The sequence below is a fragment of the Coregonus lavaretus genome, assembly GCF_964263955.1.
Source record: "Coregonus lavaretus genome assembly, contig: HAP1_SCAFFOLD_421, whole genome shotgun sequence".
Taxonomy (NCBI): domain Eukaryota; kingdom Metazoa; phylum Chordata; class Actinopteri; order Salmoniformes; family Salmonidae; genus Coregonus; species Coregonus lavaretus.
In genome coordinates, this window is record NW_028158552.1 from 93,720 (window position 1) to 161,189 (window position 67,470).

Sequence of the window (67,470 nt, forward strand, 5' to 3'; positions counted from 1 at the left end):
ACCCTAAGGTCTAAGACTGGCACACTTCAAGTTCAGGTAAACACATTTCCTTTTTATTTTCAAATAATAGGTTAAGAATTGAATGGGCTTAGTTTCTGTAGTCTTTTTTTTTTTTTTTAGATGTTGAAATCAAACGCAATTTGTTTTTCATATCACCTTATCCATTGGCCCTAGTTCATAAAAACTAGGCTTTAACGATGTAATAAATTATAGCCCTAGATTACTTAATTTGTGCACTTCCATGAACAATTACAGCCTATAACGGTTTGTTAAAAAGTTAAGTTGATTTTCATTTTAGTAGCCTATTCAAGCAGACCTGTAGGCTATGAACAATAAACTGATTGTGGGGTTTTTTGGATTGATTCGGTGTCATGATCCAAGTCGGGAAGACAACATAGATAAAAAAAATTGCCTTTAAGTGAACATACAAGCTTAGAAAATAGGGAAAGACATTCCATATGACAAATGGAACATGTTAAATAAAAATCAGCCTATAGAAAACGTTGTTTAACACACACACACACACACACCTGTCAGTTCACAACGATTAAATATATTTAGATAATTTGAAGAGTTTATTTCCAAAACCCTATATCCACCAATTTTTCACATACATTCTGTTTGTTTGTTAGTTTTTTTCCATCTGAAATGATCGTTTATGGGTACCTTCATGTACGTTCATGTGTGTGTAAAATATGACTGTTCTAAGATGTTTTATTAATAGAGTTTAGATGTGTATGAAAATGTTTTTTTTTTGTGTGTGTGTGTGTGTGTGTGTGCAAATTGCTTTATATCCATTGTTAAGCTGAATGGAATGTTCATATCCCCTGAGTCAATGCATGTTAGAATCACCTTTGGCAGCGATTACAGCTGTGAGTCTTTCTAGGTAAGTCTCAGATTTTTTATTAATATAGTTTAGATGTGTATGAAAATGACTGTGATATGTGGTTGTCTCACCTAGCTATCTTAAGATTAGCTCAGCTGGTAGAGCACGGCGCTTGTAACGCCAAGGTAGTGGGTTCGATCCCCGGGACCACCCATACACAAAAATGTATGCACGCATGACTGTAAGTCGCTTTGGATAAAAGCGTCTGCTAAATGGCATATTATTATTATGAATGCACTAACTGTAAGTCGCTCTGGATAAGAGCATCTGCTAAATGACTAAAGTTTAAATGTTTTACATACAGATCTCATATTATTGTATTGAATTTCATTAAATTGTATATTTATATCACAAATGTATCATTTGTACAGTTACATTTCACTGTGTAAAACCTAGCAGTACTACTTATTTCTCTGAGAGTGAGACGGATATATAGCATTTAGCAAAAAAACGTGATTATTTGTCTCTCTGAAATGAAACCATCAAGCGATAGATATTAAACAAATACAAGTCTATCATTAACGAACCAACCCCATGTCATGATTAGATAGTGAAAAAACACACCAATCTCTTTCAGAATTTCTTTCAACAATAAAAAGCTAATTTACCAATATTTCTGAAAATGGATATACAGTGTCTTCAGAAAGTATTCATACCCATTCACTTATTCCACATTTTGTCAAGTTACACACAATACCCCATAATGACAAAGTGAAAACATGTTTTTAGACATTTTTGCAAATTTATTGAAAAATGAAATACAGAAATATATAATTTACATAACTATTCACACCCCTGAGTCAATACATGTTAGAATCACCTTTGGCAGCGATTACAGCTGTGAGTCTTTCTGGGTAACTCTCTTAAGAGCATTGCACACCTGAATTTTACAATATTTGCACATTCTTCTTTTTTAAATTTTTTCAAGCTCTGTCAAATTGGTTGTTGATCATTGCTAGACAGCCATTTCCAAGTCTTGCCATAGATTTTCAAGCCGATTTATGTCAAAACTGTAACTAGGCCACTCAGGAACATTCAACGTCGTCTTGGTAAGCAACTCCAGTGTATATTTAGCCTTGTTGTTTTAGGCTGTTGTCCTGCTGAAAGGTGAATTTGTCTCCCGGTGTCTGTTGGAAAGCAGACTGAACCAGGTTTTCCTCTTGGATTTTGACTGTGCTTCGCTCTATTCCATTTATTTTTATGCAAAAAAAACTCCCTGGTCTTTGCCGATGACAAGCATACCTATAACATGATGCAGCCACCACCATGATTGTCCCGTGTAGCTCAGTTGGTAGAGCATGTATGCACTAACTGTAAGTCGCTCTGGAAAAGAGCGTCTGCTAAAAATGACTAAAATGTAAAAAAATATGTATTGTGTAACCAGTGCTAGTAGCGTTTCAATCGGTGATGTCACTCGCTCTGAGACCTTGAAGCAGTTGTTTCCCTTTGCTCTGCAAGGACCGCCGCTTTTGTGGAGCGACGGGTAACGGTGCTTCGAGGGTGACTGTTGTCGATGTGTGCAGAGGGTCCCTGGTTCAAGCCCAGGTTGGGGCGAGGAGAGGGACGGAAGCAACACTATTACACTTGAAAATAGAAAGAGTGTTACTCAGTGATGTGTTGGATTTGCCCCAAACCTAACGCTTTTGTATTCAGGACATTTCTTGCCGTTTTACTTTCGTGCCTTATTGCAAACATAATGAATGTTTTGTACAGGCTTCCTTCTTTTCACTGTCATTTTAGTTAGTGTTGTGGAGTATCTACAATGCTGTTGATCCATCCTCAGTTTTCTCTTATCACAGCCATTCAACTCTGTAACTGTTTTAAAGTCACCGTTGGCCTCATGGTGAAATCCCTGAGCGGTTTCCTTCCTCTCCGGCAGCTGAGTTAGGAAGGACGCCTGTATCTTTATAGTGACTGTGTGTACCCATCTACCAATAGGTGCCCTTCTTTGCGAGGCATTGAAAAATCTCCCTGGTCTTAGTGGTTGAATGTGTTTGAAATTCACAGCTCGACTGAGGGACCTTACAGATAATTGTATGTGTGGGGTACAGAGATGAGGTAGTCATTTAAAAAATCATGTTAAACACTACTATTGCACACAGAGTGAGTCCTTGCAACTTATTATGTGATTTGTTAAGTACATTTTTACTCCTGAACTTATTTAGGTTTACCATCACAAAGGGGTTGAATACTTATTGACGCAAGACAATTTCAACTTTTCATTTTTATTAAATGTTTTAAAATGTCTAAAAACATAATTCCACTTTGACATTATGGGGTATTGTGTGTAGGCCAGTAAATGCAGGCAGGCTGTAACACAACAAAGTGTGGGAAAATTAAAGGGGTGTGAATACTTTCTGAAGGCACTGTACATATTTTGTACAATGGACTGTGTTTTAAAGACTCATGCACAGATACAGGAAAACTAATAAATTGTAATATTTATTCAAAATTACAAGTGTTGATATCTCCACGTGTTTCTGGTTTTTGAGGCTTGGGCATCTAGTGAATGCAGATCATCTGTCTAATCCCCTGCCAGGAGAGAGAAAGGTATAAATAATATTACAATGCTGTATTCATTTAATTGAATATATATTCCAGTTTGATATGCATTTATATCATTATATTGGAAAAATGATCATTTATCACATACCAGTATTTGTTTTGTATCCAATGCATTTAGTTTACATTAGGATTAAGTAGCCTAGGTGGCAGGGAGATGAAAATGACTAAACTTTAACAATATGCAAAGGTGTGATATTTGTATTAATTATTCAGTGCAAGCCAACTCATTAGAAGAAGGAAAAACAGCAGCTCTAACGCAATATTAGCTTCACTGTGAAACACCACTATTCTGGCCATTAATTGTTCTTAAACAGTCAGTAAAATAGCTCTCTCAAAAAATCTTAGCCTGTATGATATGTATCATGCATGCAAGCTTACCTGTCATGTCCACAACGGTGGAGCAGCAGACCAGCAATACGTGAGAGGAGGACCCTATACCGTAGGATCATTATTCTGGTTGGTGTCAACTTCATTCGTTAACAGGTACTAAGGAGATCGACTATGTTATTTGTTTACTTGTTACTCGTGTCAGATATTTTCCTTTTGGGATAGTTGTTCACTGAATTGCTGCCACTAGTTGCTGACGATAAGAGTTGTGAGGAGGAGCAGCTCCGTGGACGGGATCCTTGGGACGTCCCTATCCTGAACCCTACCAGTTGTATTTTTTTTTTATGTTTTAGTTGTACTAATAAAGTCCGATTTAATCAACATATACGATAGTCAGTAAAAAAAAAAAAAAGTTAAAGGTACAGGATTGGACATATCTGGCTCTGTTGACAAACTCATGATATATTCCATCGAGCCAAGCGGGGGAGGCTGCCCGTTGTCCCAGTTTCAAGACTAGTCCGAAACATCCAGCTAACCCATATCATTCACCACCGTTGTCTTACGAACCAGTCATGGCTATTAAACAAAACAATAAATCATTTCAAAGTTTATTTCGAGCAAATTTCTCAGTTACACGATTGTATAACTATCAAAATGAGTTTTGAAGTTGAGGATGCAGTATTTATGAAGTTTGACAAAGAGGATGAAAAACTAGCATAGTTCAGCTAGCCAGCTAGTTTAGGCTAATTCAGGACAGATTGTCGTTTTTATGCCCTGATATGAGAAACTGGTGGCGAACAGTTTGATTAAACAATTCAGAGACTGAAACGAATACATCAGATGACAAATATTTAAGGAGAGTGAATCCATACAATCCGGAAATCAGCTGTAACTGTCAATAGTAAAACAAAACTTAAAATGTAAATATATTTCTGTTGTATTTTTGACTTTGTTTTGTTTACCCCATATGTAACTCTGTGTTGTTGTTTTAATCGCACTGCTTTGCTTTATCTTGGCCAGGTCGCAGTTGTAAATGAGAACTTGTTCTCAACTGGCTTACCTGGTTAAATAAAGGTTAAATAAAATAAATGATGTTTGAGTGAACCTGAATCCAGAAAATGAATGGTGAAGTCGTTTCCGGACACGGTAGACTCCTCCTCCTCCTCACCACCACTAAGGGGCTAATTGGTGGAATGTGTTGTCACGTGATGCAGCCTTCGAATCCCGTCCCCAAAAGGCAGTAACCTACTGGAAAAGTGCTTCCTACTGAGGTAGGTAGGTCCCTTTTGGATTGGTTAAATAATAACAGTATGCTACACCGACGTTTATTTCTATTCATACAAAGTGTCAAAAAAAGATTGTCCAGCACTGGGCGTGAACTCATGATGCTCACAGTTGAAGTGTTCTGCTCAGACCACTTACCTTACGGAAGTTCACAATGCTCGTTCACAATGCTCTAGCAAGTCATGAAAATACTTGACGGTATGAGGTCGGGTTTGGTTTGCAGAGCCTTCTCCAAATCATAACCTCCTAGGTATGGTACTGCATTGTATAGCCTACAAAACACCGCTTCTAGCTGCCCCCTGGGCGGCAGTTATACATTTAAAATATTTATTTAAATCCTCCTGCTGCAGGATTATTTTCTTCCTGCGACGAAATGGGTCAGATTAGGATCCGACATCTGTAGTGCACTACCTTTGACCAGAGCCCTATCTGACCAGAGTAGTGCAGTACAGAGAGAATAAGGGGTCAAATGTGCTGAGGGGAACTAAACACACAGAAACAGCTGTTTGGGTTTTTATATAAAAAAATGTCATCATTATTTAACAAAGATTATTAAAAATGAAACGATGAACAGTCATTAGTATGTTTCTTATTTTTTCTAAGAGTTTAAAGAAAACAATATATAACTTAGACTACATGCAATATAACAATGATGTAGTTGAGTAAAACAACTGGTACAAAAATCCCTTTCATGATCCCATTTCTACAGAGAGTGACTTGTGTATCCTGATTTGATGGTGTGTGTTCTGATGAAGACCAATCATCAACAGTGGGTGGAGGGTTGAAGACCAATCATCAACAGAGGGTGGAGGGTTGAAGACCAATCATCAACAGTGGGGGGAGGGTTTGTGTTATTTGATACACATAACCTGACACTTTACATCCATACTGGTAGGTAACCAGACAGGTAGGTAACCAGACAGGTAGGTAACCAGACAGGTAGGTAACCAGACAGGTAGGTAACCTAGGTAACCAGACTGGTAGGTAACTAGACAGGTAGGTAACCTAGGTAACCAGACAGGTAGGTAACCAGACAGGTAGGTAACCAGACAGGTAGGTAACCAGACAGGTAGGTAACCAGACAGGTAGGTAACCAGACAGGTAGGTAACTAGACAGGTAGGTAACCAGACAGGTAGGTAACCAGACAGGTAGGTAACCAGACTGGTAGGTAACCAGACTGGTAGGTAACCTAGGTAACCAGACTGGTAGGTAACCTAGGTAACCAGACTGGTAGGTAACCTAGGTAACCAGACAGGTAGGTAACCAGACAGGTAGGTAACCAGACAGGTAGGTAACCAGACAGGTAGGTAACCAGACAGGTAGGTAACCAGACTGGTAGGTAACCAGACTGGTAGGTAACCAGACTGGTAGGTAACCAGACTGGTAGGTAACCAGACTGGTAGGTAACCAGACTGGTAGGTAACCAGACAGGTAGGTAACCAGACACAGGAAAACCAGTTATTGCTGTACACCTACAACCAAACATATCACATCGACAAACTGAAATGAGTAAAATAAAATAACTTAGAAAACAAAATGTAGAAAGACCGTTTTAACTGGATTTTTGTTTTGTTTTGAAAACCACAAAATACCTGACATGGAGGAGCCGTAAGACTGATTATACTTGTCATGATTGAGTGACATTGAACCTAGACACTTTTACATACACTGAGTATACAAAACATTAAGAACACCTGCTCTTTACATGACATTAACTGACCAGGTGAAAGCTATGATCCCTTATTGATGTCACTTGTTAAAACCACTTCAATCAGTGTAGATGAAGGGGGGGAGACAGGTTAAAGAAGGATTTTTAAGCTTTGAGACAATTGAGACATGGATTGTGTATGTGTGCCATTCAGAGGGTGAATGGGCAAGACAAAATATTTAAGTGCCTTTGAACGGGGTATGGTAGTAGGTGCCAGGCGCACCGGTTTGTCAAGAACTGCCTTATTGCTTAAGGCTCTGGTTACAAGTAGTGCACTATAAAAGGCAATATTTGGGATGTATCCATGCAGTCATATCCTCACAAAGAGCTGCAAGACTGTATTGAGCTGCTAGCCAGTCACTGAACAGTAAAAGTGACATGTGACCAGGAACTGACTATTGCTGAATGGCTATTGGCTACTGCATTGCTCTACCAGAAGAGATAGTCTAATATATAGTACCAGTCAAAGGGGTTGGACACACCTACTCATTCCAGGGTTTTTCTTTATTTTTACTGTTTTCTACATTGTAGAATAATAGTGAAGACATCAAAACTGTGAAATAAATCATGTTAAACTAATAAAAGCGTTAAACAAATCAAAATATATTTTATATTTGAGATGCTTCATAGTAGCCACCGTTTGCCTTGATGACAGCTTTGCACACTCTTGGCATTCTCTCAACCAGCTTCATGAGGTAGTCACCTGGAATGCATTTCAATTAACAGGTGTGCCTTCTTAAAATGTTAATTTGTGGAATTTCTTTCCTTACTGCGTTTGAGCCAATCTGTTGTGTTGTGACAAGGTAGTGGGGGTATACAGAAGATAGCCCTATTTGGTAAAAGACCAAGTCCATATTATGGCAAGAACAGCTCAAATAAGCAAAGAGAAACAACAGTCCATCATTACACACCTCCAGGCTGTTTAACACTTTTCTGGTTACTACATGATTCCATGTGTTATTTCATAGTTTTGATGTCTTCACTATCATTCTACAATGTAGAAAATAGTAAAAATAAAGAAAAACCCTTGAATGAGTAGGTGTGTCCAAACTTTTCACTGGTACTGCAGTTTGCTATCAGACAAAGAATCCCCTTGGTTGAAATGAGCAGCATGCACTCACACACGTGACAGAGTCACATATATTTAAAAGAGAAAATGATAAAAAGTATATATATATATTAAAACATTTTTTTCGAATTAAGGCCAAATATATGCAATATGTTTACATAATATATAGCATATAATGTGTACATTACACAGAAAATATTTGTAAATAAATGTATTGTTCCAGAACATTATGCTATATCGAGTTATTATACACTATTTATATTTACATACATAAACTAAACACAATACAGATTGAATATGCATATGACAGAACTTAAACCGCAGTTATAAAACATATTTCCTAACATTCCCTAATGCTTTATCCATATACTGTATCTTACAGGGCTGTAATGATAAGTGACTTTACTAAATTCTACTCGACCACCTATAGGTATATTGCTTTTCTATGAAAATAAATGACAGAGTAAAGTATGCACAGAAGTCAGAAATGACAGAGTAAAGTATGCACAGACGTCAGAAATGACAGTGTAAAGTATGCACAGAAGTCAGAAATGACAGAGTAAAGTATGCACAGAAGTCAGAAATGACAGAGTAAAGTATGCACAGACGTCAGAAATGACAGAGTAAAGTATGCACAGAAGTCAGAAATGACAGAGTAAAGTATGCACAGAAGTCAGAAATGACAGAGTAAAGTATGCACAGACGTCAGAAATGACAGAGTAAAGTATGCACAGAAGTCAGAAATGACAGAGTAAAGTATGCACAGAAGTCAGAAATGACAGTGTAAAGTATGCACAGACGTCAGAAATGACAGTGTAAAGTATGCACAGAAGTCAGAAATGACAGAGTAAAGTATGCACAGAAGTCGAAAGTTAGAACCAAAACAGAAGAGTACAAACAGTCAATAGCCTTCTAGAGTAAATGAGTTTGACACAGTAACCATTTGGCTGCATGTGGTTGTTAAATCTGTCTTTCTGTGCAAGGACAGAAAGAAAGACAGTCACTACTGTTTCCAACATGAATGTCTCATGTGCATAGTTGGAATACATGAAAGAGAATGAGTGTACTGAAATCAGAAAGGAATAGATCAATTAAAATCCCGGTAGGTACAGCTACAAGTAAAAATATATTACAGGTGAATTAAAAGTGTTATCTTGGTCAAATAAAAACAAAAATGATTCATCATGATATGTAGTAGTCGGCGTGGTCATCCAGCCAGTGGGCATATATATATATAAAACATCAGCCTGGACTCCAGACCGAACCCATGGTGAAACCATAGAGTTAGATAGATGACTCATCTTTGTGTCTGTGTTATTAAGGGTTATATCTAGCTAGAGTCCTCTATCTCTATGGGTGAAACGCAGCATATGAGGTTGGACATAGGCTAAACAAACATCACCAATGTGAAGGAAGTATCTGTCATGGTATGAATCAATGTAAAAGACTCAAAAACAGAAACTTAAGAATGGGAAGCATAGAAATAGCTCACATAGAACAGATATACCACTTCTTAAGAGTATGACAGATCTATAACTCAGATTTCTATGTGAATTTGGTCGGGTCACCCAAAAAGTTACATATTGCAGCTTTAATACATTCATTAAAAAAAACTATCTCATCACGTTCTGAGTTTTTCTTTAAATTGCTGAATTCCTGAACTAATTTGACCCAGGCAGGAACACAGAGAGGCTGGAACACAGAGAGGCAGGAATACAGAGAGGCAGGAACACAGAGAGGCAGGAATACAGAGAGGCAGGAACACAGAGAGGCTGGAACACAGAGAGGCAGGAACACAGAGAGGCAGGAACACAGAGAGGCAGGAATACAGAGAGGCAGGAATACAGAGAGGCAGGAACACAGAGAGGCAGGAATACAGAGAGGCTGGAACACAGAGAGGCAGGAACACAGAGAGGCTGGAACACAGAGAGGCTGGAACACAGAGAGGCAGGAATACAGAGAGGCAGGAATACAGAGAGGCTGGAACACAGAGAGGCAGGGAACACAGAGAGGCTGGAACACAGAGAGGCAGGAACACAGAGAGGCTGGAATACAGAGAGGCAGGAGCACAGAGAGGCTGGAACACAGAGAGGCTGGAACACAGAGAGGCTGGAATACAGAGAGGCTGGAACACAGAGATAAAACCTTGTAGATCAAGTTGAGAGCTACTCTTACCGGTCTTGCTATTGAGGACTACAGAACAACGTGCCTACAAACACAGCATTGTAACTGTTCCGTCTCCTGTACAGCTGGCTGCTCAGCCTAGTTTTCCTGAGTGACTCTTGACACACTTTAATAGCATACCAACACACAACGATCATCTAGATTATACAACATGTTTACCAATAAAAGGTGCTGCACTTTAATCGTCATAAATGGCACCCTACGTGAGAATGCTGTTCATTGACTACAGCTCAGCGTTCAACACCATTGTCCCCTCCAAGCTCGTCACCAAGCTTAGGACTCTGGGTCTGAACACCTCCCTCTGCAACTGGATCCTGGGCTTCCTGACGGGACGACCCTGAGGGTCGGCAACATCACCTCCGCCACGCTGACCCTCAACACGGGGGCCCCTCAGGGGTGTGTGCTCAGTCCCCTCCTGTACTCCCTGTTCACCCACGACGACATGGCCATGCACGACTCCCAACACCCATCATCAAGTTTGCTGACGACACGACGGTGGTAGGCCTGATCACCGGTCGACGATGACTCAGCCTATAGGGAGGAGGTCAGTGACCTGGCGGTGTGGTGCCGGAGCAACAACCTCTCCCTCAACGATGAGTCAGCCTACAGGGAGGAGGTCAGTGACCTGGCGGTGTGGTGCCGGAGCAACAACCTCTCCCTCAACGTCAGCAAGACCAAGGAGCTGATGGTGGACTATCAGGAAACGGGGGGGGCAAGCACCCCCCCCATCCACATCGACCGGGCAGCAGTGGGGTAGGTAGACAGCTTCAAGTTCCTCTGTGTCTAAATCACTAAAGACTTAAAATGGTTGAAAAAGTTTGCCATGGGGCCCTCAAATCCTCAAACAGTTCTACAGCTGTACGATTGAGAGCATATTGACTGGCTGCATCACCGCCTGGTATGGCAATAGCACCGCCCTCGATCGCATGGCGCTACAGAGGGTGGTGCGGACAGCCCAGTCCATCACTGGTGCCATCCAGGACCTCTATACCAGGCGGTGTGAAGAGAAGGCCCGGGAAATTGTCAAAGACACCAACCACCCAAGCCATAGTCTATTTCCTCTGCTGTCGCACAGTAAGAGGTACCGGTGCATCACGTCTGACACCAACAGGCTCCTGAACGGCTTCTATCCACAAGCAATACGACTGATGAATAGCTGACAAAATGGCTACAGACTGAGTTTACCTTGTATCTTTATTTACCTTTTATTTCAGTATTTGCACTGTCTCTATGCACACTCACAGGGCCCTACACACTCACACACACTGTCACTCCAACACTCACTCACTCCATCATCTGCTCACTCACACATAACATGCACATATACTTAAACTGACTCTATACACACGCACTCACACACACATACAAGCTGCTGTTACTCTGTTTATCTCATATCCTGTTGCCTAGTCACCTTACCCCTATACATATCTACCTCCATCACTCCAGTATCCCTGTCCCCTTACCCCTATACATATCTACCTCCATCACTCCAGTATCCCTGTCCCCTTACCCCATACATATCTACCTCCATCACTCCAGTATCCCTGTCCCCTTACCCCTATACATATCTACCTCCATCACTCCAGTATCCCTGTCCCCTTACCCCTATACATATCTACCTCCATCACTCCAGTATCCCTGTCCCCTTACCCCATACATATCTACCTCCATCACTCCAGTATCCCTGTCCCCTTACCCCTATACATATCTACCTCCATCACTCCAGTATCCCTGTCCCCTTACCCCTATACATATCTACCTCCATCACTCCAGTATCCCTGTCCCCTTACCCCTATACATATCTACCTCCATCACTCCAGTATCCCTGTCCCCTTAGCCCTATACATATCTACCTCCATCACTCCAGTATCCCTGTCCCCTTACCCCTATACATATCTACCTCCATCACTCCAGTATCCCTGTCCCCTTACCCCTATACATATCTACCTCCATCACTCCAGTATCCCTGTCCCCTTACCCCTATACATATCTACCTCCATCACTCCAGTATCCCTGTCCCCTTACCCCTAGACATATCTACCTCCATCACTCCAGTATCCCTGTCCCCTTACCCCATACATATCTACCTCCGTCACTCCAGTATCCCTGTCCCCTTACCCCATACATATCTACCTCCATCACTCCAGTATCCCTGTCCCCTTACCCCATACATATCTACCTCCATCACTCCAGTATCCCTGTCCCCTTACCCCTATACATATCTACCTCCATCACTCCAGTATCCCTGTCACCTTACCCCTATACATATCTACCTCCATCACTCCAGTATCCCTGTCCCCTTACCCCTATACATATCTACCTCCATCACTCCAGTATCCCTGTCCCCTTACCCCTATACATATCTACCTCCATCACTCCAGTATCCCTGTCCCCTGACCCCTATACATATCTACCTCCATCACTCCAGTATCCCTGTCCCCTTACCCCTATACATATCTACCTCCATCACTCCAGTATCCCTGTCCCCTTAGCCCTATACATATCTACCTCCATCACTCCAGTATCCCTGTCCCCTTACCCCTATACATATCTACCTCCATCACTCCAGTATCCCTGTCCCCTTAGCCCTATACATATCTACCTCCATCACTCCAGTATCCCTGTCCCCTTACCCCTATACATATCTACCTCCATCACTCCAGTATCCCTGTCCCCTTAGCCCTATACATATCTACCTCCATCACTCCAGTATCCCTGTCCCCTTACCCCTATACATATCTACCTCCATCACTCCAGTATCCCTGTCCCCTTACCCCTATACATATCTACCTCCATCACTCCAGTATCCCTGTCCCCTTACCCCTATACATATCTACCTCCATCCTCATTGCTATTCACAGAACTAGCCAATAACAACCAGACATACTAATAGGTTAATATCTATGTAAGGTGTATCTATCCTTTTAATGCTATAGAACAGCTCAACTCCATAGATGTATTCTATATTCCATTACAAGCATAGAGATAAAAATGGATTGCATCATCACCATAAGGGGTCAGGAATTATTTCTAGACATTCTAGTCTAAACTAAGACTAGGGTTGCAAAATTCCTTTAACTTTCCAAATACCCACGTTTTTTTCTCTCAGAAATCCCGGGTTGGAAGATTCCTAGAACCAGAAGACAATAGGCAGTAAACCCTACTGTTGGGATGGAAAGACTGGGCCATGCAGGGTGTGTGGAGGCCCCACCGCCAGTCTGCAGTCCTCTGGAAAGTTTAGAGCCTTCAGTCTCTCCTGCTGAATCCCAAATGGACTCCCTAGTTTAGAGCCTTCTGTCTCTCCTGCTGAATCCCAAATGGACTCCCTAGTTTAGAGCCTTCTGTCTCTCCTGCTGAATCCCAAATGGACTCCCTAGTTTAGAGCCTTCTGTCTCTCCTGCTGAATCCCAAATGGACTCCCTAGGCACTCCTGTAAATCTGAAAGGACGGAGGATTGATATAAGCACTCTGGTATGATTCTGCTGGCTGGAATGTTTTGCCATGATTACTCCTTTCCAATTCTCTCAGATCTACATTACGTTTCTAAGGGTGTAGGGTTTAGTCTAGGGTGTAGGGTCTAGGAGTCGGTTTGGGACTGAGCCCAGTCACAGGTCTTCCTCCATGCTGAAGCTGCTCCTGCGACTAGATGTCTTGGAGGCTCCTGGGGAGACGGAGGAGAGCAGCGGGTCTCTGCCCCCAACAGAGGACATCCCCACCCCCCTATCGTCCATCAGGATATCCCCCAGACCCATGTCCGGCAGCAGGGAGGCGTGGAAGGCTGCGGACGACGGGTCGTCCAGCTCAGAGAAGCTCAGAGAGTCCAGATCCAGGGGGCTGGCCATGGTCATCAGACCAACCGGGGAGGCCGAGGGGGGTGGAGACAGGAAGGAGGGGGAGGCGGCCTGGAGGCCTGGGCCACCACTCAGGGAGAGGAGGGTCCTGGAGAGGGCGTCGCCCGTGCTGGGGTCCAGGGACTGTGATAGGCTTAGGTGTGAGGAGGAGCTGCCCTGGGAGGAGGAGGCGGGGGTGGAGAGGCCGTGGAGGCGGGCCTGCAGCTCAAGCTCCTGTAGAGAGAATCAACAGACAACAATAGCCAACACAAAAAACAGCCCTTAGACATGCATTATTCACAGGTTTTCATTCCTTATTACCTTATTGCTTAATTATTGTACAGTAGAAATAGTAGAGGCCCTGGAACACTGCCCTGGGGGACGCCAGAGTTGATTGATTTTTCCCTGAGACAATTTACCATTTACCTTCCAAAGACCCTTCCCTCCCAGTCTCCAACCCCAACCCTTCCCTCTCAGTTTCCAACCCCAACCCTTCCCTCCCAGTCTCCAACCCCAACCCTTCCCTCTCAGTCTCCAACCCCAACCCTTCCCTCTCAGTCTCCAACCCCAACCCTTCCCTCCCAGTCTCCAACCCCAACCCTTCCCTCACAGTTTCCAACCCCAACCCTTCCCTCCCAGTCTCCAACCCCAACCCTTCCCTCTCAGTCTCCAACCCCAACCCTTCCCTCCCAGTCTCCAACCCCAACCCTTCCCTCCCAGTCTCCAACCCCAACCCTTCCCTCCCAGTCTCCAACCCTTCCCTCCCCTCCCAGTCTCCAACCCTTCCCGCCCCTCCCAGTCTCCAACCCTTCCCTCCCAATCTCCAACCCCAACCCTTCCCTCCCAGTCTCCAACCCAAACCTTTCCCTCCCAGTCTCCAACCCCAACCCTTCCCTCCCAGTCTCCAACCCCAACCCTTCCCTCTCATTCTCAAACCCTTCCCTCGCAGTCTCCAACCCCAACCCGTCCCTCCAAGTCTCCAAACCCAACCCTTCCCTCCCAGTCTCCAACCCCAACCCTTCCCTCCCAGTCTCCAACCCTTCCCTCCCCTCCCCTCCCAGTCTCCAACCCTTCCCTCCCCTCCCAGTCTCCAACCCTTCCCTCCCAGTCTCCAACCCCAACCCTTGCCTCCCAGTCTCCAACCCAAACCCTTCCCTCCCAGTCTCCAACCCCAACCCTTCCCTCTCATTCTCGAACCCTTCCCTCCCAGTCTCCAACCCCAACCCTTCCCTCAGTCTCCAGCCCCAACCCTTCCCTCCCAGTCTCCAACCCCAACCCTTCCCTCCCAGTCTCCAACCCCAACTCTTCCCTCAGTCTCCAACCCCAACCCTTCCCTCCCAGTTTCCAACCCCAACCCTTCCCTCCCAGTCTCCAACCCTTCCCTCTCAGTCTCCAACCCCAACCCTTCCCTCTCAGTCTCCAACCCCAACCCTTCCCTCCCAGTCTCCAACCCCAACCCTTCCCTCCCATTCTCCAACCCCAACCCTTCCCTCCCAGTATCCAACCCCAACTCTTCCCTCTCAGTCTCCAACCCCAACCCTTCCCTCCCAGTCTCCAACCCCAACCCTTCCCTCCCAGTCTCCAACCCTTCCCTCTCAGTCTCCAACCCTTCCCTCCCAATCTCCAACCCCAACCTTTCCCTCCCAATCTCCAACCCCAACCTTTCCCTCCCAATCTCCAACCCCAACCTTTCCCTCCCAGTCTCCAACCCCAACCCTTCCCTCCCAGTCTCCAACCCTTCCCTCTCAGTCTCCAACCCTTCCCTCTCAGTCTCCAACCCCAATCCTTCCCTGTCAGTCTCCAACCCTTCCCTCTCAGTCTCCAACCCCAACCCTTCCCTCCCAGTCTCCAACCCCAACCCTTCCCTCCCAGTCTCCAACCCCAACCCTTCCCTCCCAGTCTCCAACCCTTCCCTCCCCTCCCAGTCTCCAACCCTTCCCTACAAGTCTCCAACACCAACCCTTCCCTCCCAGTCTCCAACCCTTCCCTCCCAGTCTCCAACCCAAACCCTTCCCTCCCAGTCTCCAACTCCAACCCTTCCCTCTCATTCTCCAACCCTTCCCTCTCATTCTCCAACCCTTCCCTCCCAGTCTCCAACCCCAACCCTTCCCTCCCAGTCTCCAACCCCAACCCTTCCCTCCCAGTATCCAACCCCAACTCTTCCCTCTCAGTCTCCAACCCCAACCCTTCCCTCCCAGTCTCCAACCCCAACCCTTCCCTCCCAGTCTCCAACCCTTCCCTCTGTCTCCAACCCTTCCCTTTCAGTCTCCAACCCCAACCCTTCCCTCCCAGTCTCCAACCCCAACTCTTCCCTCTCAGTCTCCAACCCCAACCCTTCCCTCCCAGTCTCCAACCCCAACCCTTCCCTCCCAGTCTCCAACCCTTCCCTCCCAGTCTCCAACCCTTCCCTCCCAGTCTCCAACCCTTCCCTCTCAGTCTCCAACCCTTCCCTCTGTCTCCAACCCTTCCCTTTCAGTCTCCAACCCCAACCCTTCCCTCCCAGTCTCCAACCCCAACCCTTCCCTCCCATTCTCCAACCCCAACCCTTCCCTCTCAGTCTCCAACCCTTCCCTCTCAGTCTCCAACCCCAACCCTTCCCTCTCAGTCTCCAACCCCAACCCTTCCCTCCCAATCTCCAACCCCAACCTTTCCCTCCCAGTCTCCAACCCCAACCTTTCCCTCCCAGTCTCCAACCCCAACCCTTCCCTCCCAGTCTCCAACCCTTCCATCCCAGTCTCCAACCCTTCCCTCTCAGTCTCCAACCCTTCCCTCCCAGTCTCCAACCCTTCCCTACCCTCCCAGTCTCCAACCCTTCCCTCCCAGTCTCCAACACCAACCCTTCCCTCCCAGTCTCCAACCCTTCCCTCCCAGTCTCCAACCCTTCCCTCCCAGTCTCCAACCCCAACCCTTCCCTCCCAGTCTCCAACCCAAACCCTTCCCTCCCAGTCTCCAACTCCAACCCTTCCCTCTCATTCTCCAACCCTTCCCTCTCATTCTCCAACCCTTCCCTCCCAGTCTCCAACCCCAACCCTTCCCTCCCAGTCTCCAACCCCAACACTTCCCTCCCAGTATCCAACCCCAACTCTTCCCTCTCAGTCTCCAACCCCAACCCTTCCCTCCCAGTCTCCAACCCCAACCCTTCCCTCCCAGTCTCCAACCCTTCCCTCTCAGTCTCCAACCCTTCCCTCTGTCTCCAACCCTTCCCTTTCAGTCTCCAACCCCAACCCTTCCCTCTCAGTTTCCAACCCCAACCCTTCCCTCTGTCTCCAACCCCAACCCTTCCCTCCCAGTCTCCAACCCCAACTCTTCCCTCTCAGTCTCCAACCCCAACCCTTCCCTCCCAGTCTCCAACCCTTCCCTCCCAGTCTCCAACCCTTCCCTCTCAGTCTCCAACCCTTCCCTCTGTCTCCAACCCTTCCCTTTCAGTCTCCAACCCCAACCCTTCCCTCCCAGTCTCCAACCCCAACCCTTCCCTCCCATTCTCCAACCCCAACCCTTCCCTCTCAGTCTCCAACCCTTCCCTCCCAATCTCCAACCCCAACCCTTCCCTCTCAGTCTCCAACCCCAACCCTTCCCTCCCAGTCTCCAACCCCAACCCTTCCCTCCCAGTCTCCAACCCTTCCCTCCCAGTCTCCAACCCTTCCCTCTCAGTCTCCAACCCTTCCCTCCCAGTCTCCAACCCCAACCCTTCCCTCCCAGTCTCCAACCCTTCCCTCTCAGTCTCCAACCCTTCCCTCCCAGTCTCCAACCCCAACCCTTCCCTCTCAGTCTCCAACCCTTCCCTCTCAGTCTCCAACCCCAACCCTTCCCTCTGTCTCCAACCCCAACCCTTCCCTCTCAGTCTCCAACCCCAACCCTTCCCTCTCAGTCTCCAACCCCAACCCTTCCCTCTCAGTCTCCAACCCCAACCCTTCCCTCCCAGCCTCCAACCCCAACCCTTCCCTCCCAGTCTCCAACCCCAACCCTTCCCTCCCAGTCTCCAACCCTTCCCTCCCAGTCTCCAACCCTTCCCTCCCAGTCTCCGACCCCAACCCTTCCCTCCCAGTATCCAACCCTTCCCTCCCAGTCTCCAACCCCAACCCTTCCCTCCCAGTCTCCAACCCAAACCCTTCCCTCCCAGTCTCCAACTCTAACCCTTCCCTCTCATTCTCAACCCTTCCCTCCCAGTCTCCAACCCCAACCCTTCCCTCCCAGTCTCCAACCCCAACCCTTCCCTCCCAGTCTCCAACCCTAACCCTTCCCTCTCAGTCTCCAACCCCAACCCTTCCCTCCCAGTCTCCAACCCTTCCCTCTCAGTCTCCAACCCTTCCCTCTCAGTCTCCAACCCTTCCCTCTCAGTCTCCAACCCTTCCCTCTGTCTCCAACCCTTCCCTTTCAGTCTCCAACCCCAACCCTTCCCTCCCAGTCTCCAACCCTAACCCTTCCCTCTCAGTCTCCAACCCCAACCCTTCCCTCCCAGTCTCCAACCCTTCCCTCTCAGTCTCCAACCCTTCCCTCTCAGTCTCCAACCCTTCCCTCTCAGTCTCCAACCCTTCCCTCTGTCTCCAACCCTTCCCTCTCAGTTTCCAACCCCAACCCTTCCCCCTCAGTCTCCAACCCCAACCCTTCCCTCCCAGTCTCCAACCCCAACCCTTCCCTCCCAGTCTCCAACCCCAACCCTTCCCTCCCATTCTCCAACCCCAACCCTTCCCTCTCAGTCTCCAACCCTTCCCTCTCAGTCTCCAACCCCAACCCTTCCCTCCCAATCTCCAACCCCAACCTTTCCCTCCCAGTCTCCAACCCCAACCCTTCCCTCCCAGTCTCCAACCCCAACCCTTCTCTCCCAGTCTCCAACCCCAACCCTTCCCTCCCAGTCTCCAACTCCAACCCTTCCCTCCCAGTCTCCAACCCTTCCCTCCCAGTCTCCAACCCCAACCCTTCCCCACCAGTCTCCAACCCTTCCCTCCCAGTCTCCAACCCCAACCCTTCCCTCCCAGTCTCCAACCCCAACCCTTCCCTCTCATTCTCCAACCCTTCCCTCCCAGTTTCCAACCCCAACCCTTCCCTCCCAGTCTCCAACCACAACCCTTCCCGCTCATTCTCCAACCCTTCCCTCCCAGTCTCCAACCCCAACCCTTCCCTCCCAATCTCCAACCCCAACCCTTCCCTCTCAGTCTCCAGCCCAACCCTTCCCTCCCAGTCTCCAACCCTTCCCTCCCAGTCTCCAACCCCAACCCTTCCCTCCCAGTCTCCAACCCCAACCCTTCCCTCTCAGTCTCCAACCCCAACCCTTCCCTCTCAGTCTCCAACCCCAACCCTTCCCTCTCAGTCTACCTAGGTGTCAGTATTACCTGTATACGTAGCAGTAGGTTACGGTCAGTATTACCTATATACGTAGCAGTAGGTTACGGTCAGTATTACCTATATACGTAGCAGTAGGTTACGGTCAGTATTACCTGTATACGTAGCAGTAGATTACAGTCAGTATTACCTGTATACGTAGCAGTAGATTACAGTCAGTATTACCTGTATACGTAGCAGTAGGTTACAGTCAGTATTACCTGTATACGTAGCAGTAGATTACAGTCAGTATTACCTGTATACGTAGCAGTAGGTTAGAGTCAGTATTACCTGTATACGTAGCAGTAGGTTACAGTCAGTATTACCTGTATACGTAGCAGTAGGTTACAGTCAGTATTACCTGTATACGTAGCAGTAGGTTACGGTCAGTATTACCTGTATACGTAGCAGTAGGTTAGAGTCAGTATTACCTGTATACGTAGCAGTAGGTTACGGTCAGTATTACCTGTATACGTAGCAGTAGGTTACAGTCAGTATTACCTGTATACGTAGCAGTAGGTTACGGTCAGTATTACCTGTATACGTAGCAGTAGATTACAGTCAGTATTACCTGTATACGTAGCAGTAGGTTACTGTCAGTATTACCTGTATACGTAGCAGTAGGTTACGGTCAGTATTACCTGTATACGTAGCAGTAGATTACAGTCAGTATTACCTGTATACGTAGCAGTAGGTTACAGTCAGTATTACCTGTATACGTAGCAGTAGGTTACAGTCAGTATTACCTGTATACGTAGCAGTAGGTTACGGTCAGTATTACCTGTATACGTAGCAGTAGATTACGGTCAGTATTACCTGTATACGTAGCAGTAGGTTACAGTCAGTATTACCTGTATACGTAGCAGTAGGTTACAGTCAGTATTACCTGTATACGTAGCAGTAGGTTACAGTCAGTATTACCTGTATACGTAGCAGTAGATTACGGTCAGTATTACCTGTATACGTAGCAGTAGGTTACAGTCAGTATTACCTGTATACGTAGCAGTAGGTTACAGTCAGTATTACCTGTATACGTAGCAGTAGGTTACGGTCAGTATTACCTGTATACGTAGTAGTAGGTTACTGTCAGTATTACCTGTATACGTAGCAGTAGGTTACAGTCAGTATTACCTGTATACGTAGCAGTAGGTTACGGTCAGTATTACCTGTATACGTAGCAGTAGGTTACAGTCAGTATTACCTGTATACGTAGCAGTAGGTTACGGTCAGTATTACCTGTATACGTAGCAGTAGGTTACAGTCAGTATTACCTGTATACGTAGCAGTAGGTTACAGTCAGTATTACCTGTATACGTAGCAGTAGGTTACGGTCAGTATTACCTGTATACGTAGCAGTAGGTTACGGTCAGTATTACCTGTATACGTAGCAGTAGGTTACAGTCAGTATTACCTGTATACGTAGCAGTAGGTTACGGTCAGTATTACCTGTATACGTAGCAGTAGGTTACAGTCAGTATTACCTGTATACGTAGCAGTAGGTTACAGTCAGTATTACCTGTATACGTAGCAGTAGGTTACGGTCAGTATTACCTGTATACGTAGCAGTAGGTTACAGTCAGTATTACCTGTATACGTAGCAGTAGGTTACAGTCAGTATTACCTGTATACGTAGCAGTAGGTTACGGTCAGTATTACCTGTATACGTAGCAGTAGGTTACGGTCAGTATTACCTGTATACGTAGCAGTAGGTTACGGTCAGTATTACCTGTATACGTAGCAGTAGGTTACAGTCAGTATTACCTGTATACGTAGCAGTAGGTCAGTATTACCTGTATACGTAGCAGTAGGTTACGGTCAGTATTACCTGTATACGTAGCAGTAGATTACAGTCAGTATTACCTGTATACGTAGCAGTAGGTTACAGTCAGTATTACCTGTATACGTAGCAGTAGGTTACGGTCAGTATTACCTGTATACGTAGCAGTAGGTTACAGTCAGTATTACCTGTATACGTAGCAGTAGGTTACAGTCAGTATTACCTGTATACGTAGCAGTAGGTTACGGTCAGTATTACCTGTATACGTAGCAGTAGGTTACGGTCAGTATTACCTGTATACGTAGCAGTAGGTTACAGTCAGTATTACCTGTATACGTAGCAGTAGGTTACAGTCAGTATTACCTGTATACGTAGCAGTAGGTTACAGTCAGTATTACCTGTATACGTAGCAGTAGGTTACGGTCAGTATTACCTGTATACGTAGCAGTAGGTTAAGGTCAGTATTACCTGTATACGTAGCAGTAGGTTACAGTCAGTATTACCTGTATACGTAGCAGTAGGTTACGGTTGCTGTGCTCCAGTTTCCTCTGCCTGTTCTCCATCTCCTTGGCTCTCTGCTGCTCCTTCTGCAGCCTCCTGATGTAGTCCACAGACGCCTTCAGGATGGTTCCCTTGTTCCAACGCGTCTCCCTGTCTCCGTAGCAGGGGGGTCAGTGAGGAGAAAGGAACAGTGGCATGATTAGATACTATGTTGTAGCAGGGGGGGTCAGTGAGGGGAAAGGAACAGTGGCATGATTAGATACTATGTTGTAGCAGGGGGGGTCAGTGAGGGGAAAGGAACAGTGGTATGATTAGATACTATGTTGTAGCAGGGGGGGTCAGTGAGGGGAAAGGAACAGTGGCATGATTAGATACTATGTTGTAGCAGGGGGTGTCAGTGAGGGGAAAGGAACAGTGGCATGATTAGATACTATGTTGTAGCAGGGGGGGTCAGTGAGGGGAAAGGAACAGTGGTATGATTAGATACTATGTTGTAGCAGGGGGTGTCAGTGAGGGGAAAGGAACAGTGGCATGATTAGATACTATGTTGTAGCAGGGGGGGTCAGTGAGGGGAAAGGAACAGTGGCATGATTAGATACTATGTTGTAGCAGGGGGGGTCAGTGAGGGGAAAGGAACAGTGGCATGATTAGATACTATGTTGTAGCAGGGGGGGTCAGTGAGGGGAAAGGAACAGTGGCATGATTAGATACTATGTTGTAGCAGGGGGGGTCAGTGAGGGGAAAGGAACAGTGAGATGGTGAAATATGTACAGTAGCACTTTAGCAGGGGGGGGCTACTCACGGGTCACTCGATTTGGGGATGAGAGCTCCCAGTTCCTTGATGCGATCGTTGATGTTGAACCTCCTCCGTCTCTCAACTAGGAACAACCGTAACATGTCAACATTATCACCAAGCTGGTGACCAACTGTTAGACCTAATGAAATACATTTCAAATATGGTTTCCGTTGGCAGTAAAGTATTGATCTATACTCACTCTGGTTATGGTTGTCCTTTTTCTGTCGCTCCTTCGTCATAGCTTTAACCTCCACCTCTAGAAGGAGACAATATCAAATCAACATTTCGCACTCCAATATCAGTACAGTGTGGGTTGCTAAAGACTGCTTGAAACGTAAATAAAACATAGATTTAAAAAACAGTATATGCATATGTTCAGAATGTCAAAAGACGCTAAAAGTCATAAGACACATAACGGATGGTGAGTATGCCGTAGAGATGAAACGGAAACATGACTGCAGGTCTACTGAAGGCTGAGGCAGAGGAACAGGGTGGGACTGACTGACTGGACAAGGGAAGTTGAGCAATGCTGAGTAAGAACTTTAAAAAGAAAAGAGAGGGGAGGAAAGAGAGGGGGAGGAGAGAGAGAGGGGGAGGTGAGAGAGTGGGGGAGGAGAGAGAGGGGGAGGAGAGAGTGGGGGAGGAGAGAGAGGGAGGGAGGGAAGAGAGAGGGGGAGGAGAGCGAGGGGGAGAGGAGAGAGAGAGGGGGGAGGAGAGAAGGGGGGAAGAGAGAGGGGGGAGGAGAGAGAGGGAGGGAGGGAGAGAGAGGGAGGGAGAGAGAGGGGAGGAGAGAGAGGGGGAGGAGAGAGAGGGAGGGAGAGAGAGAAGTCAGAGAGAGAAAGAGAGAGACAGACACAGAAACAGGGACAGAGTAAGAGAGAGATCGACAGACAGGAAGTTGAGATAGAGAGGATTGGGAGATGACAGAGAGAGATAGACAGACAGGTGTTATTGAGTGTTATTTAGAGAGGAACTTTTTACAGACAGAAAGAGAGACGGAGAGATAGAGAGAGAGGGGGGGAAGAGAGAGGGGGGAGGAGAGAGGGAGGGAAGAGAGACGGAGAGAGAGAGAGAGAGAGGGGGGGAAGAGAGAGGGGGGAGGAGAGAGGGAGGGAAGAGAGACGGAGAGAGAGAGAGAGAGGGGGGGAAGAGAGAGGGGGGAGGAGAGAGGGAGGGAAGAGAGACGGAGAGAGAGAGATAAGAGCTAGAGGGGGTTATATAAGCAATAAGGCCCGAGGGGGTGTGGTATATGGCCAATATACCACGGCTAAGGGCTGTTCTTATGCACGACGCAACGTGGAGTACCTGGATACAGCCCTTAGCCGTGGTATATTGGCCATATACCACAAACCCCTGAGGTGCCTTATTGCTATTATAAACTAGTTACCAACGTAATTAGAGCAGTAAAAATAATATAATATACCATGGCTATCAGCCAATCAGCATTTCAGGGACTCGAACCACCCAGTTTATAATGAGTGTTAAGTGTGTTTTAGAGAGGAACTCTTTACCAGTACCGGTTAACTCAGTCTTGACGTTGTGCAGGTCAGCAGGACAGGAGTTTGAGACGGCGATGGTAGGAGCAGCCATCCCTCCACTGCTGTACACATCCAGCATGTTGCCTGACACTGGCAGCTGCATTCACACAACAACAACAACAAGTCACAAGGTGTAAACAACAACAACAACAACATCATCATCATCATAAAACACACACAACAGCTTTCAGAGGTCATCATTCAAGCAGAAGCCGTTGAAAATGCAGTAAAAGAAGAACATGTTGTGATATCGGAGGTCTAAGAGCTACATTGACTATTGGTAAGTCTGAACAAACCAGGAGACGACTCCACTGATAACCTCCCTGGAACATTGATAATGTGAATTCCAGACTTTTTCTAATGTCTACAAAACAGACAAGATGAGGGTTGCAAAACTCCAATATCTTTTCCCAAATTCCCTGCTGGTTCTCCAGATATCCTGGTTGAAGAGTCCTGGAATGAGGAGGGAATAAAACACAAACTCTGGAATACTCCAACCAGGATATATTAAAAAGCTGGTCATTTGGGGAAATTACTGGGATTTTGCAATTCTAGCCAAGGTCTATCTGCTACTGCCACGGTCTAACTTCTACTGCCACGGTCTAACTGCTACTGCCACGGTCTAACTGCTACTGCCACGGTCTAACTGCTACTGCCACGGTCTAACTGCTACTGCCAAGGTCTGACTGCTACTGCCAAGGTCTAACTGCTACTGCCACGGTCTAACTTCTACTGCCACGGTCTAACTGCTACTGCCACGGTCTAACTGCTACTGCCACGGTCTAACTGCTACTGCCAAGGTCTAACTGCTACTGCCACGGTCTAACTGCTACTGCCACGGTCTAACTGCTACTGCCAAGGTCTAACTGCTACTGCCACGGTCTAACTGCTACTGCCACGGTCTAACTGCTACTGCCATGGTCTAACTTCTACTGCCACGGTCTAACTGCTACTGCCATTGTGGGCTACTAGTCACTCTCACCTCTCTCTTCCCAATGAACAGGATTCAACCTCTAACCAAATAGACACTGTATATTATTTTCATTCAAACACCACAACCAAAACGGACTGTTGTATATCATGAAATGTAATCAAGTAATAAACAGACTGTTGTATATCATGAAATGTAATCAAGTAATAAACAGACTGTTGTATATCATGAAATGTAATCAAGTAATAAACGGACTGTTGTATATCATTAAATGTAATCAAGTAATAAACGGACTGTTGTATATCATGAAATGTAATCAAGTAATAAACGGACTGTTGTATATCATGAAATGTAATCAAGTAATAAACGGACTGTTGTATATCATGAAATGTAATCAAGTAATAAACGGACTGTTGTATATCATGTAATGTAATCAAGTAATAAACGGACTGTTGTATATCATGTAATGTAATCAAGTAATAAACGGACTGTTGTATATCATTAAATGTAATCAAGTAATCGCTCAACGGTCAATATGACAAACACTATCTACTATTCACAACTGGAGCCTCAGTTTCATTAACAGAATACAGTAATAAACATGTTAGCATGTCTACATATCAGTTTCATTAACAGAATACAGTAATAAACATGTTAGCATGTCTACATATCAGTTTCATTAACAGAATACAGTAATAAACATGTTGTTAGCATGTCTACATATCAGTTTCATTAACATAATACAGTAATAAACATGTTGTTAGCATGTCTACATATCAGTTTCATTAACAGAATACTGTAATAAACATGTTGTTAGCATGTCTACATATCAGTTTCATTAACAGAATAAAGTAATAAACATGTTGTTAGCATGTCTACATATCAGTTTCATTAACATCAGAATACAGTAATAAACATGTTAGCATGTCTACATATCAGTTTCATTAACAGAATACAGTAATAAACATGTTGTTAGCATGTCTACATATCAGTTTCATTAACATCAGAATACAGTAATAAACATGTTAGCATGTCTACATATCAGTTTCATTAACAGAATACAGTAATAAACATGTTGTTAGCATGTCTACATATCAGTTTCATTAACAGAATACAGTAATAAACATGTTGTTAGCATGTCTATATATCAGTTTCATTAACATAATACAGTAATAAACATGTTGTTAGCATGTCTACATATCAGTTTCATTAACAGAATACAGTAATAAACATGTTAGCATGTCTACATATCAGTTTCATTAACAGAATACAGTAATACACATGTTGTTAGCATGTCTACATATCAGTTTCATTAACAGAATACAGTAATAAACATGTTGTTAGCATGTCTACATATCAGTTTCATTAACAGAATACAGTAATAAACATGTTGTTAGCATGTCTACATATCAGTTTCATTAACAGAATACAGTAATAAACATGTTAGCATGTCTACATATCAGTTTCATTAACAGAATACAGTAATAAACATGTTGTTAGCATGTCTACATATCAGTTTCATTAACAGAATACAGTAATAAACATGTTGTTAGCATTTCTACATATCAGTTTCATTAACAGAATACAGTAATGAACATGTTGTTAGCATGTCTACATATCAGTTTCATTAACAGAATACAGTAATAAACATGTTGTTAGCATGTCTACATATCAGTTTCATTAACATAATACAGTAATAAACATGTTAGCATGTCTACATATCAGTTTCATTAACATAATACACTAATAAACATGTTAGCATGTCTACATATCAGTTTCATTAACATCAGAATACAGTAATAAACATGTTGTTAGCATGTCTACATATCAGTTTCATTAACAGAATACAGTAATAAACATGTTAGCATGTCTACATATCAGTTTCATTAACAGAATACAGTAATAAACATGTTAGCATGTCTACATATCAGTTTCATTAACATAATACAGTAATAAACATGTTGTTAGCATGTCTACATATCAGTTTCATTAACAGAATACAGTAATACACATGTTGTTAGCATGTCTACATATCAGTTTCATTAACAGAATACAGTAATAAACATGTTGTTAGCATGTCTACATATCAGTTTCATTAACAGAATACAGTAATAAACATGTTGTTAGCATGTCTACATATCAGTTTCATTAACAGAATACAGTAATAAACATGTTGTTAGCATGTCTACATATCAGTTTCATTAACAGAATACAGTAATAAACATGTTAGCATGTCTACATATCAGTTTCATTAACAGAATACAGTAATAAACATGTTAGCATGTCTACATACCAGTTTCATTAACAGAATACAGTAATAAACATGTTGTTAGCATGTCTACATATCAGTTTCATTAACAGAATACAGTAATAAACATGTTAGCATGTCTACATATCAGTTTCATTAACAGAATACAGTAATAAACATGTTGTTAGCATGTCTACATATCAGTTTCATTAACAGAATACAGTAATAAACATGTTGTTAGCATGTCTACATATCAGTTTCATTAACAGAATACAGTAATAAACATGTTGTTAGCATGTCTACATATCAGTTTCATTAACAGAATACAGTAATAAACATGTTGTTAGCATGTCTACATATCAGTTTCATTAACAGAATACAGTAATAAACATGTTAGCATGTCTACATATCAGTTTCATTAACATCAGAATACAGTAATAAACATGTTAGCATGTCTACATATCAGTTTCATTAACAGAATACAGTAATAAACATGTTGTTAGCATGTCTACATATCAGTTTCATTAACAGAATACAGTAATAAACATGTTGTTAGCATGTCTATATATCAGTTTCATTAACATAATACAGTAATAAACATGTTGTTAGCATGTCTACATATCAGTTTCATTAACAGAATACAGTAATAAACATGTTAGCATGTCTACATATCAGTTTCATTAACATCAGAATACAGTAATAAACATGTTGTTAGCATGTCTACATATCAGTTTCATTAACATAATACACTAATAAACATGTTAGCATGTCTACATATCAGTTTCATTAACATCAGAATACAGTAATAAACATGTTGTTAGCATGTCTACATATCAGTTTCATTTACAGAATACAGTAATAAACATGTTAGCATGTCTACATATCAGTTTCATTAACAGAATACAGTAATAAACATGTTGTTAGCATGTCTACATATCAGTTTCATTAACAGAATACAGTAATAAACATGTTGTTAGCATGTCTACATATCAGTTTCATTAACAGAATACAGTAATAAACATGTTAGCATGTCTACATATCAGTTTCATTAACAGAATACAGTAATAAACATGTTGTTAGCATGTCTACATATCAGTTTCATTAACATCAGAATACAGTAATAAACATGTTAGCATGTCTACATATCAGTTTCATTAACATAATACAGTAATAAACATGTTGTTAGCATGTCTACATATCAGTTTCATTAACAGAATACAGTAATAAACATGTTAGCATGTCTACATATCAGTTTCATTAACAGAATACAGTAATAAACATGTTGTTAGCATGTCTACATATCAGTTTCATTAACAGAATACAGTAATACACATGTTGTTAGCATGTCTACATATCAGTTTCATTAACAGAATACAGTAATAAACATGTTAGCATGTCTACATATCAGTTTCATTAACAGAATACAGTAATAAACATGTTGTTAGCATGTCTACATATCAGTTTCATTAACAGAATACAGTAATAAACATGTTAGCATGTCTACATATCAGTTTCATTAACGTCAGAATACAGTAATAAACATGTTAGCATGTCTACATATCAGTTTCATTAACAGAATACAGTAATAAACATGTTAGCATGTCTACATATCAGTTTCATTAACATCAGAATACAGTAATAAACATGTTAGCATGTCTACATATCAGTTTCATTAACAGAATACAGTAATAAACATGTTGTTAGCATGTCTACATATCAGTTTCATTAACAGAATACAGTAATAAACATGTTAGCATGTCTACATATCAGTTTCATTAACAGAATACAGTAATAAACATGTTAGCATGTCTACATATCAGTTTCATTAACATCAGAATACAGTAATAAACATGTTAGCATGTCTACATATCAGTTTCAAGATAAACCTGAGCCTGTAGACAGATACAACGTCAAAATCAATTCAGTGAGAAACCTAAACAAATCCAGACGAACTCAAAACCCAAATTCTTATCTCAACTAACCTCTTCAAAACACAAACGACTCTAATTCATTTCATAGAAACTCCACAGAACAACATTTATTTTACCTGGATCATCTTATTTATGGTGTTATGCTGCTGCTCCAGAACAACCAGAATCCTCATCTTTCTCCTGCCAAACCAAACCGCTCTCACTTCCCCTTTCTCTCTGAACCGACGGTTGAGAAATGGCCAAACGTCGTCAGGGGGGGGGAAAGAAACACCTCTCTCTCTCTCTCTCTCTCTCCGGTCCACGGTTAGCTAACCCTTAGTCTCCACAGTTAAGCGATCAGCGTTCTACACACAGGTTGACTGACCACACCCCACCCTGCTCTAGCCTACTCTGGCCTGTCCTGTCCTGTCCTGGCCACTGTTAGCCATGTGTCAGAACAGTATGTTTACTCTCACCGCCAGGCTGGATTCCACCGTCTCTGACTTGACATCCAACCGCCCTGCTCCAAAAAAATCAATTATCTCTGACAACACAAAGCAGCATGGACACTCACTGAGACACAAAGACATGGCTATCAATGTGTTGATAAGCCAGTAAGACCCAGGGGCAACTTTCAGTGACTGGCCTCTGGAGAAGATTCCATAATCAACCGCTTGCAGCAGTATCAAGCCACAAAAGGCATGCATGAGTTTCATTTGAAGAAGCAGGCTTACAGATGATTCATTTATCTCCAGGAGTGAATGCATAGTCACATGTTCTTGGTATGATGTCTTACTACATACCGTGTTGGCTAGATGTAGGCCAGAGTATGTAAGGTTTAGTTAATGTATGTCTTACTGCATACCGTGCTGGCTAGATGTAGGCCAGAGTATGTAAGGTTTGGTTAATGTATGTCTTACTGCATACCGTGTTGGCTAGATGTAGGCCAGAGTATGTAAGGTTTAGTTAATGTATGTCTTACTACATACCGTGTTGGCTAGATGTAGGCCAGAGTATGTAAGGTTTGGTTAATGTATGTCTTACTGCATACCGTGTTGGCTAGATGTAGGCCAGAGTATGTAAGGTTTAGTTAATGTATGTCTTACTGCATACCGTGTTGGCTAGATGTAGGCCAGAGTATGTAAGGTTTAGTTAATGTATGTCTTACTGCATACCGTGTTGGCTAGATGTAGGCCAGAGTATGTAAGGTTTAGTTAATGTATGTCTTACTACATACCGTGTTGGCTAGATGTAGGCCAGAGTATGTAAGGTTTAGTTAATGTATGTCTTACTACATACCGTGTTGGCTAGATGTAGGCCAGAGTATGTAAGGTTTAGTTAATGTATGTCTCACTACATACCGTGTTGGCTAGATGTAGGCCAGAGTATGTAAGGTTTAGTTAATGTATGTCTCACTACATACCGTGTTGGCTAGATGTAGGCCAGAGTATGTAAGGTTTGGTTAATGTATGTCTTACTGCATACCGTGTTGGCTAGATGTAGGCCAGAGTATGTAAGGTTTAGTTAATGTATGTCTTACTGCATACCGTGTTGGCTAGATGTAGGCCAGAGTATGTAAGGTTTGGTTAATGTATGTCTTACTGCATACCGTGTTGGCTAGATGTAGGCCAGAGTATGTAAGGTTTGGTTAATGTATGTCTTACTGCATACCGTGTTGGCTAGATGTAGGCCAGAGTATGTAAGGTTTAGTTAATGTATGTCTTACTACATACCGTGTTGGCTAGATGTAGGCCAGAGTATGTAAGGTTTAGTTAATGTATGTCTTACTACATACCGTGTTGGCTAGATGTAGGCCAGAGTATGTAAGGTTTAGTTAATGTATGTCTTACTACATACCGTGTTGGCTAGATGTAGGCCAGAGTATGTAAGGTTTAGTTAATGTATGTCTTACTGCATACCGTGTTGGCTAGATGTAGGCCAGAGTATGTAAGGTTTAGTTAATGTATGTCTTACTGCATACCGTGTTGGCTAGATGTAGGCCAGAGTATGTAAGGTTTAGTTAATGTATGTCTTACTGCATACCGTGTTGGCTAGATGTAGGCCAGAGTATGTAAGGTTTAGTTAATGTATGTCTTACTGCATACCGTGTTGGCTAGATGTAGGCCAGAGTATGTAAGGTTTGGTTAATGTATGTCTTACTGCATACCGTGTTGGCTAGATGTAGGCCAGAGTATGTAAGGTTTGGTTAATGTATGTCTTACTGCATACCGTGTTGGCTAGATGTAGGCCAGAGTATGTAAGGTTTAGTTAATGTATGTCTTACTACATACCGTGTTGGCTAGATGTAGGCCAGAGTATGTAAGGTTTAGTTAATGTATGTCTTACTGCATACCGTGTTGGCTAGATGTAGGCCAGAGTATGTAAGGTTTGGTTAATGTATGTCTTACTGCATACCGTGTTGGCTAGATGTAGGCCAGAGTATGTAAGGTTTGGTTAATGTATGTCTTACTGCATACCGTGTTGGCTAGATGTAGGCCAGAGTATGTAAGGTTTAGTTAATGTATGTCTTACTACATACCGTGTTGGCTAGATGTAGGCCAGAGTATGTAAGGTTTAGTTAATGTATGTCTTACTGCATACCGTGTTGGCTAGATGTAGGCCAGAGTATGTAAGGTTTGGTTAATGTATGTCTTACTGCATACCGTGTTGGCTAGATGTAGGCCAGAGTATGTAAGGTTTGGTTAATGTATGTCTTACTGCATACCGTGTTGGCTAGATGTAGGCCAGAGTATGTAAGGTTTAGTTAATGTATGTCTTACTGCATACCGTGTTGGCTAGATGTAGGCCAGAGTATGTAAGGTTTGGTTAATGTATGTCTTACTGCATACCGTGTTGGCTAGATGTAGGCCAGAGTATGTAAGGTTTAGTTAATGTATGTCTTACTGCATACCGTGTTGGCTAGATGTAGGCCAGAGTATGTAAGGTTTGGTTAATGTATGTCTCACTACATACCGTGTTGGCTAGATGTAGGCCAGAGTATGTAAGGTTTGGTTAATGTATGTCTTACTGCATACCGTGTTGGCTAGATGTAGGCCAGAGTCGATCAACGTAAAGAACTCATCGTTGAGACTGGATTCAAGACTGATGATGTCATCGATCACATCTTCCATCTGAAATACAAACGGCTCTGGGGTCAGTAGAGGAAGAGGTGACATTATACACATCTACCCTCCCTCCCTCCCTCCCACCCACCCAGTCCCTCCCTCCCTCCCACCCTCCCTCCCTCCCAGTCCCTCCCTCCCTCCCACCCACCCACCCACCCTCCCTCCCACCCTCCCACCCACCCTCCCACACAGTCCCTCCCTCCCTCCCTCCCTCCCACCCTCCCTCCCTCCCTCACACACAGTCCCTCCCTCCCACCCACCCACCCTCCCTCCCTCCCTCTCTCCCTCCCTCCCTCCCTCCCTCCCTCCCTCCCACCCACCCACCCTCCCTCCCTCCCTCTCTCCCTCCCAGTCCCTCCCTCCCTCCCACCCACCCACCCACCCACCCACCCTCCCTCCCACCCTCCCACCCACCCTCCCACACAGTCCCTCCCTCCCTCCCTCCCTCCCACCCACCCACCCACCCACCCTCCCTCCCTCCCTCCCTCACACACAGTCCCTCCCTCCCACCCACCCACCCTCCCTCCCTCTCTCCCTCCCTCCCTCCCTCCCTCCCTCCCTCATCTAGTGTCTCAGATAAGGAGTGCTGATCCAGGATTAGTTTAGCCTTTTAGATCATAATGAATAAGATTAAATGGACAGGAGAAACCTGATCCTAGATCAGTGCTCATAGTCTGAGGTGCTTTATACATACGGTCCCTGCACCTTGGGTCAGACATACAGCCAGATTGAGCTAGCGCGTTAGACCGGGTGAGTCATCCATAGGAAACTTCACTGGAACACTCCACACGGCACTTTATGAATGAGGCACCATTTCACAAGCCACAATGAAATGGACTCACACTCTTCCTATGAAATAGCTTCTTCACACTTTCTATGAAATGGCTTCTTCACACTCTATGAAATGGCTTCTTCAGACTATTTCATTATTTGCTGCAAGTCAACCCCTCCTTTAGGACCATAGCAGTCTGAGTAAGAGCTTTATCAACACAGTGACTTTAAATTCCAGTTAAAATACGTTTCAATTAAACTTTATTAATCCCCTCAGGGGCAAATGAACGAGGTTTTTCTCCAAAAGCGACTGACACAGACTGACAAAAACAACAGGCAGCGGAGTACACCTTTAATTGAAGTCTCTGTGGTGTGAAGCGGAGTACACCTTTAATTGAAGTCTCTGTGGTGTGAAGCGGAGTACACCTTTAATTGAAGTCTCTGTGGTGTGAAGCGGAGTACACCTTTAATTGAAGTCTCTGTGGTGTGAAGCGGAGTACACCTTTAATTGAAGTCTCTGTGGTGTGAATTGTGAAGCGTGCAGAGATTATTAGGCTGGCCAACGTTGGATTTAACAGAACAATGTGGTGCCAAAAGAGCAAGGTGCAGGAGACGGACAGACAGACAGGACAGCTAGTCCTGTGGTATTTGACAGCACAATGTGGTGCCAAACACACAGAGCCACAGAGCAAGGTGCAGGAGACAGACAGACCCACTCCAGACAGACAGACAGACACACCGACAGACAGACACACCGACAGACAGACACACCGACAGACAGACACACCGACAGACAGACAGACACACCGACAGACAGACAGACAGACCGACAGACAGACAGACACAGACAGGACAGACACACCGACAGACAGAAACACCGACAGACAGACACACCGACAGACAGACAGACAGAGACACCGACACACAGACAGACAGACACACCGACAGACACACCGACAGACAGACAGACAGACAGACACACCGACAGACCCGCGACAGACAGACAGACAGACAGACAGACACAGACAGGACAGACAGACAGGACAGCTAGCTAGCAAGGTGCAGGAGACAGACACACCGACAGACAGACACACCGACAGACAGACAGACACAGACAGGACAGACACAGACAGACAGACAGGACAGCTAGCTAGCAAGGTGCAGGAGACAGACAGACACACCGACAGACAGACACACCGACAGACAGACAGACACAGACAGGACAGACACAGACAGACAGACAGGACAGCTAGCTAGCAAGGTGCAGGAGACAGACAGACACACCGACAGACAGACAGGACAGACAGACAGACCCGGCACAAAGTGAGGCTACAACAGAATTCTATGTGTTATTACAGGGGGTAATAACTCCTGTTGAATTTAAAGGAACTGGAAGACCAAGACAATGTAGAATACATTAGGAGGAACATTTACATTTACGTCATTTAGCAGACGCTCTTATCCAGAGCGACTTACATTATTTTTTTTCATATCCCCCTGTGGGAAACGAACCCACAACCCTGGCGTTGCAAACGCCATGCTCTACCAACTGAGCTACATCCCTGCCGGCCATTCCCTCCCCTACCCTGGACGACGATGGGCCAATTGCGCGCCGCCCCATGGGTCTCCCGGTCACGGCCTGCTACGACAGAGCCTGGATTCGAACCAGGATCTCTAGTGGCACAGCGATGCAGTGCCTTAGACCACTGCGCCACTCAGGAGACCGGAACACCCAAAGAAACTCATAATAACGTCTACAACTGGTACAATAACACTTATTTAGCAGACGTGCTTATCCAGAGCCACTTACAATAAGGTCTATACAACGTAGACCAACCTAATATTTAGGAAACGGCACCTCACGGAAGCCTGCTGTTGTTTAAGTGTAAAGGTGATTGAAGCGGCTGAATAGAAGTGGGATATTAGAGGCTATTATTTTCCCTCATCATGGCAGCTGCACGGGCATTATTCCCAGATTTTTCAAGGGTTAAAATCAACCCAAGCTCCCATGTACTTCCTAGACTGGGTTGCAGAGATGTGAGACCACAGAATGAAACAGAACAGTATTCGTTTTGTATCTCTATGTTTACAACGGTGACGTACCTCCTCCTTGTTGGCGCTCAGGCTGAGCACAGCCAGTGGGCTGCTGGGAGTGCTGCTGGCTGCAGGCTGGAGAGAAGGGGCGGATCCGGACTGAGGCGAGGGGGAGGCGCCCAGTGTCTGATTGGTCAGTTTGTTCCCCAGGGTGGAGGAGAGGTAGTGTTTCACCTGCTGTCTCTGAGAGGCCTGGATGTGGTACTTAGTGGGGTTCTCCAGGTGGGTCTGAACCTAGAGGAGAGAGAGAGAGGAGACAGAGACAGAGACAGAGACAGAGACAGAGACAGAGACAGAGAGAGAGAGAGAGAGAGAGAGAGAGAGAGAGAGAGAGAGAGAGAGAGAGAGAGAAGAGAGAGAGAGAGAGAGAGAGAGACAGAGAGAGAGAGAGAGAGAGAGAGAGAGAGAGGGGGAGATTAGTCAATTAACAAATGCAGGTATAATGCATTATAATGCACTGTAAGACTTCCATTTAATAAGCACGAACAGATAAGACGTTTGTTGTCACAAGCAGGTGCAGTCCTCCCCCAAACCCAGTCGTCAGAGTGCTCCAGGCGGTGCATGATGTACCTTGAGGACCTCCACAGGGACCTGAGCAGGGGGAGGTCTGGCCCCGGCGTGCGCTGGGGCCATGGAGATGGCTGGGGAGGAGTCGGCGGTGCGTAGCTGGGCTGAGGAGACCTGCTGCTGGGCCTCTCTCCTCTCCTGGTCCCTGGCCTGCTGGCGCATCAGCTCCTGCCTCATCAACACCCGGGACGTCATCACTGGGCCGGAGGAGGGAGACGCCGTGTCAGATGGGGGCTGGGACACGCTGCAGAGAGAGGGAGGGGGACAGAGTCACGGTTGGGACACGCTGCAGAGAGAGGGAGGGGGACAGAGTCACGGTTGGGACACGCTGCAGAGAGAGGGAGGGGGACAGAGTCACGGTTGGGACACGCTGCAGAGAGAGGGAGGGGGACAGAGTCACGGTTGGGACACGCTGCAGAGAGAGGGAGGGGGACAGAGTCACGGTTGGGACACGCTGCAGAGAGAGGGAGGGGGACAGAGTCACGGTTGGGACACGCTGCAGAGAGAGGGAGGGGGACAGAGTCACGGTTGGGACACGCTGCAGAGAGAGGGAGGGGGACAGAGTCACGGTTGGGACACGCTGCAGAGAGAGGGAGGGGGACAGAGTCACGGTTGGGACACGCTGCAGAGATAGGGAGGGGGACAGAGTCACGGTTGGGACACGCTGCAGAGAGAGGGAGGGGGACAGAGTCACGGTTGGGACACGCTGCAGAGAGAGGGAGGGGGACAGAGTCACGGTTGGGACACGCTGCAGAGAGAGGGAGGGGGACAGAGTCACGGTTGGGACACGCTGCAGAGAGAGGGAGGGGGACAGAGTCACGGTTGGGACACGCTGCAGAGAGAGGGAGGGGGACAGAGTCACGGTTGGGACACGCTGCAGAGAGAGGGAGGGGGACAGAGTCACGGTTGGGACACGCTGCAGAGAGAGGGAGGGGGACAGAGTCACGGTTGGGACACGCTGCAGAGAGAGGGAGGGGGACAGAGTCACGGTTGGGACACACTGCAGAGAGAGGGAGGGGGACAGAGTCACGGTTGGGACACGCTGCAGAGAGAGGGAGGGGGACAGAGTCACGGTTGGGACACGCTGCAGAGAGAGGGAGGGGGACAGAGTCACGGTTGGGACACGCTGCAGAGAGAGGGAGGGGGACAGAGTCACGTCAGTATGTTTATTGTAGCGTCCCAATTCGATTGGGGGCAGAGACGGGCTGCAGGCGGGACAGGGTCAGTATAAAAACTGTATACAATGTAAAACAGAAATTAAACAAACGTATACATTGAGAATACATCAATGCAGTCAAATGAGCAGGAAAACAGCAGCAGGAGACACAGCGGAGGCCTGAAGATACAGAGAGGCAGACCTCACTGAGAAATAGAAGTGATGATATTATGTAGATACTACAATATGTAGCAGTTAAGGTCAGTGAGTTCAGACTGCTGTGCAGTGCACCAGTCAGTTACATTAGAAGTCCGTTTACACGAGGAAAACTGAAAGTACAGAACACTATTTCACAAGACTCTGCAGTTACATGGCGATACAGTACATTTCCATTCAGAGAAATAGCAGATCCTGCTGAGTCACTCACTTGGAAGCCCCTGGATCTGAACTAAAACCCAACACCCTAAACCCTACACCCTAAACCCTACACCCTAGTACCCTATACCCTAATACCCTACACCCTAGTACCCTATACCCTAACACCCTAAACCCTACACCCTAGTACCTAACACCCTAAACCCTACACCCTAGTACCCTATACCCTAACACCCTAAACCCTACACCCTTGTACCTAACACCCTAAACCCTACACCCTAAACCCTAGTACCCTATACCCTAATACCCTACACCCTAATACCCTACACCCTAACACAGGGAGTCTCTCTGCTGTAAACATAATCTTCCTAGTAGCCATACCAAATCCTGACAAATCACTCACTGGGAAGTCCCTGGATCTCAACTAAAACCCACCCTCCATAACCCTAACCCTCCGCTGTTAACATCTTCCTCAGTCACACAATGGAAAGCCCCTGGATAAATCAAAACTACAAACCAAGTTACCCTACACCTACCTTCACCCTGGGAGGGCTTTCCCAGTCAGAAGTTCCCACAACATGATCACGCTTGAACTAACATGACTATCTAAGGTTTTGTGGGTCTAAGTTATAAATCAACATGACTAAGGTTGTGTGGAGTTACTACTGTTACCTTAAGCAATGTACACAACCTCTCCAAAGTGGAAATGAAGATGTATAATCGTTGTCTCTCTAGCATTGTAATGTTCCCCAACACTGTTACTATCCACATTACAATCAACTCAAACACAAATACTACTATTACTACACCATTACTGGACAGTGTCCTAACAGCTTGTCTAATCCAAACACCTTCTCTCTCACTGTGTTGTTTTTAAAAAAGAGACTAATAACATTGACATCAACTCTCATCCTCCTAGATGTGGTTGTGTATTCTTGCTGAGTCACTGTGAATACACTGTGGGAATTCCCTGGGGTATAGACAGAGCAGAGAGAGACAGAGAGAGACAGACAGACAGAGAGAGACACAGAAACAGAGAGACAGACAGATAGAGAGACAGACAGACAGAGAGAGAGACAGACAGAGAGACAGACAGAGGGAGACAGAAACAGAGAGACAGACAGACAGAGACAGAGAGAGAGACAGAAACAGAGAGACAGACAGATAGAGAGAGAGACAGAGAGAGACAGACAGAGACAGAGACAGAGAGAGAGAGAGAGAGAGAGAGAGAGACAGAAACAGAGAGAGACAGAGAGAGAGACAGAGAGAGACAGAGAGAGAGAGAGAAGAGAGAGAGAGAGAGAGAGAGAGAGAGAGACAGATCGGAGCTCCTTTCCTTTTCCTCTATTTTGATGTCATTTTTTTACTCTGCATCATTGGGCTCGTAAACATTTCACGGTTAAGTCTACACCCGTTTTATTCGGTGCATGTGACAAATAAAATGTGATTGGATTTGAGCAAGACATGCACAGACCAGTTATGGTAAACAGTTCCATGTACATAATGGAACGGGAGAAAAGACAGATGAAGGTTGTGTCTGATCTGACCTGGAACAGCGTGTGTGCTCACCTCAGGGTGATGGGCTGGCTCTTCAGCTGGTAGAAGGTATCAGACTCTGACGGGAGGACGCTCTCCACCTCGATATCTGCTACTATCCCCGACTCAGGCAGGAGAGGCTCCAGACTGGAAACACATTACAACTACAGGTCAGGAACATACAGGCAGATATGATAAGAATATGCATTCCGGGAAAGTATTCAGACCCTTTGACTTTTTTTTCCACATATTGTTGAGTTACAGGCTTATTATAAAATGAAATAGATTTTTTTTTCCCTCATCAATCTACACACAATAACCCATAATGAAAAAGCGAAACCATTTTCTTTTTGTTGAACTTTTAGCTAAATGTATTACAAATATTTACATAAGTGAATACTTATGTAAATGTGATATTTCAGGTTATTTTTGTAACTGTTTTTGCTTTGTCATTATGGGGTATTGTGTGTAGATTGAAGGAAAAAAACTATGTAATACATTTTAGAATAAGGCTGTAACGTAACAAAATGTGGAAAAAAAAAAAAAATCCTCATCAATCTACACACAATACCCCATATTGAAAAAGCGAAACCATTTTCTTTTTGTTGAACTTTTAGCTAAATGTATTACAAATATTTACATAAGTATTCAGACCCTTTGCTATGAGACTCGTTATGGAGCTCAGGTGCATCCTGTTTCCATTGATCTTGTGATGTTTCTACAACTTGATTGGAGTCCACCTGTGGTAAATTCAATTGATTGGACATGATTTGGAAAGGAACACACCTGTCTATATAAGGTCCCACAGTTGACAGTGCATGTCTGAGCAAAAACCAAGCCATGAGGTTGAAGGAATTGCCCATAGAGCTCTGAGACAGGATTGTGTCGAGGCACAGATCTGGGGAAGGGTACCAAAAAATGGCTGCAGCATTGAAGTTCCCCAAGAACACAGTGGCCTCCATCGTTCTTAAAATGGAAGAAGTTTGGAACCACCAAGACTCTTCCTAGAGCTGGCTGCCCGGCCAAACTGAGCAATCGGGGGAGAAGGGCTTTGGTCAGGGAGGTGACCAAGAACTCAATGGTCACTCTGACAGAGCTCCAGAGTTCCTCTGTAGAGATGGGAGAACCTACCAGAAAGACAACCATCTTTGCAGCACTCCACCAATCAGGCCTTTATGGTAGAGTGGCCAGACGGAAGCCACTCCTCAGTAAAAGGCACATGACAGCCCGCTTGGAGTTTGCCAAAAGGCACCTAATGGACTCTCAGAACATGAGAAACAAGATTCTCTGGTCTGATCAAACCAAGATTTGAACTATTTGGCCTGAATGCCAAGCGTCACGTCTGGAGGAAACCTGGCACCATCCCTACGGTGAAGCATGGGGGTGGCAGCATCATGCTGTGGGTATGTTTTTCAGCGGCAGGGACTGGGAGACTAGTCAGGATCGAGGGAAAGATGAAGTACAGAGAGATCCTTGATGAAAACCTGCTCCAGAGCACTCAGGACCTCAGACTGGGGCAAAGGTTCACCTTCCAACAGGACAACGATCCTAAGCACACAGCCAAGACAACGCAGGAGTGGCTTTCGGGACAAGTCTCTGAATGTCCTTGAGTGGCCCAGCCAGAGCCTGAAGTTGAACCCAATCGAACATCTCTGGAGAGACCTGAAAATAGCTGTGCAGCGATGCTCCCCATCCAACATGACAGAGCTTGAGAGGATCTGCAGAGAAGAATGGGAGAAACTCCCCAAATACAGGTGTGCCAAGCTTGTAACGTCATACCCAAGAAGACTAGAGGCTGTAATCGCTGCCAAAGGTGCTTCAACAAAGTACTGAGTAAAGGGTCTGAATACTTATGTAAATGTGATATTTCAGGTTTTTATTCTAAATAACACATTTTTTTTGTAACTGTTTTTGCTTTGTCATTATGGGGTATTGTGTGTAGATTGAAGGAAAAAAACAATGTAATACATTTTATAATAAGGCTATAACGTAACAAAATGTGGAAAAAGTCAAGGGGTATGAATACTTTCCAAATGCACTGTATAAACTGAACAAAAATATAAATGCAACATGTAAAGTGTTTCATGAGCTGAAATAAAAGATCCCAGAAATGTTCCACATGCACAAAAAGCTTATTTCTCTCATTTTGTGCACAATTATTTTTACATCAGTTAGTGAGCATTTCTCCTTTGCCAAAATAATCCATCCACCTGACAGGTGTGGCATATCAAGAAGCTGATTAATCAGCATGATCATTACACAGGTGCACCTTGTGCTGGGGACAATAAAAGGCCATTCTAAAATGTGCTGTTCTGTCACACAACACAATGCCACAGATGTCTCAAGTTTTGAAGGAGCACGCAAATGGCATGCTTACTGCAGCAATGTCCACCAGAGCTGTTGACAGAGAATTTAATGTTTAATTTGGAGGCCAATGTCGTTTTAGAGAATTTGGCAGTACGTCCAACTGGACTAAAAACCACAGACCACAAGTAACTACGCCAGCCCAGGACCTCCACATCCGGCTTCTTTCACCTGCGGGATCGTCTGAGACCAGCCACCTGGACAGCGGATGAAACTGAGGAGTATTTCTGTCTGTAATAAAGCCCTTTTGTGGGGAAAAACTAATTATGATTGGCTGGGCCTGGCTCCCCAGTGGGTGGGCCTATGCCCTCCCAGGCCCACCCATGGCTGCGCCCCTGCCCAGTCATGTAAAATCAATACATTAGGGCCTTATGAATTTATTTCAATTGGCTGATTTCCTAACTGTAATTCAGTAAAATCTTGGAATTGTTGCATTGATATTTTTGTTCATCAGGTCTCGTCAGTAGCCTAGGCTGAGGGAACACACACCCCGGATGCCAAGCAGACATCCACAGAATGTAAACACAGAAACCCCGCCAAGATGCCTCGTTCTACAATTACCACAGACGCGACGACAGAACCAAACATGAGCATATTAGTCTTTAGGACTATAATCATGATCCGAAAACAATCATATATCCAACTCACCAATAAATGAATAAATAGTCCCGTTGCCTTCAGGAGAAAAATAACTGAAACCGAGCAATGGAATTCCATAATCGGTCCTTGGTGGGAAAATATTCCAGTCTCACAATTAGGTTTATGCATAAATCAATGACGAATAGAAAACTCGATTGAGTTTGTCAAAAACAAAAATGTCGTTGTTTTTATAATGTTGTAGAACAGGAAGCCATGTTGTCATCATAAAGAGGAGGACGTAGCCTACTTCTCCGCTCACCGGTTAAACCGAGATCATTTATATAAAACCTCATCAACATTCAACTAGGGTCCATAAAAAAATGTGTTTTGCCTCAGCGATCAAACGACCGTTAGACAATAAAATGTAAGAATGGCCTTTGTATCCTAGGAAATTGTCTTGTTACGTCGTGTTAGTTGCTCAGGCTACAGCCAGAGAGAGAGAGGGAGAGAGAGAGAGAGAGAGGCATCCGTAGAGTTGCTAAAAATAGGAAGCTTGTGAACTAAACCCATTACTACCTGGAGTAGTCGCGCACAACCTTTCTGTCAAATGAAACAGTGTAGTATTGGAGCCTAACAGTAGTGTGGACGGGAGAACAGTGTAGTGTCAACATTGTAACAGCACAGTAGGCAGGGGAAACATTGCATCAATATTACTGTTATTAGACACCGCGGCAGATTAAACATTATAACATGTTCTCATCCAAATAGCCTAACCTTAGCGAAATCCTACCAAATGGAGACTAGAGTCAAAGATTTTTATAACTAAACCGAGATAGACCACAGCCTGTCGTTTCAAATGGGAACAAATGAGTCATAGTGGGCAGAACAAGCAAGCGAGATCCTATTGGCGCGTTCTAGCATATATTTGCATATTTCCATTAGGAAACGCCTACTCTATGAAATGCCTCTATGTCTCTAATCTGTACCAACCTGGTCATTTAGCTATGTCTCTAATCTGTACCATTATATAAAATGCTACAACAAAAACAATAGGCCTAAAGGCATTAGAGAAAGAGAAACAACAATGTGTTAAACCAGCTGCTAGTACAGTAGACTACAGTCAACACGAGTACAGTAGACTACAGTCAACACGAGTACAGTAGACCACAGTCAACACGAGTACAGTAGACCACAGTCAACACGAGTACAGTAGACCACAGTCAACACGAGTACAGTAGACTACAGTCAACACTAGTACAGTAGACCACAGTCAACACGAGTACAGTAGACCACAGTCAACACGAGTACAGTAGACCACAGTCAACACGAGTACAGTAGACAACGGTCAACACGAGTACAGTAGACAACGGTCAACACGAGTACAGTAGACAACGGTCAACACGAATACAGTAGACTACAGTCAACACGAGTACAGTAGACTACAGTCAACACGAGTACAGTAGACCACAGTCAACACGAGTACAGTAGACTACAGTCAACACGAGTACAGTAGACTACAGTCAACACGAGTACAGTAGACGACAGTCAACACGAGTACAGTAGACTACAGTTAACACGAGTATAGTAGACTACAGTCAACATGAGTACAGTAGACCACAGTCAACACGAGTTCAGTAGATTACAGTCAACACGAGTACAGTAGACTACAGTCAACACTAGTACAGTAGAAGACAGTCAACACGAGTACAGTAGACTACGGTCAACACGAGTACCAGTAGACTACAGTCAACACGAATACAGTAGACTACAGTCAACATTAGTACAGTAGACGACAGTCAACACGAGTACAGTAGACTACGGTCAACACGAGTACAGTCAACACGAGTACAGTAGACCACAGTCAACACGAGTACAGTAGACAACGGTCAACACGAGTACAGTAGACAACGGTCAACACGAGTACAGTAGACTACAGTCAACACGAGTACAGTAGATTAGTCAACACGAGTACAGTAGTCTACAGTCAACACGAGTACAGTAGACTACAGTCAACACGAGTACAGTAGACTACAGTCAACACGAGTACAGTAGACCACAGTCAACACGAGTACAGTAGACTACAGTCAACACTAGTACAGTAGAAGACAGTCAACACGAGTACAGTAGACTACGGTCAACACGAGTACAGTAGACTACGGTCAACACGAATACAGTAGACTACAGTCAACATTAGTACAGTAGACTACAGTCAACACGAGTACAGTAGACCACAGTCAACACGAGTACAGTAGACTACAGTCAACACGAGTACAGTAGACTACAGTCAACACGAGTACAGTAGACAACAGTCAACACGAGTACAGTAGACTACAGTTAACACGAGTATAGTAGACTACAGTCAACACGAGTACAGTAGACTACAGTCAACACGAGTTCAGTAGATTACAGTCAACACGAGTACAGTAGACTACAGTCAACACTAGTACAGTAGACTACAGTCAACACTAGTACAGTAGACCACAGTCAACACGAGTACAGTAGACCACAGTCAACACGAGTACAGTAGACCACAGTCAACACGAGTACAGTAGACTACAGTCAACATTAGTACAGTAGACTACGGTCAACACGAGTACAGTCAACACGAGTACAGTAGACCACAGTCAACACGAGTACAGTAGACAACGGTCAACACGAGTACAGTAGACAACGGTCAACACGAGTACAGTAGACTACAGTCAACACGAGTACAGTAGATTAGTCAACACGAGTACAGTAGTCTACAGTCAACACGAGTACAGTAGACTACAGTCAACACGAGTACAGTAGACTACAGTCAACACGAGTACAGTAGACCACAGTCAACACGAGTACAGTAGACTACAGTCAACACTAGTACAGTAGAAGACAGTCAACACGAGTACAGTAGACTACGGTCAACACGAGTACAGTCAACACGAGTACAGTAGACCACAGTCAACACGAGTACAGTAGACAACGGTCAACACGAGTACAGTAGACAACGGTCAACACGAGTACAGTAGACTACAGTCAACACGAGTACAGTAGATTAGTCAACACGAGTACAGTAGTCTACAGTCAACACGAGTACAGTAGACTACAGTCAACACGAGTACAGTAGACCACAGTCAACACGAGTACAGTAGACCACAGTCAACACGAGTACAGTAGACTACAGTCAACACTAGTACAGTAGAAGACAGTCAACACGAGTACAGTAGACTACGGTCAACACGAGTACAGTAGACTACGGTCAACACGAATACAGTAGACTACAGTCAACATTAGTACAGTAGACTACAGTCAACACGAGTACAGTAGACCACAGTCAACACGAGTACAGTAGACTACAGTCAACACGAGTACAGTAGACTACAGTCAACACGAGTACAGTAGACAACAGTCAACACGAGTACAGTAGACTACAGTTAACACGAGTATAGTAGACTACAGTCAACACGAGTACAGTAGACTACAGTCAACACGAGTTCAGTAGATTACAGTCAACACGAGTACAGTAGACTACAGTCAACACTAGTACAGTAGACTACAGTCAACACTAGTACAGTAGACCACAGTCAACACGAGTACAGTAGACCACAGTCAACACGAGTACAGTAGACCACAGTCAACACGAGTACAGTAGACTACAGTCAACATTAGTACAGTAGACGACAGTCAACACGAGTACAGTAGACTACGGTCAACACGAGTACAGTCAACACGAGTACAGTAGACTCCAGTCAACACGAGTACAGTAGACTCCAGTCAACACGAGTACAGTAGACGACTGTAAACACGAGTACAGTAGACTGAAGTCAACATTCCAAAGGGATAAAAGAAAGTAAAGGAAGTAGGAATAGTCCACTCAACATGCTGTAAGTGTAATGTTCTAGTAGGAATAGTCCACTCAACATGCTGTAAGTGTAACGTTCTAGTAGGAATAGTCCACTCAACATGCTGTAAGTGTAATGTTCTAGTAGGAATAGTCCACTCAACATGCTGTAAGTGTAACATTCTAGTAGGAATAGTCCACTCAACATGCTGTAAGTGTAATGTTCTAGTAGGAATAGTCCACTCAACATGCTGTAAGTGTAATGTTCTAGTAGGAATAGTCCACTCAACATGCTGTAAGTGTAACATTCTAGTAGGAATAGTCCACTCAACATACTGTAAGTGTAACGTTCTAGTAGGAATAGTCCACTCAACATGCTGTAACTGTAACGTTCTAGTAGGAATAGTCCACTCAACATGCTGTAAGTGTAACGTTCTAGTAGGAATAGTCCACTCAACATGCTGTAAGTGTAATGTTCTAGTAGGAATAGTCCACTCAACATGCTGTAAGTGTAACATTCTAGTAGGAATAGTCCACTCAACATGCTGTAAGTGTAATGTTCTAGTAGGAATAGTCCACTCAACATGCTGTAAGTGTAACGTTCTAGTAGGAATAGTCCACTCAACATGCTGTAAGTGTAACGTTCTAGTAGGAATAGTCCACTCAACATGCTGTAAGTGTAATGTTCTAGTAGGAATAGTCCACTCAACATGCTGTAAGTGTAACGTTCTAGTAGGAATAGTCCACTCAACATGCTGTAAGTGTAATGTTCTAGTAGGAATAGTCCACTCAACATGCTGTAAGTGTAATGTTCTAGTAGGAATAGTCCACTCAACATGCTGTAAGTGTAACGTTCTAGTAGGAATAGTCCACTCAACATGCTGTAAGTGTAACGTTCTAGTAGGAATAGTCCACTCAACATGCTGTAAGTGTAATGTTCTAGTAGGAATAGTCCACTCAACATGCTGTAAGTGTAATGTTCTAGTAGGAATAGTCCACTCAACATGCTGTAAGTGTAACATTCTAGTAGGAATAGTCCACTCAACATGCTGTAAGTGTAATGTTCTAGTAGGAATAGTCCACTCAACATGCTGTAAGTGTAACATTCTAGTAGGAATAGTCCACTCAACATGCTGTAAGTGTAATGTTCTAGTAGGAATAGTCCACTCAACATGCTGTAAGTGTAACATTCTAGTAGGAATAGTCCACTCAACATGCTGTAAGTGTAATGTTCTAGTAGGAATAGTCCACTCAACATGCTGTAAGTGTAACATTCTAGTAGGAATAGTCCACTCAACATGCTGTAACTGTAACGTTCTAGTAGGAATAGTCCACTCAACATGCTGTAAGTGTAACATTCTAGTAGGAATAGTCCACTCAACATGCTGTAAGTGTAATGTTCTAGTAGGAATAGTCCACTCAACATGCTGTAAGTGTAACATTCTAGTAGGAATAGTCCACTCAACATGCTGTAAGTGTAATGTTCTAGTAGGAATAGTCCACTCAACATGCTGTAAGTGTAATGTTCTAGTAGGAATAGTCCACTCAACATGCTGTAAGTGTAACGTTCTAGTAGGAATAGTCCACTCAACATGCTGTAAGTGTAACGTTCTAGTAGGAATAGTCCACTCAACATGCTGTAAGTGTAACGTTCTAGTAGGAATAGTCCACTCAACATGCTGTAAGTGTAATGTTCTAGTAGGAATAGTCCACTCAACATGCTGTAAGTGTAACGTTCTAGTAGGAATAGTCCACTCAACATGCTGTAAGTGTAACATTCTAGTAGGAATAGTCCACTCAACATGCTGTAAGTGTAACGTTCTAGTAGGAATAGTCCACTCAACATGCTGTAAGTGTAACATTCTAGTAGGAATAGTCCACTCAACATGCTGTAAGTGTAACATTCTAGTAGGAATAGTCCACTCAACATGCTGTAAGTGTAATGTTCTAGTAGGAATAGTCCACTCAACATGCTGTAAGTGTAATGTTCTAGTAGGAATAGTCCACTCAACATGCTGTAAGTGTAACGTTCTAGTAGGAATAGTCCACTCAACATGCTGTAAGTGTAACGTTCTAGTAGGAATAGTCCACTCAACATGCTGTAAGTGTAATGTTCTAGTAGGAATAGTCCACTCAACATGCTGTAAGTGTAACGTTCTAGTAGGAATAGTCCACTCAACATGCTATAAGTGTAACATTCTAGTAGGAATAGTCCACTCAACATGCTGTAAGTGTAACGTTCTAGTAGGAATAGTCCACTCAACATGCTGTAAGTGTAATGTTCTAGTAGGAATAGTCCACTCAACATGCTGTAAGTGTAACGTTCTAGTAGGAATAGTCCACTCAACATGCTGTAAGTGTAACATTCTAGTAGGAATAGTCCACTCAACATGCTGTAAGTGTAACATTCTAGTAGGAATAGTCCACTCAACATGCTGTAAGTGTAATGTTCTAGTAGGAATAGTCCACTCAACATGCTGTAAGTGTAACATTCTAGTAGGAATAGTCCACTCAACATGCTGTAAGTGTAATGTTCTAGTAGGAATAGTCCACTCAACATGCTGTAAGTGTAACGTTCTAGTAGGAATAGTCCACTCAACATGCTGTAAGTGTAACATTCTAGTAGGAATAGTCCACTCAACATGCTGTAAGTGTAACATTCTAGTAGGAATAGTCCACTCAACATGCTGTAAGTGTAACGTTCTAGTAGGAATAGTCCACTCAACATGCTGTAAGTGTAACGTTCTAGTAGGAATAGTCCACTCAACATGCTGTAAGTGTAACATTCTAGTAGGAATAGTCCACTCAACATGCTGTAAGTGTAATGTTATTGGGGAGTTGTGTTTTCATTTTGTTGGTCAGACAGTGCAAAATAACAACCCCTCAGCAGCTCTACATTCATCCCAGACCAGGCTGTAGGGCAAGTCCCAAATGGCACCCTATTCCCTATATAGTGCACTACTTTAGATCAGGGACTATCAAAAGTAGTGCACTATAAAGGAAATCGGGTGCCATTTGGAATGTATCCTACAGGAAGCCATGAAAAGGATCTGAGAGCTGAGGGGGAGATTTCTGCTGAGTCATTTCCACCCAGATACAAGGTCCACACGCATGGCAGACACACACACACACACAACCAGGAGGAGAGAGTATGAACAGCCAGCCAGGGTATGAACAGCCAGCCAGGGTATGAACAGCCAGCCATGGATCCTATGTTATAACAGCCAGCCAGGGATTTAAAACCCCATTCAAAACATAAAATACAGATTGGGTTACTTTCAAGAAGTGTTACAGTTCACTGGATTACACCGAAAGTTATAGTCCAGTAAAGTAAATCATCATAATTCAAATCACTCAGCATTATGCAACTTCCCTTTTTATACAACAACATGTGGACGTTGAAAGTGTTACAAAATACAATATATTCAATCCCAAGTTTAGTAGGTCAGTTTAAACTATAACATGAACAGTTTAGTAAGTCAGTTTAAACTATAATAACTTAATAGCTGTGGAATCAAATGCACTTTGGCTTTTCATTTCAGTTCAAGGTAGCTAGTTGGTACACACACACATCCCCCCCCCCCCCCTCTCCCTCCTCCCTCCCTCCCTCCCTCCCTCCTCCCATGACTCAGTTGTGATGATAGCATGTCATTCCATCACAGATACATGGCATGCTGTCTAGTAGATAACAGATAAGCCCAATGCTGAAGGTGATGACTCACCCTACACGTCTCAGCAGAATTAGCGACCCCTGTGTGTGTGTGTGTGTGTGTGTGTGTGTGTGTGTGTGTGTGTGTTTTAATTACCCTGCTTAGACAGAGAGCTTTCTGTCTGAGAGAGTGATGCCATGACAGGTCAAAATGCCCCAGTAGTGCCTTTCTTCAAGTTCTTCTGCTTTTATGAGTAGACCAGTGGATGGGAACACTATATCCAACTGAATAGAATAGTTGTTCCCTATATAGCTGTATCTTTGACTCACCTAATCAAATTCAGAGTTTCGGCCGTGTCTAGAATGACGAACACAGTCTGCGGTTGCTCGTGAGGCGCTCGCTGTAACAGAATGTGATTTTGATATGAATCAAATGTTCCCGTTTCCTCGCTGTTCTGCCCCTGGTTAAAGGTAGACATTTCTCTACCAAGTCGGTTCCTGAGTTGCTACAAAGATAGTAGCTTCTATCCAGAGAGAGAGAGAGAGAGACTATCACCACGCAAACACCGCAATGAATGAGAAGTATTCGTTCCGTGTAGCAGCGGGCTCGACTTGGGGGGAGTCGTGATCAAATCATTCCGCTAAACCTTCTATTACGGGAAGTGGAGTGAAAGTAGGGGAAATCCTCGCTGACGTCAATCTTGGAGAGGCTATAAGGACACTGCTGACCTGTAAAACGATTCTTACCTTAACCCTAACCCTTACCCTAACTCTAACCTTAACCTAATTTTAACAAATTCTAAAATTAAATATCGGCTTGCAGGTTAGTAGTGTCCGTATAGCTTTTTCCGTCAACCCTGAACGAAGGAGCGTTCGAGCTTTGACGGACAAGCCAGGGGTCCAATGAACGGGCCTGGTGGGCAGGGCTAAAGTGTTCTTCAGCCAATAGGATTGCTTAAAGAGAACCAAGAAATGACATAGGGCAGTCTGGAGGTTGTTTTTCACTTAACAAATATTTCATCCTCTAGTCACAAAGCTGAACCAGAAGCGAAATCAAATCAAATCAATTTTTATTTTCACATGCGCAGAATACAACAGGTGTAGACCTTACCGTGAAATGCTTACTTACAGCCCTTAACCAACAATGCAGTTTTAAGAAAATAGATTTAAGAAAATATTTACTAAATGAACTAAAGTAAAAAAAAAAAAAAAAGTTACACAACAAAATAACAATAACGAGGCTATATACAGGGGGTACCGGTACCGAGTCAATGTGCGGGGGTATAGGTTAGTCGAGGTAATTTGTACATGTAGGTAGGTGTAAAGTGACTATGCATAGATAATAAACAGCGAGTAGCAGCAGTGTAAAAGAGGGGGTGGGGTGGGGTGGGGTGGGGACAATGCAAATAGTCCGGGTGGCCATTTGATTACAGTTTTTTACAATCACTTTGGCACTAATTTTAGAACCTTGACGTCATTTTTCAAAACTCTAGACACAAAACTCACAACCAAAGTGATCAAAATGCACATTTTTCAAAACTCTAACACTTTTTTCAATTGCTTGGATACAATACACATAAAACTAAGATCATTTGTTCATTTAACAAAAATCACCTGTTCAATATGACACAACTTAACATCAAAGTACTACTATTTCAAAAGGCAATTCACACATTACATTTCAGATGAGTGTCTATTCATTTCATTACAATTATCCAACTATCAAGTGATACAACTGCTCAAAATGATAAGTAACTGTTGCATTACTCTTAATTCATAGTTGTATGGAAACAGACAAACAATATTCCATGTTAAGATCATGAAAGTTTCAAGATAACGAGATTCATTGTCACCAATTAGCGTGGAGCATGAAGCAATTAGACTACATTATCTATGGGATGTAATATTTCATCATCATTCTTTATCAGACACCGTTTCTATGGTCCTATGTACCACCTTTTCAGACTATTTACAGTATTGACAATACTGCACTGTATGAATGCAGGCCCTTGTAATTGCTTGTCCAATTCTGCCAACTCGTTACTGATGATTGAGTTCACATTGTGGAACGAGTATATAAAGAATTGATTGGGATCCACTTGCAACAACATAGCGATATACGTACTGTAACATGGAGCCGGCAGGTGATCCAGGTCACAATAGAGGTCAAGCAGTAGTGGGAGGAAGACGAGGAAGACGTGTTGGTCAAAGGAATGGCAGGGGACAAGCACCCCTTCTGAGAGGTGGTCGTGGGCCTCGTTTGAGAGGTGTGGGGGGAACGTGGTAGAGGACAAGGCCACGGACCAAGACAGCGGCAGCAACAGCAAAGAGTGACCAATGAAATCCGAGCAATAGTTGTAGACCATGTCATAAATCATGGCATGACAATGACTGAGGCGGCTACAATGATACAACCAAACCTCAGAAGGTCAACCGTGGCCTCAATAATCAGAACTTTCCGCAATGAGAACCGGTAAGTCGTCAGCATGCACTAAACATTATGCTACTCTCAAATGTCAAATGACTGCATACCAATGTGTATCACAGAGTAGGTGATGTGACCAAGTGTCTTCTTACTGTAATGTTTACATTTAAGTCATTTAGCAGACGCTCTTATCCAGAGCGACTTACAGTTAGTGAGTGCACACATTATTTTTTTATACAGGCCCCCCGTGGGAATCAAACCCACAACCCTGGCATTGCAAACGTCATGCTCTACCAACTGAGCTACTTCCCTGCCGGCCATTCCCTCCCCTACCCTGGACGACGCTTGGCCAATTGTGCGCCGCCCCATGTTCCCTGTAGAATTGAGACTAAGCCAAATAGGGGAGGCAGAGGCAAAATTCTGACTGACCAACAAGAGCAGGCTGTAGTCGATTTGGTTCGGGCCAGAAATGATATTCGCCTTACAGAAATTCGCCAGCATATCTTGGACAATGAAGACATGTTTAACAATGTGGAATCCATAAGTTTGCCGACTATTGCACGCATGCTGGAAAGGCACCAGGTGTCTTTAAAACAACTATACCGTGTGCCTTTTGAAAGAAATGCAGACAGAGTGAAGCAAATGAGGACTGAGTATGTTCAGGTATGTTCAGTTTCAAGATGGCTGTTGTAATAAAATACCCTAATAATTCTACATTGTACAGTAATCAGTAAATCTCTTTCCAAAATGTATTTTTAGAGGGTGATGGAGCTGGATGCTGATGACAACCATCACAAATTCATATATTTGGATGAGGCAGGCTTTAACCTGGCCAAGACAAGGAGGAGAGGTCGGAATTTCATTGGCCAGCGGGCAACCATCCAAGTACCTGGACAACGTGGGGCCAACATTACCATGTGTGCGGCTATATCAGAAGATGGTGTGGTGGGACGCAGACCTCGTATTGGATCATATAATGCAGCTCTCCTTGTAACCTTCCTTGATGAGCTTGATCAGGTTTGTAGAGCTGATGGCGTGACCTATGTCATTGTGTGGGATAATGTCAGGTTCCACCATGCTCATATGGTGCAAGCATGGTTTCAGGCCCATGCACAATTTACCACCCAGTATTTACCCCCATACTCTCCTTTCCTTAACCTGATTGAGGAATTTTTCTCCACATGGAGATGGAAGGTTTATGATCGGCGCCCTCATGAACAAGTCACTCTTCTCCAGGCCATGGATGACGCATGCAATGACATCACGGCAGACCAGTATCGGGCCTGGATTCGCCATGCCCAAAGGTTTTTTCCAAGATGTTTGACTAATGAAAACATCCATTGTGATGTAGATGAGAACCTGTGGCCAAATCCACAAGACAGAGTTGATGAAAATGTAGAAGTACAGTAATCACTCCTATGTTTTGCTTTTTACAGTACAAGCAAGCAAGTTGAGGAACACTGCATTTGATGTTTTACAGTACTGTATTGTTTTTCAGCAATATATTTCAGATTTTGTTCAATGATTCCACTGTGTCTGTAGTATTCTCTCTACTACTGCAGTACTTTTACAGGGATGTATTTACATGTAGTACCATAATGAAACATGTATCACCTATTTTGTACTACAATATTTAATGATTGTACGAACAATGACACAGTGAAACTATCGGTTGCTTGTGTGTGGGTGATCTAAATGAACGTTTCATTGGTTTTTCAAAATAAATTTGTTTTTTGAACCAATGATTGTACAAGTGCAAGATTTCTTTCAAGATATGAATGCACAATGCAATGTTTTGAACATTGGACAGCCTGTGTTACAAGTGATGACCGTTTTGAGTTTTGTGTCTAGAGTTTTGAAAAATGACGTCAAGGTTCTGAAATTAGTGCCAAAGTGATTGTAAAAAACTGTAATTGTTCAGCAGCGTTTTGGACCTAGACTTGGCGCTCCGGTACCGCTTGCCGTGCGGTAGCAGAGAGAACAGTCTATGACTAGGGTGGCTGGAGTCTTTGACAATTTATTGGGCCTTCCTCTGACATTGCCTATTATATAGGTCCTGGATGGCAGGAAGCTTGTCCTCTTATTTGTGGTCCTCTGTAGCTCAGCTGGTAGAGCACGGCGCTTGTAACGGCAAGGTAGTGGGTTCGATCCCCAGGACCACCCATACACAAAAAAATGTATGCACACATGACTAAGTCGCTTTGGATAAAAGCGTCTGCTAAATGGCATATTATTATTTACTGCTGTTGTTTTGATGTAGGTCCTACTGATGACAAATGGAATAAATGTTGTTTTTATGTAGGTCCTACTGATGACACATGGAATAAATGTTGTTTTTATGTAGGTCCTACTGATGACACATGGAATAAATGTTGTTTTTATGTAGGTCCTACTGATGACAAATGGAATAAATGTTGTTTTGATGTAGGTCCTACTGATGACACATGGAATAAATGTTGTTTTGATGTAGGTCCTACTGATGACACATGGAATAAATGTTGTTTTTATGTAGGTCCTACTGATGACAAATGGAATAAATGTTGTTTTGATGTAGGTCCTACTGATGACACATGGAATAAATGTTGTTTTGATGTAGGTCCTACTGATGACACATGGAATAAATGTTGTTTTTATGTAGGTCCTACTGATGACACATGGAATAAATGTTGTTTTGATGTAGGTCCTACTGATGACACATGGAATAAATGTTGTTTTGATGTAGGTCCTACTGATGACACATGGAATAAATGTTGTTTTGATGTAGGTCCTACTGATGACACATGGAATAAATGTTGTTTTTATGTAGGTCCTACTGATGACACATGGAATAAATGTTGTTTTGATGTAGGTCCTACTGATGACACATGGAATAAATGTTTTTTTTATGTAGGTCCTACTGATGACACATGGAATAAATGTTGTTTTGATGTAGGTCCTACTGATGACAAATGGAATAAATGTTGTTTTGATGTAGGTCCTACTGATGACACATGGAATAAATGTTGTTTTGATGTAGGTCCTACTGATGATACATGGAATAAATGTTGTTTTGATGTAGGTCCTACTGATGACACATGGAATAAATGTTGTTTTTATGTAGGTCCTACTGATGACACATGGAATAAATGTTGTTTTTATGTAGGTCCTACTGATGACAAATGGAATAAATTTTGTTTTGATGTAGGTCCTACTGATGACACATGGAATAAATGTTGTTTTGATGTAGGTCCTACTGATGACACATGGAATAAATGTTGTTTTTATGTAGGTCCTACTGATGACACATGGAATAAATGTTGTTTTTATGTAGGTCCTACTGATGACACATGGAATAAATGTTGTTTTGATGTAGGTCCTACTGATGACACATGGAATAAATGTTTTTTTTATGTAGGTCCTACTGATGACACATGGAATAAATGTTGTTTTGATGTAGGTCCTACTGATGACAAATGGAATAAATGTTGTTTTGATGTAGGTCCTACTGATGACACAGGGAATAAATGTTGTTTTGATGTAGGTCCTACTGATGACACATGGAATAAATGTTGTTTTGATGTAGGTCCTACTGATGACACATGGAATAAATGTTGTTTTTATGTAGGTCCTACTGATGACACATGGAATAAATGTTGTTTTTATGTAGGTCCTACTGATGACACATGGAATAAATGTTGTTTTGATGTAGGTCCTACTGATGACACATGGAATAAATGTTGTTTTTATGTAGGTCCTACTGATGACACATGGAATAAATGTTGTTTTGATGTAGGTCCTACTGATGACACATGGAATAAATGTTGTTTTTATGTAGGTCCTACTGATGACACATGGAATAAATGTTTTTTTTATGTAGGTCCTACTGATGACACATGGAATAAATGTTGTTTTTATGTAGGTCCTACTGATGACACATGGAATAAATGTTGTTTTGATGTAGGTCCTACTGATGACAAATGGAATAAATGTTGTTATGATGTAGGTCCTACTGATGACACATGGAATAAATGTTGTTTTTATGTAGGTCCTACTGATGACACATGGAATAAATGTTGTTTTGATGTAGGTCCTACTGATGACACATGGAATAAATGTTGTTTTGATGTAGGTCCTACTGATGACACATGGAATAAATGTTGTTTTTATGTAGGTCCTACTGATGACAAATGGAATAAATGTTGTTTTGATGTAGGTCCTACTGATGACACATGGAATAAATGTTGTTTTGATGTAGGTCCTACTGATGACACATGGAATAAATGTTGTTTTTATGTAGGTCCTACTGATGACAAATGGAATAAATGTTGTTTTGATGTAGGTCCTACTGATGACACATGGAATAAATGTTGTTTTGATGTAGGTCCTACTGATGACACATGGAATAAATGTTGTTTTTATGTAGGTCCTACTGATGACACATGGAATAAATGTTGTTTTTATGTAGGTCCTACTGATGACACATGGAATAAATGTTGTTTTGATGTAGGTCCTACTGATGACACATGGAATAAATGTTGTTTTGATGTAGGTCCTACTGATGACACATGGAATAAATGTTGTTTTTATGTAGGTCCTACTGATGACACATGGAATAAATGTTGTTTTGATGTAGGTCCTACTGATGACACATGGAATAAATGTTTTTTTTATGTAGGTCCTACTGATGACACATGGAATAAATGTTGTTTTGATGTAGGTCCTACTGATGACAAATGGAATAAATGTTGTTTTGATGTAGGTCCTACTGATGACACATGGAATAAATGTTGTTTTGATGTAGGTCCTACTGATGACACATGGAATAAATGTTGTTTTGATGTAGGTCCTACTGATGACACATGGAATAAATGTTGTTTTTATGTAGGTCCTACTGATGACACATGGAATAAATGTTGTTTTTATGTAGGTCCTACTGATGACAAATGGAATAAATGTTGTTTTGATGTAGGTCCTACTGATGACACATGGAATAAATGTTGTTTTGATGTAGGTCCTACTGATGACACATGGAATAAATGTTGTTTTTATGTAGGTCCTACTGATGACACATGGAATAAATGTTGTTTTTATGTAGGTCCTACTGATGACACATGGAATAAATGTTGTTTTGATGTAGGTCCTACTGATGACACATGGAATAAATGTTTTTTTTATGTAGGTCCTACTGATGACACATGGAATAAATGTTGTTTTGATGTAGGTCCTACTGATGACAAATGGAATAAATGTTGTTTTGATGTAGGTCCTACTGATGACACATGGAATAAATGTTGTTTTGATGTAGGTCCTACTGATGACACATGGAATAAATGTTGTTTTTATGTAGGTCCTACTGATGACACATGGAATAAATGTTGTTTTTATGTAGGTCCTACTGATGACACATGGAATAAATGTTGTTTTGATGTAGGTCCTACTGATGACACATGGAATAAATGTTGTTTTTATGTAGGTCCTACTGATGACACATGGAATAAATGTTGTTTTGATGTAGGTCCTACTGATGACACATGGAATAAATGTTGTTTTTATGTAGGTCCTACTGATGACACATGGAATAAATGTTTTTTTTATGTAGGTCCTACTGATGACACATGGAATAAATGTTGTTTTGATGTAGGTCCTACTGATGACACATGGAATAAATGTTGTTTTGATGTAGGTCCTACTGATGACAAATGGAATAAATGTTGTTATGATGTAGGTCCTACTGATGACACATGGAATAAATGTTGTTTTTATGTAGGTCCTACTGATGACACATGGAATAAATGTTGTTTTGATGTAGGTCCTACTGATGAAACATGGAATAAATGTTGTTTTGATGTAGGTCCTACTGATGACACATGGAATAAATGTTGTTTTGATGTAGGTCCTACTGATGACACATGGAATAAATGTTGTTTTGATGTAGGTCCTACTGATGACACATGGAATAAATGTTGTTTTTATGTAGGTCCTACTGATGACACATGGAATAAATGTTGTTTTTATGTAGGTCCTACTGATGACACATGGAATAAATGTTGTTTTGATGTAGGTCCTACTGATGACACATGGAATAAATGTTGTTTTTATGTAGGTCCTACTGATGACACATGGAATAAATGTTGTTTTGATGTAGGTCCTACTGATGACACATGGAATAAATGTTGTTTTTATGTAGGTCCTACTGATGACACATGGAATAAATGTTTTTTTTATGTAGGTCCTACTGATGACACATGGAATAAATGTTGTTTTTATGTAGGTCCTACTGATGACACATGGAATAAATGTTGTTTTGATGTAGGTCCTACTGATGACAAATGGAATAAATGTTGTTATGATGTAGGTCCTACTGATGACACATGGAATAAATGTTGTTTTTATGTAGGTCCTACTGATGACACATGGAATAAATGTTGTTTTGATGTAGGTCCTACTGATGAAACATGGAATAAATGTTGTTTTGATGTAGGTCCTACTGATGACACATGGAATAAATGTTGTTTTGATGTAGGTCCTACTGATGACACATGGAATAAATGTTGTTTTGATGTAGGTCCTACTGATGACACATGGAATAAATGTTGTTTTTATGTAGGTCCTACTGATGACAAATGGAATAAATGTTGTTATGATGTAGGTCCTACTGATGACACATGGAATAAATGTTGTTTTGATGTAGGTCCTACTGATGACACATGGAATAAATGTTGTTTTGATGTAGGTCCTACTGATGACACATGGAATAAATGTTGTTTTTATGTAGGTCCTACTGATGACAAATGGAATAAATGTTGTTATGATGTAGGTCCTACTGATGACACATGGAATAAATGTTGTTTTTATGTAGGTCCTACTGATGACACATGGAATAAATGTTGTTTTTATGTAGGTCCTACTGATGACACATGGAATAAATGTTGTTTTTATGTAGGTCCTACTGATGACACATGGAATAAATGTTGTTTTTATGTAGGTCCTACTGATGACACATGGAATAAATGTTGTTTTTATGTAGGTCCTACTGATGACACATGGAATAAATGTTGTTTTTATGTAGGTCCTACTGATGACACATGGAATAAATGTTGTTTTTATGTAGGTCCTACTGATGACACATGGAATAAATGTTCTTTTTTATATAGGTCCTACTGATGACACATGGAATAAATGTTGTTTTTATGTAGGTCCTACTGATGACACATGGAATAAATGTTTTTTTTATGTAGGTCCTACTGATGACACATGGAATAAATGTTGTTTTGATGTAGGTCCTACTGATGACACATGGAATAAATGTTGTTTTGATGTAGGTCCTACTGATGACACATGGAATAAATGTTGTTTTGATGTAGGTCCTACTGATGACACATGGAATAAATGTTGTTTTGATGTAGGTCCTACTGATGACAAATGGAATAAATGTTGTTTTGATGTAGGTCCTACTGATGACAAATGGAATAAATGTTGTTTTGATGTAGGCCTACTGATGACACATGGAATAAATGTTGTTTTGATGTAGGTCCTACTGATGACACATGGAATAAATGTTGTTTTTATGTAGGTCCTACTGATGACACATGGAATAAATGTTGTTTTTATGTAGGTCCTACTGATGACACATGGAATAAATGTTGTTTTTATGTAGGTCCTACTGATGACACATGGAATAAATGTTGTTTTTATGTAGGTCCTACTGATGACACATGGAATAAATGTTTTTTTTATGTAGGTCCTACTGATGACACATGGAATAAATGTTTTTTTTATGTAGGTCCTACTGATGACACATGGAATAAATGTTGTTTTGATGTAGGTCCTACTGATGACACATGGAATAAATGTTGTTTTGATGTAGGTCCTACTGATGACACATGGAATAAATGTTGTTTTGATGTAGGTCCTACTGATGACACATGGAATAAATGTTGTTTTGATGTAGGTCCTACTGATGACACATGGAATAAATGTTGTTTTGATGTAGGTCCTACTGATGACACATGGAATAAATGTTGTTTTTATGTAGGTCCTACTGATGACACATGGAATAAATGTTGTTTTGATGTAGGTCCTACTGATGACACATGGAATAAATGTTGTTTTTATGTAGGTCCTACTGATGACACATGGAATAAATGTTTTTTTTATGTAGGTCCTACTGATGACACATGGAATAAATGTTGTTTTTATGTAGGTCCTACTGATGACACATGGAATAAATGTTGTTTTGATGTAGGTCCTACTGATGACAAATGGAATAAATGTTGTTATGATGTAGGTCCTACTGATGACACATGGAATAAATGTTGTTTTTATGTAGGTCCTACTGATGACACATGGAATAAATGTTGTTTTGATGTAGGTCCTACTGATGACACATGGAATAAATGTTGTTTTGATGTAGGTCCTACTGATGACACATGGAATAAATGTTGTTTTGATGTAGGTCCTACTGATGACACATGGAATAAATGTTGTTTTGATGTAGGTCCTACTGATGACACATGGAATAAATGTTGTTTTTATGTAGGTCCTACTGATGACAAATGGAATAAATGTTGTTATGATGTAGGTCCTACTGATGACACATGGAATAAATGTTGTTTTGATGTAGGTCCTACTGATGACACATGGAATAAATGTTGTTTTTATGTAGGTCCTACTGATGACAAATGGAATAAATGTTGTTATGATGTAGGTCCTACTGATGACACATGGAATAAATGTTGTTTTTATGTAGGTCCTACTGATGACACATGGAATAAATGTTGTTTTTATGTAGGTCCTACTGATGACACATGGAATAAATGTTGTTTTTATGTAGGTCCTACTGATGACACATGGAATAAATGTTGTTTTTATGTAGGTCCTACTGATGACACATGGAATAAATGTTGTTTTTATGTAGGTCCTACTGATGACACATGGAATAAATGTTGTTTTTATGTAGGTCCTACTGATGACACATGGAATAAATGTTGTTTTTATGTAGGTCCTACTGATGACACATGGAATAAATGTTCTTTTTTATATAGGTCCTACTGATGACACATGGAATAAATGTTGTTTTTATGTAGGTCCTACTGATGACACATGGAATAAATGTTTTTTTTATGTAGGTCCTACTGATGACACATGGAATAAATGTTGTTTTGATGTAGGTCCTACTGATGACACATGGAATAAATGTTGTTTTTATGTAGGTCCTACTGATGACACATGGAATAAATGTTGTTTTGATGTAGGTCCTACTGATGACACATGGAATAAATGTTGTTTTGATGTAGGTCCTACTGATGACAAATGGAATAAATGTTGTTTTGATGTAGGTCCTACTGATGACAAATGGAATAAATGTTGTTTTGATGTAGGCCTACTGATGACACATGGAATAAATGTTGTTTTGATGTAGGTCCTACTGATGACACATGGAATAAATGTTGTTTTTATGTAGGTCCTACTGATGACACATGGAATAAATGTTGTTTTTATGTAGGTCCTACTGATGACACATGGAATAAATGTTGTTTTTATGTAGGTCCTACTGATGACACATGGAATAAATGTTATTTTTATGTAGGTCCTACTGATGACACATGGAATAAATGTTTTTTTTATGTAGGTCCTACTGATGACACATGGAATAAATGTTGTTTTTATGTAGGTCCTACTGATGACACATGGAATAAATGTTGTTTTGATGTAGGTCCTACTGATGACACATGGAATAAATGTTGTTTTGATGTAGGTCCTACTGATGACACATGGAATAAATGTTGTTTTGATGTAGGTCCTACTGATGACACATGGAATAAATGTTGTTTTGATGTAGGTCCTACTGATGACACATGGAATAAATGTTGTTTTGATGTAGGTCCTACTGATGACACATGGAATAAATGTTGTTTTTATGTAGGTCCTACTGATGACACATGGAATAAATGTTGTTTTGATGTAGGTCCTACTGATGACACATGGAATAAATGTTGTTTTGATGTAGGTCCTACTGATGACACATGGAATAAATGTTGTTTTGATGTAGGTCCTACTGATGACACATGGAATAAATGTTGTTTTTATGTAGGTCCTACTGATGACACATGGAATAAATGTTGTTTTGATGTAGGTCCTACTGATGACACATGGAATAAATGTTGTTATGATGTAGGTCCTACTGATGACACATGGAATAAATAACCATAGTGCACAAATGTCCAGTATGGTTCACCCATCATAAAGGTGTCATTGATTTTGATTGATTTATTAAATCAGATAATTAATTTAGATCAAATACGGAATAGGCCTATCAATAATCTCAGTGTTTCAGAGAAACAAACACCACAATGACACATAGTCCTGTAGTCTTCCTTTTTTAAATTTATTTTTAAACTCATAAACATGTCACCATCATCTTGTACTTATTCCATTTGGATATCGACATACAACGGTACCCCAGTGGCCCTGCCACTAATATTATTAACAGTAATAAGAATCATCCCAATAATAACAATAACAGTGACATTCATTTCCTATTGACAATAAAACAATATACCGTTTTTGTCATTCACGGAAAAATAGGAAATAATTGTGCCACATTATGACGTTTGGCTTTAGTAAGACTATAACATATTTCAAAAAGCTTTATTTGCATATTTTCGCCAATGTGTTCTGCGTGTCCTGGCCTCTCTGTTTCACTCTATCCAGATTATTAGATCCTCCTACTGTTCCGACTGTTCATATCACGGTTTCCCCAACGGACACCTAAGGGTGCGTCCGAAATGGAAACCTATGCCCTACATAGTGCGCTGCATTTGACCAATGTGACAGAATTGTATCGGTGACCCTATGGGTCTTGGTCAAAAGTAATGGCAGGCTGGAGCAGAGCAGTGCAGAGCAGAGCAGTACAGAGCAGTGCAGAGCAGAGCAGTGCAGAGCAGAGCAGAGCAGTGCAGAGCAGAGCAGAGTACAGGCCACTAAACTGATGACAGGACGTTACTGTCAACACACCCGTCACTGCTTCTGTCTGTCTGTCTGTCTGTCTGTCTGTCTGCCTGCCTGCCTGCCTTCCTGTCTGTCTGTCTGTCTGTCTGTCTGTCCCATGTTACAATAACACTCATACTGCAACATGTTTGTATAAACCTGTCCCACTGTTCAAGTAACACTCATGTAACATGTTTGTATAAACCTGTCCCACTGTTCAAGTAACACTCATGTAACATGTTTGTATAAACCTGTCCCACTGTTCATGTAACACTCATGTAACATGTTTGTATAAACCTGTCCCACTGTTCAAGTAACACTCATGTAACATGTTTGTATAAACCTGTCCCACAGTTGAAGTAACACTCATGTAACATGTTTGTATAAACCTGTACCACTGTTCATGTAACACTCATGTAACATGTTTGTATAAACCTGTACCACTGTTCATGTAACACTCATGTAACATGTTTGTATAAACCTGTACCACTGTTCATGTAACACTCATGTAACATGTTTGTATAAACCTGTCCCACTGTTCATGTAACACTCATGTAACATGTTTGTATAAACCTGTCCCACTGTTCATGTAACACTCATGTAACATGTTTGTATAAACCTGTACCACTGTTCATGTAACACTCATGTAACATGTTTGTATAAACATGTCCCACTGTTCATGTAACACTCATGTAACATGTTTGTATACACATCTCCCATCATAGTTAACGTAACAATCATGTAGTAATAATAATAATAATAATACTAATAATTTATTACATTTGATATAATTTCAAAGCACTTCAAGAGCAACATGTAACGTGTGTACTGTATACACTTCCCCCATAGTTACAGTAACACCCATAGTTACAGTAACACCCATAGTTACAGTAACACCCGTAGTTACAGTAACACCCATAGTTACAGTAACACCCAGTTACAGTAATACTCATGTAATGTGTGCGTATCCCATCACAGTTACAGTAACATCCATTATTATTTCACAGACTGTTCCAACAAGTTCATGTAGATGTCAACGGAAGGCTATTTTTAAGTTAATGTAGATGTCAAAGAAAGTCTATTTTTAAGTTTGTATATTGTAGTAAAGATAGTTGGTCAAATCCCCACAACCGTTGCAGATTCCTGATTTTCACACGAGGCACACACAGACAGTTGTCCTTGAATGCTTGAGTACCTCCTGTCTTATGGCCTTACATGTAACACACAGAATCATATCTTACAATACACTTCAACAATATGTTTGGAAGTATTGGGAAAATGAATGCGTATCAATAAAACTTTTTAAATGGGAATGTTGTGGAAAAGCTGGAAAGGGAGATACATTGTAAACAACCCGAGTACAGGTATTTTTGGTACACAAACAAAAATCAAAATGTAATCCAAATTCGTGCATCAAGGAAAAGTCCAGTATTTGTAGAACTACTGAATATATTCTAGCAGTATACAATGTCCTATTAGAGATTCTACTGGCAAATGATTTAATTTGAATTTGGATCAAATTAACTATATGTCTGAAGGATTAATATTACCGGGCACCGGGCGAATTAAAACAATACTTTTCGAGTAAAACAAATAAATAAATACAAACAGCAGATTAAAAAAAACGCTTGAATAGACACAAATAATGAAATATAAATATGGACTGAGAGCCTCAATCGTATCGGAGTGTCCCTTTAACATAATGTGGTGCTGACGGATTACGTCTAAGAAGATATTAGAGTGTACTGTAAGGCATGTTGCAATGGTTACCACGGTAATGTAACGAGACAGGAAGTTGCTGTCCCAGCATACTAGTTTATATCAACTTTATCGACAGTATTGTTATGTGTGCAGACACAGTCATGGTCCTGTTGTGTCTGTGCTGTTTGTAGAGAAGACTGGCACTCATCAACTCAATAACGCAGATAGATATAAGTAGGTATCTATAAACCCAACAACACTGGCACTGCTATAATGGGGGGGGGGGGGGGGGGGGTGGGATTAATCAGTGTTCTTGGCACCTGTTTGTGTTGTCTTGCCAAATCATATGTTCATTGTTGCTAAGCTACAGGACTGTTTTGCTAGCACAGACTGGAATATGTTCCGGGATTCTTCCGAAGGCATTGAGGAGTACACCACATCAGTCACTGGCTTCATCAATAAGTGCATCGATGACGTCGTCCCCACAGTGACCGTACGTACATACCCAAACTGGACGCTTATAAGAAATCCTGCTATGCCCTCCGATGAACCATCAAACAGGCAAAGAGACAACACAGGACTAAGATTTAACACTAAGATAACCTGCCTAAATGACTACCGACCCGTAGCACTCACGTCTGTAGCCATGAAGTGCTTTGAAAGGCTGGTCATGGCTCACATCAACACCATTATCCTAGAAACCCTAGACCCACTCCAATTTGCATACCGTCCCAACAGATCCACAGGTGATGCAATCTCTATTGCACTCCACACTGCCCTTTCCCACCTGGACAAGAGGAACACCTACGTGAGAATGCTATTCATTGACTATGGCTCAGCGTTCAACACCATAGTGCCCTCAAAGCTCATCACTAAGCTAAGGACCCTGGGACTAAACACCTCCCTCTGCAACTTGATCCTGGACTTCCTCACAGGCCGCCCCCAGGTGGTAAGGGTAGGTAACAACACATCTGCCACGCTGATCCTCAACACGGGGGCCCCTCAAGGGTGCGTGCTCAGTCCCCTCCGGTACTCCCTGTTCACCCATGACTGCATGGCCAGGCACGACTCCAACACCATGACAAAGGAGATGATTGTGGACTACAGGAAAAAAAAGAGGACTGAGCACGCCCCCATTCTCATCGACGGGGCTGTAGTGGAACAGGTTGAGAGCTTCAAGTTCCTTGGTGTCCACATCAAGACAGTCGTGAAGAGGGCACGACAAAGCCTATTCCCCCTCAGGAGACTAAAAAGATTTGGCATGGGTCCTCAGATCCTCAAAAAGTTATACAGCTGCACCATCGAGAGCATCCTGACTGGTTGCAACACTGCCTGGTATGGCAACTGCTCGGCCTCCGACCACAAGGCACTACAGAGGGTAGTGCGTACGGCCCATGCTACCGCACGGCAAGCGGTACCGGAGCGCCAAGTCTAGGTCCAAAAGGCTCCTTAACAGCTTCTACCCCCAAGCCATTAGACTCCTGAACATTTACATTTTAGTCATTTAGCAGACGCTCTTATCCAGAGCGACTTACAGTTAGTGAATACATCTTTTTTTTATACTGGCCCCCCGTGGGAATCAAACCCACAACCCTGGCGTTGCAAACGCCATGCTCTATCAACTGAGCTACATCCCTGCCGGCCATTCCCTCCCCTACCCTGGACGACGCTGGGCCAATTGTGCGCCGCCCATGAGTCTCCCGGTCGCGGCCGGCTGCGACAGAGCCTGGATTCGAACCAGGATCTCTAGTGGCACAGTTAACACTGCGATGCAGTGCCTTAGACCACTGCGCCACTCAGGAGACTGAACAGCTAATCATGGGTACCCAAACTATTTGCATGGTTTTTTACTCAACAATTTTTTACTTAACACTTATTTTTCTTAAAACGGCATTGTTGGTTAAGGGCTTGTAAGTAAGCATTTCACTGTAAGGTCTACTACACCTGTTGTATTCCAGCGAATGTGGCGAATAAAATTGGATTTCGTAAGACAGCACAAACAGATCTGGGACCAGGGTAGGTACAGTAGAGGCTGGATGGACGGCAAGTCAAGTACACACTGGATTTTCAATATTTACACGCGTCAACATATCTGATCTGGTCTGGTCTGCTGTTATTATACTGTAGTTAAGCTATTGAATGTTTCTCAGACAACAAAGAGCAACAATAACAAACCAATATCAATCCAACAATTGTTCAGCTGTTTTCAAAAATATACCTTTGAATTCATCCATCGATCAATCACCACGTTGAGTTACTAGTTTAGGAGTTAAAAAAACCAAAAAGACAATGTGTCAGTTTAGCCTGGGCCCAGATCTGTTGGTGTTGCCTTGCCAACTCTTATGGACGTTGTTATGGATGAGTTGGCAAGACAGCACAAATAGACCTAGTAGCAGGCTAGTATCGATTCCCTTTCGTTGTGTAATTAACATCATCATCTTCAGACTAGGGGGGACAAGTACTGGTAGTTAGTGGGTCGTGGAGAAGTTCTGGGATTTCCAACCAAGTCCAATCTAGAACCAACATCTAGCACCAACGTGACAGAAATAGGCCTACACACCCTTAAGACTGGGCCGGGAGGAGAAGAAAATTATATTTAAAAACCTTTTTTCGTTAACCCCTCTTTTCAAACATACACAAACAACCCAGATTCATCAGAACATCAAAAAAAAATTCAACTTTTTGCTGTTTCATATATACTGTTATCATTCTGAACTCTGCTATAACTACTACAATTATTATAACTATTAAAACACTCTCATAAAGTCAGACACCTGGTTGAAATGATACAAACACAAGCCATTTCTGAAATCTCTTCGAGTTCCCTCTCTCTCTCTCTCTCTCTCGTAAACCTGTCAACACAACATGCTCTCTCACACAACAGCACATACCAATGTAGCGTAGCCTAAACAGATCAGTGGAGATGGGGAAGACGTTCTCAAAGCAGCCAATAAGGGCTTCATATTTACAATATTATAAGCCATCTCTGGCATGAGAACCTCCAGCTATATTACCATGTTTAGAAAGCAAAAGTATTTCATAGAAAGTCCTGTATTTCATCAGTCTTTCTATACTTTCCTCACCGTGTCTCTCCAGGGTCAAACAGGTGGCAAACTAATTCCCTGCTTTCTGCAGACACTCTTCCTGTAATACTGCCTGCCCCCACTAGGTGGCAGAGGGGCTGTTCCAAAACGTGTCAAGCCGTTGGGACCGATGGGTTTTTGAAAGGTTCAGCTTCAGGGCGTCAAAAAGACTCTGAAAGTCAGCCACTGAATATCTGCTTTGAATAAAGAATGCTTTCGGGTTAAAGACGGGTTCAATCCCTCTATTCAGTACCGGCTCTGGCTCTAGAGATAACATGGGCATCGAGGGAATTTATTTAAGCTTAAAAAAACACTGCATCTAATTGTAAAGTGTGAGAAACGGGCCAGAAACTTCACTTTTTCAGTTGGTGTCAAACGTAAAAAAA

The 67,470-nt window shown here is 42.8% G+C and overlaps 1 protein-coding gene across 3 annotated transcripts; it reads right to left on the minus strand.

Moving 5' to 3' along the window:
- Nucleotides 1-8,036: 8,036 nt before the first annotated feature.
- LOC311123854 (transcription factor E3-like) lies at nucleotides 8,037-49,748 on the minus strand. Of its 3 annotated transcripts, none has more exons than XM_084198076.1 (10): nucleotides 49,238-49,748; nucleotides 38,532-38,645; nucleotides 35,435-35,675; nucleotides 34,874-35,098; nucleotides 31,910-32,005; nucleotides 23,765-23,882; nucleotides 22,447-22,503; nucleotides 22,254-22,329; nucleotides 21,454-21,601; nucleotides 8,037-14,088 (listed from the first exon to the last, which is right to left on the minus strand). In XM_084198076.1, exons 1-10 carry the CDS (start codon nucleotides 49,384-49,386, stop codon nucleotides 13,630-13,632), a joined length of 1,683 nt encoding a protein of 560 aa, XP_084054202.1. In that variant the 5' UTR covers nucleotides 49,387-49,748; the 3' UTR covers nucleotides 8,037-13,629. The 3 variants fall into 3 exon arrangements, with proteins under 3 accessions (XP_084054202.1, XP_084054201.1, XP_084054203.1); XM_084198075.1 differs by having other exon boundaries at nucleotides 23,759-23,882; XM_084198077.1 differs by lacking the exon at nucleotides 49,238-49,748 and adding an exon at nucleotides 41,511-41,952 and having other exon boundaries at nucleotides 23,759-23,882.
- Between the last annotated feature and the right edge of the window lie 17,722 nt (nucleotides 49,749-67,470).

Bases quoted from the DNA above. Each gene is read 5' to 3' on its own strand.
- LOC311123854 (XM_084198075.1), bottom strand. From the start codon at position 49,386: ATGTCTACCTTTAACCAGGGGCAGAACAGCGAGGAAACGGGAACATTT. The intron at 22,330-22,446 runs GTGAGTATAGAT...GGTTGTTCCTAG, and splicing joins AAAGGACAACCATAACCAGA to TTGAGAGACGGAGGAGGTTC. The intron at 14,089-21,453 runs GTAATACTGACT...TTCTCTCTACAG, and splicing joins ACCTACTGCTACGTATACAG to GAGCTTGAGCTGCAGGCCCG.